The sequence below is a fragment of the Euprymna scolopes genome, chromosome 46, assembly GCF_053919585.1.
Source record: "Euprymna scolopes isolate OS-2025 chromosome 46, ASM5391958v1, whole genome shotgun sequence".
Lineage (NCBI taxonomy): Eukaryota > Metazoa > Mollusca > Cephalopoda > Sepiida > Sepiolidae > Euprymna > Euprymna scolopes.
In genome coordinates this window covers 52,209,698-52,281,786 of record NC_136527.1, presented here as the reverse complement: position 1 = coordinate 52,281,786, position 72,089 = coordinate 52,209,698, and the positions used below count along the sequence as shown (strand labels likewise).

General features: G+C 33.4%; 1 long non-coding RNA gene across 1 annotated transcript; it reads left to right on the top strand.

Moving 5' to 3' along the window:
- Positions 1-46,065: 46,065 nt before the first annotated feature.
- LOC145270441 (uncharacterized) lies at positions 46,066-57,848 on the top strand. The gene is made up of 2 exons (XR_013865358.1): positions 46,066-46,160; positions 54,535-57,848. It is a non-coding gene; the product is annotated as an uncharacterized LOC145270441 (long non-coding RNA).
- Positions 57,849-72,089: the final 14,241 nt, after the last annotated feature.

Sequence of the window (72,089 nt, the reverse complement as noted above, 5' to 3'; positions counted from 1 at the left end):
TATGAAACGAAATTGGAAATTAAAAGACGTTTCAATTATACCAGTCATCATAGGCGCAACTGGGCTTATGAAAAAGAACTTTAAAAAGTACATAGCAAGCATACCCGGTGAACCAAGTGCAAGTGAAATACAAACGATTGCACTGAAAGGGACGGCTAGAATCCTGAAAAGATCTCTTGGTTGGACTCACTAAAATAGGGGTAAATGTCAGACATCTGGTTGGATGTCCCACATCCTAGATGAAAAAGTTTAAGAAAAATGAAAAAAAGAGACAAACCACATTGTTGTGAAGTATGAGGTTCTTATTTTTCACAGAAGTCAACTTTATTGATCCATATGAAAACACATACAGGAGACAAACCCCATTCTTGTGAAGTAAGTGGTTCTTCTTTTGCACACAAGTCAACTTTATCGTATCATATGAAAACACATTCGAGGGAGAAACCATATTCTTGTGGAGTGTGTGGTTATTCTTTTGCACGGAAGTCAGATTTGTTGTGCCATATGAAAGTCAGATTAGCATAATCATATAAAAACATAGGGGAGAGAAACACCAATTTTTTTAAGAATGTGGCTCTTCTTTTGAAGCGAAGTCAAATTTTTTGACTCATATAAAAACATACAGGAGGGACGGTTAGAATCTTTAAAAGATCTCTCAGTTGGAGGAATTAAACTAATGGGAGAATATTTGGTATCCGGTAGAATGGCCCATCCCCAGGAAAAACAAAGTGATAAGAAAATTAAAACAAAAGAGAAAAAAAAATTCTTGTGAAATATCTGGTTTCTTTAGACCAATGTCAGTTTTTTTGCACAGTAATTAACTTTGCGGTGTCATATCAAAACACATACGGAAGTCAAATCTAAGTCATATTAAAACACACATGGGACACAAAAGTCAACTTTGACACATACAGTGTACAATATCTGATGATCTTCTAAAATGCAAAACCACAAAATTGTATACTAACATCACGAAACGAGCTAGCAGGAAAACCTCTATCACAAAACCGTTGATTTGGGAAATATGATAGAATCAGAAAATAAGTCTGCTACAGAAATCACCCCCAAAAATTGTTAAAAATACTCCAGAAGTTCCATTAGAAAAAATTGGAAAAATGGGCCAAACAATATTATTACAGGTATTTTCTGTATTTATTCACCTGTGACTTTATAAATAAGGAAGACTTTAAAGATGATTGTTTCACTATGATCTGAACAAAGTTATAATGACGTTTCACGATCAAATTTTCATAAACAATGAAGATGAGTTGATGTCAGCAATGACAAGTGCCATCAGATTTTGATGACCAATGAAGAATGCATGATAATCTGTAAACTGTTGAATATTGAATGCTTCAGTTAGATACACTATCCACTATGTCTATAAAACGGATCTATTAAACCTTACATTATGATATGGAACAAGATGGAGAATGAAGCATCCTTAGACGTTCATGTCTCCAATAATACTGGGTAAAACATATTGAGAGGAAAATAACGAAATACCAACATCTTATGTACGACATAGAAAAGAAACTGGAATATTTGAACAACTCTATTCTAGTCATTTTAAGAGCAACTGAAATTAGTTTAAAGATTTTTAAAAACTACCTTAAAAATATACCTGGTGAACCAAGAGCAAGTGAGATTAAAATCAGCCCATGCCGATAATCTGGTAGGATGCGCCATTACCTGCTTATATTCAAAAATATACAGAAGACAAATGAACTTTAATAGGACATTCAAATATCTATGTATCTCATATAGAGCAAGGGTGAACCACAGGTAGGGAGTCTCTTTATTTCTGAGAACTTCGAGTGAAGTAAATTGAAATAAAAAGGACAAAAGTATATGAAATTTACTAACTGGTCTAATGAAAAATCCTAAGAAATATTCAGACAGAATGTCTACAAGACCAAACTTTAGCAATGACAGGATAACAACTATCCTTAAATTTGTCTCGGATATGAATTCATATCATAGATATAATCAACTATAAATTCCAGGAAGATCTCTTCAAATTAACTTAAGTATATTGTTAAACTAATAATTTATCAGGTAGGTTCAACACTCTGTTGTAAAACGTCCAAATACAGAACCAGACACTCTGTTGTCAAAACTATTAACTCCATAATGCTACATTATATTGTCAAAATTCCCAAATCCAAAATTTGATATTCTGTTGTCAAAACGTCCAAATACATAACCAGGCACTGCTTTCACAACTATTAACTCCAAAACTCTGCATTCTGTTGTCAAATGTCCCAATTCTAGAACTCGCCAATCTTTCAAGTTGATTGCACATGACTACGTACGTAGCACGCCTTCTAAAAATATACTCCATTCACTTCACGTCTGTTATTATTCACCTGTCTCATTTGCATAGAAATATTGACATTCTACATCGCTTTTCCGACAGTTACCCATCAAAGCAACTTTAACGATTTTAGTCTTTCATTATATTTTTTGTTAAACAGCCAACCCTCAGATGCACGCACACATACTAGCCAAGTAAGTTTGATTTTCCCTACAAAGTAAAAAAAAACTGACAAGTCATATTTTTGTCATGTATATAGCTGTTCTGTTTTCAGGAAATCAGCTTTAGACAAACATGCAAACACACACTTGTACTGTTTAGAGATATATTGAGATCTGATATACTTCATCCACAACAAGAAGTAAAATGATAAAATTTATAAAGAACATTCAGCTTTCATGTCGAAGTTATGGCGTAACGTTTATAAATCCACTACATTTCAATAAAACGTCTATTTTATATCGAATATTCATGTCTAAATGCCTACTTAAGGTTTTAGTTATTTATCATTGTTGTTCTCATCAAAATGTTTATTGCGCAAGATTTTTTAATACAGGACACGATCAAGAAGTAATGACCCTGGCCCACTTCCGTTTGTCTTATCTAGTAGAACTGTTGCTTATGCAATAATTTATATCTCTATGTCTTATGTGGCAAATTACAACTCTGAATTAATTTTAAATTCCAAGATGTCATGAAATCTGTAGCAGCAACGAGATCTGGTTGGTCTCCATCTGTCAAGATATGCATAAAACGATGCAATAAATTTATAACTCTTTGATGTTCTTATCTAGAAATAAAAACAAATAACTGTGGCAATGTTCGTTTTTCTACTTATATGAGAAATTAAATCAGTGCATTACGTATTGAATGCCTGCTATTACATCAATTTCAGTGTATATTTTACCCTTCCAAATCATACGACTAATCAAGTGTATTGAACAACATCTGATTATCATTTACTGTTGCAGCATCAGATATGGAGAAAAATTTTACAATTATAAACTGATTAGCCTTAACATAGATAGTTATGTAGCAGTTATATTTTGTGGTGCTTGTTTATATATTTATGTGAACGAATCTGTTTACTTAGAATAAAACGATGCAATAATTTTGTAATTGTTCATTGTCCCACTTCTATGAGAAATTAGACCAGGGCATTTTGTATTGAATGCTTGTCATAGCATCAATTTTAGTGAACATTTTTCGGGGACAATTTATCCTTCCAAAGCATACGACTAAACAAGTGTATTGAACAACATACAGTTATCAGCATCAGATCGAGAAAAATCCAACAATTATAAACTGATTAGCCATATACAGTATCGACATAGTAAGTTGTGTAGCAGTTATATTTTGTGAAGTTGTCTGATATGTAATCGCATCTTTCTACTTATAATAATTGATGTATTATTATTATTGGGTTAAAATACTTTATATAAGGTGTATTTCTACTGAACTACTTATAAAATTCCCTCGTGTTTAAATCAAAAAATATTGTCGGCAGAGTCCAATACTTACTGGGCAATTCAAAAAATCAACATGGTTAAAAAAAAAAAAAGGTTTTACACTTTGGACTTTACAGGTAAATCCCCCAAAACACTTCTTTTTTGTTTTAATTTACAATATATTATTTATTGACCTTTATCTTCAATTTGTGATATATAAAACTTTGGTGAGTAAATTAATTATTAAAATTTTAAGACATTTTAAAATGGGGGGAATTAAAAAAAACGTTTGTCTAAAATATTATAATCGGTTTATTGGAAAGAGCATAACATTTCATATTGATCATGAAAATATAGTAAAAATTTAACCAATTGATAGATTTTTACAGTGTAAAAATTGGCAAAAAATTTACTCGTGAAATTCAATTGATTTCATTACGTAAAAAAACATGGCTGCATGAACACACACCGGCACTTTGTAAACATTGTTTTATAAAAAAAAATTAAAAATATTTCTATTATTTTTTAAACGACTTTAATAGTTTATTTTGGAAGTATATTCCATATAGAAAATGAACAACCCACTTTAAAAAGAGAAATTACGAGTTTTTTATATTTTATTCGCAGTTTCGTGTTAGGGGTGTCAAAAATTCCCCCAAAATTCCCCCTAAGGATGGGATAGGGTAGAGGACGTGTATGTACACACACACACACACACACACACACACACACACACACACACACACACACACACACACACACACACACACACACATATATACGAAATTTTGAAGTGAAAATAAATTTCGAAATCAAATGAATTAAAAGTAGTTTACTTAACAAAACAGCAGAGTTAATTTCCAATATTAAACCGTCTTTTCAATTAATAAAACATATTTTTTTAAAATACAAACACATTACAATAATTATAAATGTTGTTTTATTTTTCAGATAGTTGTTTATTTTCCATGCATTATGTCCCTTCAACAGTTATCTCCCTTGTCCGGACATTTTTCTTATAGAGTCAACACCGGCAGGTTGACCGGTGCTTTGTTCCGTAATTGTTGTCAGCAGCCTTTCTTGATTCACATGTCGCTGTCTTTTATCTTCTATTGTCCTTCCTTCGCCGTTTTAAACCATCTCCGGTAAGAAACATTATATATCTCCTTCTTAAAGACACTTTTTAATATTTTTAACATTTTCTTTTTTTTTTTTTAAATATATTATTTCATCTTAACTACGAACTTTGTTTATATCCTTTACCGACAGATTTGCCGTTTAGTTGTACAAATAGTCTCCAACCCCGTTATTAAAAAAGGGGACACTTTGGGTCGTCACCAGTCTATATCAAAAAATTTGTTTACGTATAATTTTAACCATATTGTTCAACAAATAAAAGGATTAAACGTGTTTTATTTCGTAATTTAAAATTGTTATTGTATAATTAAAAATTTAAAACATTAAACAATACAAATAATACGTTGGTTAACACAAAAAAAATGAAAAATGAAGTTTTAAAATGGTTAAATGTGTTTTATTTTATAATTTAACATTTTTATTTTATAATTTAAAATTTTTATTTTGTAATTTAAAATTTAAAACATTGATTTTGGTTTGATTTTACATTTTATATTGTACTTGGATGCGTCTCCACAAGAATTCAGTATTTAACTTCATCTTTCATTATTTCTTTTCGAGAACAAAACTAACATTTTGTTTTTATTTTTAAATTATAAAATAAAACACATTTAATAATTTTAAAACTTCATCTTGCATTATTTCTCTCTTTTTATTATTTATAACAACATGGTTAATTTTTAATTAAATTTTAATCACAGGATTACATTTTCAATAATCACGGAAATATAAACAAACTTCTGTTTACTATATATACATCCACATTTTTTTTATATAACAGGGTTGGAAGCTATTTGTACAACTATACGGCAAATCCTCCCCTTTACCCACATGTCCGACCCCTTACTTTTAGTTGTGTTATTTCCTTACGCATACGACTACCCATTCAGCCTTTATAACTTTTCGCTTCTTATCTTTTCTCTTTGTGTTTTCAACAAAGTTTTTTTTTGTTTTGTTTTTGTTTTTTTGTTGTTTCTTTCAGTTTTTTTTTTTCAATATACGTTAATTAAAAGAATAAAAATATAAACAAATCGAACTTACTAGGGAAGATAATAACTTCCGGTGAATGCCGGAAAAATATCCAGTAAATAGAACGTCGTTCAGTAAATCGTTATTTGTATTTTAAACTAAATATTTTATCGTGGTTTATTTTTTTTTTTTGTCATTTCATTTAACTTAATATAAAAATGGATAATAATCTTTAAAATATTAATTATTGAATGTATTTTATTATTTCCTTTTCTTTAAAAACTCAGTTTTATTTTTATGGATACATGTGTCCAGTGACACCGATATGATGACTAAAATCGCAAATTATTGTTTGCTTTTTTTTAATATAAAAATAAAACATTGTAGATGTTAATAATTAAAAATACTTTTAATATTTCAGGAACATTACGATAAGCAGTATTCATTGAATATTTTCACAAAAAATATTGAAAAATATTTAATGTGATTTTAATGATAAAAATTATCACAAGCTTTTGCTTACATGGTTTAATGACAGTTTTTCTCTCAGAAAATATTCACATTCATTTCAAGTCACGTGTGACACTCTGTTCATAAAAATCAGTAATCTTAACTCCATGCTATTCTCATGAGATCCTCATTTAACTAAGCCTGCATAATGAACACTCGTTACAAGAAAACATTTATGTTGGAACGATTTGAATTAATATTCCTAACACGTAAATAAATGTCATTTTATCCTAATATAGTGATTTCGCTGACTTCAAGAAATTCCCTAACCCTAACCCTAACCCTAAAAATTGATAGCTCCCGATTATGAATGGGTGAACACAGAGTCACACACATAGAAGTTAGTGACTGGTGAAAGACAAGCGCCCCGCCCCCCGCTATGTCTAAAATAAAATGGATTTTCTTACATTTTTTTGCTCCTGTAGGACTTATGCGTGATGCGTTGTCTCTTGTTTCTATTGTGCAAAGCTAGATCTGTTACTAAACTCTCACTTTTGGGGGAGAGGCTAATAAAACAATCTTTTTTTTTTAATTCAATATCTTAAGACTTTATTTTACTAATTATCATTTCATTTAACTTAATATGAAAATGGATAATACACTTTAAAATATCAATTATTGAGTGGATTGTATTATTTCCTTTTATTTAAAAACTCCAATTTATTTTTATGGATTTATGTGTCCAGTGACACCGATATGGTGACTAAAATCGCAAATTATTGTCTTTTTAAATTAAAAAAAAAACTCATGAATTCCTGTTTGCTTTTTTATATAAAAATAAACCATTGTAGATGTTAACAATTAAAAATACTTTTAATATTTCAGGAATAAGCAGTATTCATTAAATATTTTCGCAAAATATATTAAAACATATTTAATCGGGGTTTAATGATAAAAATTATCACAAAAATTTGTTTACATGGTTTAATGACCGTTTTTCTCTCAGAAAATATTAACATTCATTTTAACCACGTGTCGCACTCTGTTCATAAAACTCAGTAATCTTAAACTTCATGTTATTCTCACGAGATCCTCATTTAACTAATCCTGCATAATGAACACTCGTTACAAGAAAACATTTACGTTGGAACGAATTGAATTAATATTTCTAACACAACATTTCCATTTGATATAATGGACTGATCCAACGCCCCTCAAATGAATGGACTGTTACGTCTATAAAAAGACAAGCAAACTCTCCTCACGTGGAAGACAGAATTTAGTACTAAGCTGTCAATGGACGCTTAGAAATGTGTGTACCTTTTTACCTAAATAAACCCTTTCTGTACAACCCCAGTAATGACTTGTTATTCATATAATCTACGATATAACAACTGGCGACGAAGAATTCGAACGAAACTCACTAAAAAACAAAGCGAAGGAATAAACACACAAGAAGATTAACGAGCAGAAAACAAAAGAAATCCAAAGAAGGAAGAAGAAAAGGGAAAACTTTGACAGAGCCAACATTTAAAAAGTAAGTGTTTCAGTCGGTTACGGTCATAAAAAAAAAGAAATTGACATTTTGAGGCGAACATTTTTTTTTAAAAGAATATTTTAAAAAAAAAAAGTGTCAATTTCAAGTTTTATTCGGCTGGAAGTGTTTTTTTTCTTCTCTTCGGAAGGACATTGTGCTTTTAATTCATTGAATTCATAGGACATATGAGTTAATCTTTTGTTTAATTGTGTGGTTTTGTAAAAAAAAAAAAAAATTTAACATGGAGCAATTAGTGGAATTCACTAGAACTATGCAATCGGCATTGTTTGCGCAATAAAAACAAATGGAACTACTTCAGCAACATCAATTGAAGCAAAGCGAAATACTACAGAGTATTTTAACGCAGCAGAAAGACTGTCGTTTCACTCCTGAAGGAATAGCAAATTCTTTATCCGAATTTGTATACGAGCCGACAAATGGGTTAACTTTTCCGGCATATTTTCGGAGATACGAAAATATTTTTGCTAAGAGATGTCAGTCTTGGACAGACGAAGAGAAGATTATCCTTCTTCTTCAAAAACTTGGATCTCAGGAAAATACAAAGTATACGAATTTTATCCTGCCAAAGAAACCTGAAGAGATTTCTTTTAGTGAAACAATAAAAATATTGTCAAACATTTTCAGTGAACGAGGTAGTCTATTCTATACACGTTATAAATGTTTAAATATCACGAAGCAGGAGGACGAAGATTTTATTACTTACGCAGGGAAAGTGAATGCTCATTGTGAATCCTTTAAATTAAAAGACCTCAAAGAGGATATGTTTAAAAGTCTAATCTTTGTGCAAGGTTTAACAGCCTCTAAAGATAAGGATATTCGTTCAAGGATATTATCCATTATGAACCAAGACACAGAAATAACGTTACAAAAAGTTACGGAAGAGTGTCAGAAACTGTTAAATTTAAAGCAGAACAATACAAGCATCGAAGGAAAAAATTTTGAAGAAAAAAATATGGAAAAAAATGGAAACGGTGATGAAATGTGCACACGAAAAATCCTGTAAGACATGTGGGGGAAAAACCCACTTCACTAAAGATTGTTACTTTAAATACAAAATATGTAACAAATGTAATAAAAAAGGCCATAAATCAACGGTATGCAGGAAAGGAAAATACCGAAAAGCGGAAATAAAGACCATTGGTTCTAAAAATGAGTCTAGGTGTGATAAAAGAAAATATATTAAAATTAAAATTAATGGCTGTAATGTGAACTGTCTTCTAGATACGGGAAGCGACATAAGTATAATTGACGAAGTAACTTGGAAGAAAATTGGGTTTCCAAAGTTACAAAATACAAAAAAAATTGCCAGAAGTGTGTCTGGAAATAAACTAAAATTTAAGGGTGAATTTTTTACCAATGTGTCTCTAAAGGAGAATGCTGTGAAAACCAAGTTATATGTCGTACCGGGGAAAAATTCTAATTTGTTCAGTATAGACTTAATGATTCTTTTTAATTTATGGGGAAAACCCATAAGCTCATTTTGCAATAAAGTAAGTCTGGCGGGTTTAGAAAAGTCTAAACTACCAGGAAAGTTTATTGACGAATTAAAAAAAGATTTTAAAGAGGTATTCTCTGAAGGGTTGGGTTGCTGCACGAAAACGGAGGTGAAATTTGAACTAAAGGACGAGGCTAAACCAGTTTTCAAACCCAAAAGAAAGGTTCCATATTCAGCATTAGAAACTATAGAGAAAGAATTAAAGAGACTTCAAGATATTGGAGTAATAGAAAAAGTGGACTACTCTGAGTGGGCTTCACCCATGGTTTATGTTAAGAAGAAAAATAATAAAATCAGGGTATGCGCGGACTTTTCGACAGGTCTAAATGATTATCTCAAGGAGCATAACTACCCGCTTCCTACTCCAGAGGAAATTTTTTCGAAGTTAAGCGGAGGAAAAATTTTTACAAAAATTGATTTGTCTGAAGCGTATTGGCAAGTAAAAGTCCAGGAAGATTGTGCTAAGTACCTGACATTAAATACCCATAAAGGACTATTTTCACTAAAACGTTTGCCTTTTGGTTTAAAAGTAGCCCCAAATTTGTTCCAGCAAATTATGGATACAATGCTAGCAGTTTTGGATTTTGCTATGGCTTATCTAGATGACATCCTTATAAGAAGTAAAAATGTGGAAGAGCATAAGATCCACATTGGCAAAGTATTCGAGAGAATATCAAACTATGGATTGAAAGTGGCTCTCGAAAAATGTAATTTTGGGATAGACAAAATTGAATATTTGAGACAGGTGATTGATCGAAATGGTAGAAAACCTAATCCTAATAGGACTGAAGCAATCAAAAACATGCCTAGACCAGAAAATATAGTGCAGCTACAGTCATTTTTGGGACTAGCAAATTATTATAATTCTTATGTCCCAAATATGCATGAACTAAGAGCACCTTTAAACGAATTATTGAAAAAGAATAAAAAATGGCTCTGGACAAAAGAATGTGATGAAGCATTCCTAAAGATTAAAAAATGTCTGTTATCGGATTTAGCACTAGCTCACTACGATCCGAAAAAAGAATTAATTGTAGCAGCAGATGCGAGCGAATACGGTTTAGGTGCTGTGCTACTACACAGACTCAAAGATGGATCGACTAAACCAATTATTCATGCCTCAAGAGTTTTGCTACCCGCAGAAAAAATTATAGTCAGATAGAAAAAGAAGGTCTGGCAATTGTATACGCCATGAGGACATTTCATAGGTTCATCCATGGAAGATTTTTTATATTGGAAACGGACCACAAACCTTTGTTATCGATTTTTGGTTCCAAAAAAGGAGTTCCTACTCATACAACTAATAGGTTACAAAGATGGAGCATGATTCTGTTAAACTACAATTTTAAAATGAAACACCTAGCATCCAGCAAAATTGCACATGCAGATGGTTTGTCCAGGTTGATCCCAAATAAAACTGAATTACTTGAAGAAACTGTTATAGCTGCACTAAAAGAAGAAAATGAACTCACAGATATATTAATAAATACTGTTAGGGAACTTCCGGTAACACTTGAGGAAATAAAGAAAGCAGCAAGAACAGATGAATACATTAACAAGATAAAAAACAAGTGGGACAAAAAGAAAAGAAGAGGAAAGGATTAACAGTTTTTCCATTTTCAAAGTGCGATGAAACTCTAATGTACGCAGATAGAGTGGTAATACCTCAAGTATTACAGAAGAGAATTTTAAAAGAATTCCACATGGGACATCCTGGAATCTCCAGAATGAAAGCACTAATGAGAGCATATACGTACTGGCCTGGAATGGATCAGGACATAGAAAAAATGATAAAATTATGTAAGGGTTGCCAACTAGCAGCAAAAGCGCCGCCCATTAAGACGCAACCTTGGCCTAAAACAGATATACCATGGACGCGGATGCATATAGATTACGCAGGACCTCTAAAAGGATATTATTACCTGGTAATAGTAGATAGCATGTCGAAATGGCCAGAAATTTTTAAATTCAAACATCCTACAGCGGCAAACACAATAAAGGCGTTGGACGAGGTATTTGGGCGTTTTGGCGTACCAAAAACAATTGTTAGTGATAATGGCACCATGTTCAAAGGTCAAGAATTTAAGATCTACTGTGAGTCACTGGCCATAGAGCATGTCACAACACCAACTTATAGCCCTCGATCTAACGGACAAGCTGAAAGATTTGTCGATACGTTTAAACGAGCGTTAAAAAAGAACGATAACATCGACACGGAAGAAAAAAGTCTTCAGAAATTTTTAGCAGTGTACAGGATAACGCCTAATCCGAATACAAATGCAAATTTATCCCCAGCGGAAATAATGTTTGCCAGAAAAGTGCGCTCTGTGTTCGACCGGTTAATTCCGAGTAAAAAAGTAAAAAAAAAGTGTAAAAGATAATGGACGATACAAGATATACAAGGACGGGGATAAAGTTTTTTTCAACAATTATCGGGCAGGGAAGAGTTTTTGGGAGGAAGACATAATCTCAAAAAGAATTGGAAGAATGGTCTACATTATAAAAGGTCAGACATTTTCCCACAAAAAACATATAAACCAACTCAGACCCCGATATATCGAAATAGTTAAAAACAATGAAGTACCAATGGAAGTACTGTATGACATTTTTCACATAGAGCCTCCAAAAAAGGAAGCACCAGTAACTGAAAATACAAGTCACTCTCCAAAATCCAAAAATTCGCAAACGCAAATTTTAAGGAGAAGTGAAAGAAAAAGAAAAAGAACTGAATTTTTTGGACAAAGTCAAAAAAGAAAAAAATGGTGAAGCGAAATTCTAGGGAAGAATTTAGCTTGGGAGGAAGGTGATATAATGGACTGATCCAACACCCCTCAAATGAATGGACTGTTACGTCTATAAAAAGACAAGCAAACTCTCCTCACGTGGGAGACAAAATTTATTACTAAGTTGTCAATGGACGCTTAGAAATGTGTGTACCTTTTTACCTAAATAAACCCTTTCTGTACAACCCCAGTAATGATTTGTTATTCATATAATCTACGATATAACACCATTTTAATACAATGATTTTGATTTATGAATTAGTGATACTCTACTATTTTGACTTCAAGAAATTCCCTAACCCTAACCCTAAAAATTGATAGATCCCGATTATGAATGGGTGAACACAGTCACACACATAGAAGTTAATGACTCCACGGTCAAGTTTTACAAATTGGCACTACTTTCCTAAGTTCTATAGGGTCAGAATTTAAAAAAAATCGTTATACATTTTGTACATTCATCTTAGTTTATTTTTAATCAGTTCATATGCGTGTTATATTTGTACAGTGGTAACGTCACCAGCTTTGAGTGTTACAGTTTTGCTTTTGGTTTCGCTTCTAGCTGATGACACCAAAATACGTTTTTTATTGCTTTTGACATCACGACTCTATAATCATATATGGACAAATTAAAATCTCATTTTTAAGAATATTTAATAACTGGTTCAAGACAGAGCCCCCCCCCGCTAGGTCTAAAATGAAATGGATTTTCTTACATTTTTTGGCTTCTGTAGGACTTATGCGTGACGTGTTGTCTCTTGTTTTTATTGTGCAAAGCTAGATCTGTTACTAAACTCTCACTTTTGTGGGAGAGGCTAATAAAACCATCTTTTTAATCCAATATCTTAAGACTTTATGTTACTAATTATCTTTAAAGCCGATGTGAAAACATTTTCCATTATAAACTTCTTTCACGTATGATTTTTCCAATATAGAGATTAACTTTAGACTTTAATCTTTAAAACCCAATCAAGACATAATTAGAAATTTTAAAAAAAGTATAAGACGGTTTTCTAAACTATGTCTCCGCCATTAGATTGCACATGCAACGAATTAAAGAATTAATAAAGATGAAACTTGTAATCTGTTCTCTCTCATGTAAATATTAAAATGTTAAATAAAATAATACTAATTTTATCCGTGATATTCACCAAATAGATCGGCTCTATTTCGAAATGATTTCTTTTTTAATTTTCCTCTTCAATTTTGTTTTCTGCGAACTTGCTCTACCGTTCGTCATCTTGAATGTTAACTTGAGCTTGTAAAGTCAATCACATTTTAAAAATCGTTTCCTTTATAAAAGCAGATAAAGTTAATCGAAAGCAGATTATAAAACAAAAACGTAAGTATTACTACATGAATTTAGTATCGATTTTTGCACATTTGCGGAATACGTGTAAAATGTAAGGGAGATAACTACATTTACTAAGCGAATAATCCTAATGAAAATGTTGATTTATTGTTGAAATTTTTTCACTGTAGACAGTTTCTTGTTTTCAATAAATTTAAACGTAAAAAAACAACTTTTTATTGTCTACCAAAGACAAAATAATTTTATAAATTTTAAATGATATTAACTGCTTCACAAGTTTAAAGTTTTTCAGGTGTGCTAAAAACGAATATATACTTCAAGAGTGACGCAGAGAATGATTTTTCATGATACAAGGAAATTACTTTTTCAAAAAGTGGGGATCAGTTTTCAATATAAATTTAATGTAAAATAAGCACCCACTTTCTGGCCACAAGGTGATAATTTTTTTAATTTGTTTTCTTTGACTGTCTGAAAGCCGTTTTGGTAAATTGTTATTTATTTTCCACATTAACAATCATCTTTAACATTACAACTTCGATAGGTTTTCGGGTATGCTGAAAACGAATATCACATTTAAATTTGCTGCAAACCAGTAGGTATCTGGATATTAAAGTATGTAATTAATTGTTATCAGTGGAGGCCAATTAAGTATGCACTTGCACATACAGAACTGATCACCACTGATCACATAAGGAATTACATTGCTTAATATTTGGAAAACTACTTGTTTGTGGCATATATGCGCACTTGCAGATAAAAAAATGGTCACCACTGATGACATAAGGAATGACAGATATCTGCAAATTTTATGTAGGCATCATCACTTATCAAGGCCCAATGACCACTCGAGCATAAGGGTTAAAGAGTGTACAGTAGTCAATTGGACAATATAGTAATGTCAGTAATGGAAATTCGGTAAATTTGTTAACTTAAGTGGAACGGCTCATCAAAAACTTGTTTACGTTGGACTTGAAGACAACCATATTGTAGTAGCTAAAAAAGCAGGCAAACGGAAGACAGTTCAACAGGCGTGTAGTTCTAAGAAAGAAGCTTTGTTCATGGAATTTAGGTTTAGGAACAGATAAAGAGTGGGGGGATTGTTGATAGTGTTTTCAGCTAGACGAGTGTTTCTTGTGAAAGTTTGGTGATGGGGTCCATAGATTGAAGCTCAGTCGAGCACTTGCCATGAAAATAACGATAAAGCAGAGACAAACTGGCAACATCTCTTCTGTGAGAAAGAGGTTGCAGGGAAAAGAAAAGGACATCTCTTTCGATGCTACGAAGTTTATTTTGAATGCTATCAAGGCAGGATAAGTTCTTTCTAGCAGCTTCTACCCAGATGTGGCACAAGTACTCCATCCTTGGAGTATCTGGCTCTTATATAGCTAGAGAATTGCATCAGCAGGTAGATATCTACCAGATCGATAGAAGGATCCCAGCGTTTTTCCAGCAGCCTTGGCAACAGATTTGATGTGTTTCATTTCAGATAAAGCCTAGAAGCTTGTCAGAACATGAGGCCTCCCTAAGACGAGAGGTATTCATTTCAATTGATGCCAGATATGGATCAGAAAGTTGATGATGTAAAGATAAAAGCTTGGTTTTAGATGCATTAAAAGTAACTAGCCACCCCTTTCCCCCATTGTACCAGGTGCTCAAGCTCAGAGGAGAGAATCGGAGAAAGCTTAGTCATTTACGGTCTTTTATGTGCTACCATAGATAGTAGTGTCATCAGCATAAATGTCTATGAATGATGTAAGGATGTGATTCGGAAGATCATTAATGTAGATCAGGAAGTGAGTTTGACCCAGGATGGACCTCTGATGGACTCCAGCATTAATGCTGTGAGCTTCTGATTTCGGCCCATCAACTACTATCCTTATGAACCTATCAGAGAGAAATGACTTAATAATTGAGAATACATTTCCAGCTATATCATAGCTGGAGATCTTGTGAAGTAAACCTTTATTCCATATATCATCAAAGGCCTTTTATATGTCAAGAGCAATTGCCCTAGAAAGGTAGCCTCCGTCAAGAAATTCGCTAATCCTCTCAGATATAACTGTAAGCACATCTGATGTAGATCTAGCAGAATGGAAACCATATTGTGTGTCACTAAGAAGGTTATTTTTGCTTAGATGGTTGATTACTTCTGTATTTAACACAGGTTCCAGCAACTTACTCATAACGCACATGTGCCTTATTGGCCTGTACTGAGAGGGGGGTGAAGGATCACCTGAATTCTTAAATACAGGGCATACTGATGAGGTTTTCCAGGATGTTGGGAAGCAATTATCCTTAAGATGACGTTTAAACAGTCTTGTAAGTATGGGCGCTAGTTCTGGGTTAAGTTTTTTGAGTACTATGATTGGAATACCGTCAGGGCCGGTTGCTTTACTGAAATCAAGGTTTTAGATTAGCTTGGCAACATCACGTACAGATATTAGTATATCACATAGCGTGTTTTCTGATACAGAAGGAAATATTGGGGTTTGGTGGTATTGGTCGCAAAGGGTAGAAATAGCTGCAAAGTTCTTGGCAAAGAGTTTGGCTTTGTCTGATGCTGTCGAGATTACCTCAGGTCCATTGATGATAGTTGGGATAGAGCACACGCTTCTGTTCGGGATTCTGTTTGCTATTTGCCAAAACTGGTGGGAACCAAGCAACTGCTCAGCTACTTTTGACTGGATGAACATACAACCCTCACATGTTCTTTTTTACAATGGTTGTTGGCAGTTCGAAAAGCAGCAGATTATTCTTTATTTTTGTTCTTAAATATCCTTGTGTCTTTATGGAAAGAGGAAATCAGAAAAGAAACAAAAAATACTTTTGCCTCCCCCCCCCAAAAAAGCAAAAAATAACCTTTCCCTAGGTGGCAATAAAGTGGGTGCTCAATTTACGTTTAATTTATATTTCAATGTGATCCCTCACTTTTTGCAGAAGTATTTTTTTATATGGAAAATATTTCTCTGCACCATTTTTTAAGTATATATTCGTTTACAGCACCCTAAAAAACTTATAAAAGTCGTCATTGTAAAACGTTTATGGGGGGGGGGGAAGATTTAGACATTGACCAAAACAACAAACCTTACAAATAGCTTTTACTTAATTATAAAAATAATCATGATTCTTAAACAAATTACAATATTACGATTCTGAATTTTTTAGATGAGGAATGATTCTTTGTATTATTTAGATTATTAAGACTACTGTTCTCATCTTGAGTGCAATCATTGTAAAAATAACACTGCTTGACGGAAAAAGTAAAAGATTATCTGATGCCAGCATCACTGACATTTTTCTATTTCAACTGGTATGGTCACCCTTAAATACTGCTCTACATCATCCACTTGCCTGGAGCCACATTTCCTTCTATGTTTTCCTATTATTGATCTGATTATTATTATTATCATTATTATTATTATAGCAACGACAATATTTTTCTCTTATCGATCTTACTACTGAAAGTTACAAAAGTCGTAATTCTAAAGGGTTTTGGGGAGGTTTGGAAAGGTTCCAGACATTGACCAAAACAACAAACCTTACAAATAGTTTTAACTGAATTAAAAAATAATCATGATTCTTAAACAAATTACAATATTACAGTTCTAGATTTTTTAAATGAGAAATGCTTTGTATTATTTAGATTCTTAAGACTACTGTTCTCATCTTGAGTGTTATTTATTGCGCAAACATTGTAAAAATAACAATTAAGATGAGAACAATAGTCTAAATAATCCAAATGATACAACAATGTTACCGACTATGTGCATTGGTTTTTCCTTTGTTTCATTTGACGAACATCGCATAAACAGTGCAACCCCGTTTTCTTGGATAGGCTTCTTGCAAAAGCTCTGTATAACACTGCTTGACGGGAAAAGTAAAAGATTCTACATCATCTTTTGACGCTACATTTTGTTCTACGTTTTTTTTATTATTGGTCTTATTACTGACCCTACTGCCTTTTTCAATTCTGATTTCAGTCCCTGCAAAAAATGTAAAAATACCTGCTCCATTATAACAATAGCTACTGACCAAAGAACAAGATTACAATACAACTCAACTGCACATGTCAAAAAGTTGATCTTTAATCAGTGACAATACCAATTCTGATAACCTGACCCCATCGTTCAGTGCATTTCCTACCAGCTGTCAATCCTCATCTCTACAATGAATGTATGTAAAAAATTTTAGTTAAATATTTGAAAGTAGAAGAAATAATTTTGTTAACAAACGAGTATTTATTAAAACTATAGTCATTATATTTTGAATTCAATTAATAATAAATTTATATTCATAAAAATTAACATAACTTCAATTTAACTAAATTAACGATATTTTTTTAAATTTATTTTATATTTTCAGAATTTGCAACACTGAAAAGGAGTACATAAATGAAGAAGGACCTTACATCATTGGTGACTTAAATAAGTTTATAATAATATAATTTCTTCGGATAAAATTTCTAAAGTCGAAATTTGCTGGCATATCTCATCATATTGTCCATTGCATATGTTTTTTGTGGAATTAGATGCGAACAATCATGGGAGACAAACCTCATTCTTGTGAAGTATGTGGTTCTTCTTTTGCACGGAAGTCACATTTGTTTAGGCATATGAAAACACATACGGGAGAGAAACCACATTCTTGTGACGTATGTGGGGTTTCTTTCGCACAGAAGTCAACTTTGTTGAGTCATATGAAAACACATACGGGAAAGAAACCTCATTCTTGTGAAGTATGTGGTTCTTCTTTTGCATGGAGGTCAAGTTTCTTGATTCATATGAGAACACATACGGGAGAGAAACCACATTCTTGTGAAGTATGTGGTTCTTCTTTTGCACAGAAGTCACACTTTTTATATCATATGAAAACACATACAGGAGAGAAACCACATTCTTGTGAAGTATGTGGTTCTTCTTTTGCACGGAAGTCAAATTTATTGATTCATATGAGAACACATACAGGAGAGAAACCACATTCTTGTGAAGTATGTTGTTCTTCTTTTGCACAGAAGTCACATTTGTTGAATCATATAAAAACACATACAGGAGAGAAACCACATTCTTGTGAAGTATGCAGTTCCTCTTTTGCAGAGAAGTCAAATTTATTGTCTCATATGAGAACACATACAGGAGAGAAACCACATTCTTGTGAAGTATGTTGTTCTTCTTTTGCACAGAAGTCACATTTGTTGAATCATATAAAAACACATACAGGAGAGAAACCACATTCTTGTGAAGTATGCGGTTCCTCTTTTGCAGTGAAGTCAAATTTATTGTCTCATATGAGAAAACATACAGGAGAGAAACCATATTCTTGTGAAGTATGTGGCTCCTCTTTTGTACAGAATTCAGCTTTGTTGAGTCATATGAAAAAACATACAGGAGAGAAACAACATTCTTGTGACGTATGTGGTTCTTCTTTTGCATGGAGGTCAAGTTTCTTGATTCATATGAGAACACATACGGGAGAGAAACCACATTCTTGTGAAGTATGTGGTTCTTCTTTTGCACAGAAGTCACACTTGTTATATCATATGAAAACACATACAGGAGAGAAACCACATTCTTGTGAAGTATGTGGTTCTTCTTTTGCACGGAAGTCAAATTTATTGATTCATATGAGAACACATACAGGAGAGAAACCACATTCTTGTTAAGTATGTTGTTCTTCTTTTGCACAGAAGTCACATTTGTTGAATCATATAAAAACACATACAGGAGAGAAACAACATTCTTGTGAAGTATGCGGTTCCTTTTTTGCAGAGAAGTCAAATTTATTGTCTCATATGAGAACACATACAGGAGAGAAACCACATTCTTGTGAAGTATGTGGTTCTTCTTTTGCACAGAAGTCACATTTGTTGAATCATATAAAAACACATACAGGAGAGAAACCACATTCTTGTGAAGTATGCAGTTCCTCTTTTGCAGTGAAGTCAAATTTATTGTCTTATATGAGAAAACATACAGGAGAGAAACCATATTCTTGTGAAGTATGTGGCTCCTCTTTTGTACAGAATTCAGCTTTGTTGAGTCATATGAAAAAACATACAGGAGAGAAACCACATTCTTGTGACGTATGTGGTTCTTCTTTTGTGTGGAAGTCAAGTTTTTTGAGTCATATGAAAACACATACGGGAGAGAAACCACATTCTTGTGAAGTATGTGGTTCTTCTTTTGCAGAGAAGTCAAATTTGTTACGTCATATCAAAACACATACGGGAGACTGACATTGTTGTATGGGACAAGAGGGAGAAAGTAACAACTCGACTGGAAGAAAGTATCTTTAATTAAGCTGGACTTAACAGAGCATAGAGGGAAAATAACTAAATACCAAGGATGTGTGTAGGACATGAAAAGAAACTGGAATCTTTAGAATTTATCAATCATACTAGTTAACATGGCTAATGAAAAATAATTTCAAAACTATCTGGCGCATATACCTGGTGAACCAAGTGCCAAAAAATACAGATACTAGAACTAAAAGGGACGTGTAGAATCTTCAAAAGATTTCCTGGTTGGAGTAATTAAACTAATGAGAAAATGTTTTGCATCCCATAGGATGCCCCATCCCCAGGAAAAACAGTGATAAGAAAATCCAAAGAAAAGAGACCAACCACATACTTGTGAATACGTGGATCCTTTTGACAGAAGTCATATTTATTGCATCAATGTCTGATCTTATGAAATCCATACCTCATTGTATACCAGCATCACGAAGCAAGAGCCAGTAGTACAACCTCTATCACATAGTCAAACAACTATTTTGCACAAGACCGTTTTGCAAATATGAAAGAATAAAAAAACAAGGCTGCTACGGAAATCACCAAAAACGAGTCTGTAAAAATACTCCAGAAGTTTCATTACAGAAAATTGGACAAAAGAGCCAAACAATAGCATGACAAATATTTTCTGGATTTATTCACCCAGGACGTTATAAACATAGAAGTTTTTATAGACTGGCTTAAAAGAGGAAAGCAGCGCTATTATCAGGAAAATTATAATGACTGCTCACGATCAAAGTTTTATTCCCAATGCTTCTAATAAGATGATCTCAGCATGACAAGTTTAGTTTGTGCAACAAAGTTAGTTTTAGCCATTTGACATTTGCTAAAGGATGGCTACTATACAATGAAATACAATGGATTGTGTAAATATATCCACATTATCTGTAAAATGTTGAATATTGAATGCTGCAGCAAGTCCTGGGAACAACAGTTGGACATATACACCATCGACTATGACTCTACGATTGCTACAGGTACATTTACTTAGAAAACGGAGCAATTGAAGCTGACATAATAAAATGAAACAAGAAGGAAGAAGAATCAAATTTAGAAGTTAATATTTGGATAAACAGTGACAAAAATATAACGAAATACCAGACCCACATCATCTGTAAAATGTTGAATATTAAATGTTGCAGCAAGTCCTGGGAACAACGGTTGGACATATAACGAAATACCAGGGTTTGATGTATGACATAGAAAAGAAACTGTAATCTTTAGAAAATCTGTAATCTATTATTATAGTGGGAACTTAAATCAGACAAAGCTATTTTAAACCCTACTTTGCAAATATACCTAGTGAACAAAGTGCAAGAGAGATTCTAGCAATTCTTCAAAAATAGACAAAAATTTTAGATTATTTGTTGGTTGAAATGTATGAGATGAAGTATGGATGCGCCATCACCCCTTAAATAAAATAATTGAATAAAAAACAAATTTCATTCCTGTGAAGTATGTGATTGCTTGCATAGACGTAACATTTGCTGTGTAATGTGCACTCTGTTGCCAAACTGCAAAATCCAAACTTGACACTCTGTTGTCAAACCTTCTAACTATAAAATTTAACTTGAGGAACTTAAATCAGACAAAATAATTTTTTAATACATGGCCAATACACCTGTGAACCAAGTGCAAGTAACATTTGCCTAGAACATTTATTGTGTCATATGCAAAAATACTGAATACAAAAGAACTTTAATAGAACATACAAATATCTATGTATCTCATATAGAGTTCAAGTGTGAGCCACAGGTAGGAAGCCCTTTGATTTCGGAGTACTTCGACTTATCAGGTTAATTTGACATTTTTAAAACTTCCAATTCAAACATTTAACATTCTGTTATCAAAACTTGCAACTCCAAAACTTTACACTTTGTTTTCAAAACTTTCAAATCCACGAGACACCCTTTTGTCAAACCTATTAACTTTACAACTCGAAATTCTGTTGTCAAAACGTCCAAGTCAAAAACTCAACACATTTCAAGTTTACTTACACATTTTCTTTTTACTCGTCCTCTATTCTGTACACGTCTTTTTTTATTCGCCTTTTTCTTTTGCATAGACATAACGATATTTTGCATCATGGTCATGACCGTTACTATTAAAATCAATTGGATGTAACCATTTTAAGCTTCTTTCTATATTTTTGTTACACATTCGACCCTTTGAAGCACGTACACATGCAAGCCAAGTCAGTTTTGATTTTCCCTTCAAAGTAAAATAAGAAAAACTGAAAATATTTTTTATAATGTAGCTCTTCTGTTTTTATGAAATCAGCTTTAGACAAACATGCGAACAATTGTACTCTTTTGAGATTTTGTGAATGTCTGGAATCTGGTAGTATATTCCTTTCACAAATGATAAAATTTTGAAAAAAATTAAAAACCATATTTTGGTATTCTTTTTATATGTGTGTGTTGGTATTTTTGTTATATGTGTGTGTTGGTATTATTGTGTTAAAAATTTGTGTTACTTTCTCATGCAAAACGATATAAAATAATGTGATACTTTGATTATGTTAATAATTTACTTTTAAATACAAAGTTTTTATTCCCGTGTAAATCTTTAAAACCACCCAAAAAACATACAGCCTTTATGCCGAGTTCACGTTTTAACTTCATGTTTTTGTTTCTTTTGAATATAATACATCTTAATAAAACATTTTAACAGTATTTTTTATTTAACACATCTAATACATAAAAAGTTTTAACAGCTCTTTTATTTTTTTAATTAATACATCTCAATAAAACGTTTTATCAAATTTAAAAAAATTATGATTTAATACATATCAATAAAACATTTGAACAGTTTTTTAGTTTTTTTTTAAATTTAGTGCACATCAATAAAATGTTTTAACAGTTTGAAAATATATTTTAAACTGTAACACATCTCAATAAAACGTTTTAACAGAGTTTTGTATTTAAAAAATTTAATACATCCCAATAAAATTATTTTATATCAAGTATTCATGTCTAAATATCTACTTAAGGTTTTAGCCTTTTATCATTGTTGTTTTCATATATATGTTTATTGTGAATGATTTTTTAAATACAAGAAATCTTCAATAAGTAATGACCTTGACCCACTTTCGTTTGTCTGATCTAATAGAAATGTTGCATATGCAATGATTTATATCTATTGGTCATGTGGCAAATTACAACTCTGAACTAATTATTGTTCCTGATTTGCAATGTTTTAAATTAGTTAAGTGTGAAATGGATCCTATCAAGTGTGATGCAGTGATCTGTTCTTTTATTTGAAATCACCACAGTAAACTTATGATGAAATTACAAGAAACAATGTCACATCATATTAATCTTGTAAAACGTTGTCATTGTGAAATCCAATATGTCATGAAATCTGTAGCAGCAGCACCTAGACTTGGTTGTCCTCCATCTGTCATTGATGAGGCAACTCTCAACTATGGGTAAACTACCTTTTTTGAAGATCCATGCTTGACTTTGCCAAATCACTAAAATGTCATGATTGCAGGATCTGTTGAAACTATGTAATGGATTCCTAGGTTTCTGACAACTTTCCAGAAGCAAAAACGCATTAAGTACCATACTGTACCGAAGCAAGATTCACTCTAGATATTTTAAACCGGCTTCCACACTTAAAAAAAGCTTATTATGCTTCAATTTTCAGGAAATTAATTTTTTCAAAATAAAGAGGTGGGGACTGATCAGCAAATATTCCCCGTGAAAAATATCATTCCGATCCACAACACAAAATGTGTGAGATCAGAAGCACAGAAAAGAAAAGCGTTTTCCAAATGATATATCTTGTTTTTTTCTAATTTCCGCATATTCTACAAAAACTGTCTCCAGAGATACATAAACCGATGCACGAAATACATAACTCTGTGTTGTTCTTATCTAAAAATAATAACTCAGTGTTGTTCATATCTAAAAAAAATAACTGTGTTGTTCTTATCTAAAAAACCTCTGTGTTCTTATATAAAAAAATAACTCTGTGTTGTTCTCATCTAAAAAAAAATAACTCTGTGTTGTTATCTAAAAAAATAACTCTGTGTTGTTCTTTTCTAAAAAAATAACTGTGTTGTTCTTTTCTAAAAAAATAACTGTGTTGTTCTTTTCTAAAAAAATAACTGTGTTGTTCTTTTCTAAAAAAAATAACTGTGTTGTTCTTTTCTAAAAAAATAACTGTGTTGTTCTTTTCTAAAAAAATAACTGTGTTGTTCTTCTCTAAAAATAACTCTGTGTTGTTATTATCTGAATAAATAACTCTGTGTTGTTCTTATCTGAATAAATAACTCTGTGTTGTTCTTATCTGAATAAATAACTCTGTGTTGTTCTTATCTGAATAAATAACTCTGTGTTGTTCTTATCTGAATAAATAACTCTGTGCTGTTCTTATCTGAATAAATAACTCTGTGTTGTTCTTATATAAAAAATAACTCATTGATGAGGGGGGGAAAGGATTGTTAGCTTTCAAGGGTCGGGGTTATTAACTTACAGAATACAGTAAAGTTTCATTAGAATTTAGAGTTTCAAGTATTGTTTTAGCTTGGGAGAAAGGAATAAAATCTTCCCTTCTTTCCCCTATTGGTTGTCCTCCATCTGTCATCTTAAAACGTTGATATTGTGAATTCCAATATGTCATGAAATCTGTAGCAGCAGCAGCTAGACTTGGTTGTCCTCCATCTGTCATTGATGAGGAAACTCTCAGCCATGTTGAGGCTACTTTTCTTTTGAAGATCCATGCTTGACTATTCGCCAAGTCACCTAAAAGGTCAGGATTAGTGCAAGGTCTGTGGTGATTAGCTGATGGATTTCTAGGTTGCTGACAACTTCCCAGAAGCAAAAACGCGTCGATTACCATACTGTACCGAAGTAATATTCACTCTACGTGTGTTAAACCACTATCCACATTTACAGGAGTTTATTATGCTTCAGCTTTCATGAAATATATGTAAACTATAAAAACCAAGAAGTTGGGCCAAATCAGCAAATATCCCTGCAAAATATCACATCGATGCACAACACACATTGTTTGAGATCAGAAGCGCAGACATCTATGAAATCATCTGCCGTGCACTTGCTCTGCATCACCTTGCATCATCCGATTTTCATTATGATTAGATTCAGCTTTATTTTAAGCATCTCGTTGACGTCCGTGTTGTCTTCATCGATTCAGGTGTAGTAAGAGAGATAGTCGGGGCTGGAGTTTGGTCAACTAAGGAGATTGACACTGTGACCTCCATTATTTTTTTAGCAAATCTATGTGGCTACTTTTGAGGAAAAAAACAGTCCGTAAATCAAGCAAATACGCGTGTGTACATTCATATTATAAGAACAGTAGTTTGAAATAAAATTGTTTGAAAGAAGCTTTAAATCCTCGCTCGATTTGATAATTTTGCTGAGTATTAAAGTACATGCCTGTCGCACGGAAAATCAGGAGTTGAGTTTGAACCTCTCCCGCGTATAGAATTTCATCGACATTTGTTAAACTGGAAAATTTGAAGACAAGATATTTTCTATCAGAACAGATTCTTCAACAACGAATAGAAAGGCACAACGACACACAGACGAAAGCATCTCATATTTAAATAATTATACACCATTTTCAGGATGACATCAGAAATTATGAAGATCTGAAATACATAGATTGGTAGAACTAAGTAAATTGAATAACATAACTTTACTGTGTGAACTGCCCTCTACCCGGAAATTAATATGACCCAACTGTTTGAACATAGTCTTTCAGCCATAGCGGTTTAATTTATTTCGATTCGAGCGCCTTGGTGTCACAATTGAGCTTCTGCCTGCTGTTGTTTGTGGTGTTCAAAGTTGACGGGATCATAGGTTGTGACGTCACTGCTATGTGCGATCACTTCTCTGAGTCTTGTTCGTCTCACACGGTATGTGCATCATTCACTGGTGTTGGCATGGTGGCAACAGACGCGTGCTGTTTATCATTAGGTAGAATAATATGTGGTTGTTTGGTTGTTGAAGTAGCGTGGTAACCAGACGTGGGTGTGACTCCTCAAAAAGGTAATGAAAGTTGTGAGGTGTTTATCTTCGTTGTGGATTGGCACACTGTGGTAACTATTCAAGACATGGAACAACGTCTTTTTCTTTACCATGGGGTACATACCTTGCTTGGTAGAATGATAATTATGTGTGGTGAATCTTTCTTACCGCATTAGCGTTGAGAGATTGGAAGTCAACAGTACGACGAGGTTTTCCATTCTTTTTTGCACAGATGACAATTCTATGGCACCACATTATCAAATCACTGGTTCCATGACTTGTAGTGTTATGTCTTGATCTAGACTTGCCTTTACATCGTCTTGCAAGTGTGGTTAGATGGGAACAGGTGTGTGGTGGGCCATGGTGTAGCATCAAGGTCAATATTTGCTTCATGGTTTGGCACTACATGAGGAGGCGTGTGATACTATTTCTTTGCTAGTACCACTGGCCGTCCTAGCTATCCCCCAAGCATGTCCGGGGGGTGATTGGTCTCGTGCGGAGTGATACAGAGGGAAAAGTGAACAACAATGTATTTGGTTCCTCTCAACCTCTTTTCATTCTGACAGCCATGGGGTAAGAAGCATATTTTTGTCTCTCTGTAAAACAGCGTTCTAGTTTAGTACCTTACTTTGGGGTAATTGCACCAAGTCCGAGGTTACTAGCTAAAAGTGCTCTTTTGGCAAGCACGCATATAAAGAGCACTTTTTTTAGTTGGCACAATTACCCCCGGATTTGACACAATTGCCCCAAAGTACAGGCCATAAGTTAAAGGTTTAATTTAATAATTGTCGATTCTTTAATAAAACATTGTAATATAACTGTGAAATAAAATAGTTAAGATTCCTCATGTGTCACAATTGTGTTGCATGTCGTGTTATGTCTGCCTTAAATGTCGAAACGGTGTTTCTTGAATTGAAAGGAATTCCAGCTAGAGTTCAACCAGAATGAAAACATCATCGTGAGAGAGTGAAGGAGCCAGCCACGCCCAACATCCCAGATATAGTTTTACTCTTCTCTCAGAAAAAAGGCGTGTAACCGAGAGATACTATTGACTGGTCCATTGTCACAGTATGGTACCGTTTCTAGGACATTAATATAACTCGTAGTTCGATCACGCCATTGGTTGGCCAGTAGTGTTAGAGGGGAATGTTGGTGCTCGCATGTGTTGAATGTAATCGCACTGTATAGAAAACGTAAATACTCCTCCAGTCAGAGAACAATTGCACCAAGGATGTTGATACCTTTGTTGTTGGTGACGTGCATCCGCATAATGACAGAAATGACGTCATGCTTTCTCAGTCGCAATCGATGGATCACCTTGATATTGGCCAGGAAACTTTGACAACCAATATCATTTATGGCAGCAACAACAGCGGTTTTAAGCTGAGAAAAGAGAGTTGGGCTAAAGCCTAGTTGTTAAAAATCCTCAAGAGTGATTTTTGTGTGATTGTTATACTGGTGGATGCGAAGGAGCTTAGAGGATGGTTCTGCGCTTAGGATCAGACCGAGTCAATCTTCATCATCGGTAAGTATACATTATTTTGATATTATTTCAGGATGACATCACAATGATGAAGATCTGAAATACACAGATTAGAAGAACTAAGTAAACGGAATAATTACAGTCACATAACATAACAAGTATAGCTTTGGTACATATTTTTTTAGTTTTGACGAAACATAAACACACACACACACACACACACACATACACACTTTGTGTAAACAAATCGAGCTCAAGTATTTCGGACAATGTCAAAACATCGTTAATTCACTACTCGCACAAAAGCCGCCAATTAGCGTAATGGTTAGAAGCCTTGACTGTCGTACAGGCGGTCCTGGCTTGAGGTAGTTGCCTGTCTAGCCATACTGATGAGCTGTGGTACAGCGAAACAGTACTTATGTTGATGACTATATATATATATATATATATATATATATATATATATATATATATATATATATATATATATTACTAGCAGTTCCGCCCAGCTTTGCTCGGATACTGCACTGTTCATAACTTTATGTATATATTTAAAAGTGTGAATAATTACGGTAATTCCAGTTTATATAATAGACTTCCTTATCTACCATAGAGAAACGTTGCTAGAGACCGCAGATCTCATTTTTTTTTAATTTGACCACAATTTTGACTCCTTAACATTTATTGTTTTGGGCTCAAATTTAATTAAAATGTTTGACTCATGTTCAAGTAACTCACATCTAATATGTCAAGTCTTTAGACTCAAAATTGGCCGAGGAGTTTGGTAGGGTCTGCAAAGGTCAACTCTGTAAACTTTAATTTCTTGCACGTCAAATTTTCGCCCAAAACTGATTAAAAAGCTTGCTGCATGCCTGAATACCCTTTATGTAAAATTTCAAATTTTAGACTCCAAATTGTCTTAATAGTTTGCGAAAGACCGCAGAGGTAAAAGCATCGGAACTTTGACCCTTTAAAGCAAACTTTTCAGCAAAAACAACGATTAAAACACTTGCGCTATGTCTGAATACACTTTATCTAAAATTTCAAAAGTTTAGGTAAAATATTGACTGAGTAATTTAGTGGAGACCGCAGATGTCAATTTTTTAAAACTTGGACCCCAAGTAAAACAACTTAACATTTTTTTTGTTTTGGGCTCAAGTCAAAGTATAAGTTTGGATCCATGTCCAAGTAAACTATATCTAAAATTTCAAGTGTTTAGACCAACAATTGGCGGAAGAGTTTGGTAGAGTTTTAATGATCAAATCATTAAACTTTGACTCCTTAACAACAAAATTTCTGGGCGACAATCGATTAACAAGATTTTCCCAAATCTCAATACCCCTTATGTCAAATCTCGAGTCTGTAGACCGAAATTTATCGAGTTATTTGGCAGGAAAGTGTACACAGACAGACACACACACACACACACACACACACACACACACACACACACACACACACACACACACACACACAGATATTTTCACTTTTATAGATATAGGCACCTCCAAATTTCACCACAGAATTACCCCCATTATATGTAAAACGATGTATCTTTATTATAAATTAATATTATCAATATAAATTTTGTAACATTTTAAAAAAAATAAGGGCAAAATAATGAAATTTTTCCATCGTATGAAAATAATGAAATTGCGAGACGAAAATCATGTTTACATAATTGGTCCTTTAAAATAACGTTCCCACGTAGTAAGCATTTCGAACGTGAAAACATACCTGTTTTTAATCAATCTAGCAAAAATTAACTAATGGTCAGATTTTCGTGAAATTTTCGATACTTATCCATTTTAGAGAGAAATTACCTATAAAATGCAGTTTTCGTAAAATATACATATTTTTTAGCGTCATTTCGAGTGAAAAGTTTATTTACTGCACTGATCTGGCTGGACTAAAGAAAATCATGATTTAAATGTGTATGTCTCGTCTAAATAACTAACGATTATTCTCTGATATGGCCGACAAGACGGGTGATCAAAAAGTCAGATCGAGCGTACCGGAAACCGAAATGAGATCAAATGAGGTCTCATTTCGTTAGTCTCATTTCGTTTTCCGGTACGCGGTACGCTCGATCTGATTTTTTAATCACCCGTCTTGTCGGCCATATTAGATATTAATCGTTAGTTATTTAGACGAGACATACACATTTAAATCATGATTTTCTCTAGTCCAGATGAGTGCAGTAAATAAATTTTTAACTCGAAATGACCCCAAATGTACTAATGTATAACATAAGACACAGAAAAGAAACATTTATAATGCGTACACAGCTTTATTTTCTCATAGAACCACCGACCGACCGCTTTCAATGGATTTTACCTTGAAAATATTATTGCACAATATTAAACATTTTGTACCCCCGCATATTTTGTTTACAGTTTTACCGAATAAAATATGGAACATCGTAGGTAACAAAATGAACATTCAGTAAAACCGTATTTCATGCTTAATATACAAATGTTTTTAATATTATTAATCATAAAACTGTGTAAATCTTAAAAACCAACAAGATTATAACAAAGATTAATTATTAATTGCAGTTTGAAGAAATTAAGTCGCTTCTGCTTTTCCATAGTTCGTATAGTTAACACAAATCTGACGCCACGGAAACATGCCGTCCAATCTTCACAATCGTTTGGCAGTCCCTAATGAGCGTGACACTTGTGACTTAAAGAAAATAGTGGCAATCGCTACAACAGAACATCGACCACTCTAATTTGTGTATTTTAGGGGTAATCGAGGTCGCTAACAACGAATCTGATAATCAAACCCGTCACAAATTTACCGTTTGCATGGTATTAACCCCTGAACTCAGGGACTATTTTCCGCCATTTTACAGTTTCTGTTTACGCTATGCGCAAGCGCGCGGTAACATAAACGATGACTGTTGAATTTACCTTCATGTACCAAACTGCCTTTTCACATGGCGTACAAATCTTTTATGGGGCATTTAAAATTATATGAAAAAGAAGAAAAGCACTCCAAGTTTGGGGGAGGGTCAGAAAGACATTTTTTTTTTTCAGAAAAGAATTTTCAATTTTTTTTTTTTTTATCATTGGCGGATGATATAAAATTTGAAGAAAAACAAACAAAATTTTTAAAAATGCATTATAGTACTTTTGGGGGTGAACTTTTTTTTCTTATGTCGCTTTTAATGCGGTTGGCGAAAATATAAGCACCAAACATTTTTAAGTTTTTCGTTCTTTTTTTTTTGGAGGGGAGGGGATTCAATTATAGAATCTGTGTTGCTTAACAGGTGCTTCTGTAGCAGTGTCACAAACCGATCTTAAGAATGCGTGAAAAAAATTAAATAATTCGACCTCTTATCTTTACAAGCTTATAACTACATGAAAAATGTTATTCAACCCCTATTTTTTTCAATTAAAGGAGCAAAGACCAAATTAAAAAATAACAGGTCTAATAGCAAATTATGTAATATTTGTTTTTTTAAATCGGTTTTCTTTTTAAAATATTTGAAGAAAATCAACGAAATTCTACTTGTTTCGAGGATAAAAAATCGATATGAATTCCAAAAAATCACTTACCTATAAAAAAACAATTCAATGTGTAAATTCATTTTTCATTATAAAGAATTTATCCACATTTATATTTTAAATTCCATTTATTTTTAAATAAAAGAAATTTTAAACGACGGAGTGTTTCTCCTTGTTTTGAACTACGGATGAACAAAAGGACGTAAAAACCACACGTTCGCGTGAAGAAATTTATGCCTCCATAGCTGAAAACTAGTGATATTTTTCTTATAAGTTTTTGCCTTTAAAATAACATCAAACATTTTTTTTTCTTTTCTCAAAGAAAAACATGTGTTGCGGGGTCAGTCGTCCAGGGACAATTGACCCAACAACTAACAAGGGAGACACAGGCAAACGGTAAACAGCAAAAAGGCAAAGAAGAATGACAGACACGGGTTGTTTGTTTAATGGCAAGGGTTCGCCTTTTATTTTTTTCTAAAGGAAGCAAAAAAATAATCGTTGCATCTGGATGCTACTCGCCTGCAAGGCTGCACGTCACTGGAGGCTAAGGTTGGGAACAGGTACTCTAGACGTAGCGTGGTTCAGGGTTGCTCACTGGGTCTTGAATAATCAGCTGGACGTCATGGCGGTCCGGAACGAAAAGTGGACACTGAGAACGGAGGGGTCGGTGTTAAGGAACGTGTGACACTGAGAACGGAGGAATCAGTGTTAAGGAACGAATGACACAGAGAACAGAGGGATCAGTGTTAAGGAACGGACGACCCTGAGTACAGACAACACTGAGAACGGAGGGATCAGTGTTTAGGAACGGACAACACTGAGAACGGAGGGATCAGTGTTAAGGATGGACGACCCTGAGTATAGATAACATTGAGAACGGAGGGATCAGTGTTTAGGAACGGACAACACTGAGAACGGAGGGACCAGTGTTAAGGATGGACGACCCTGAGTATAGACAACACAGAGAACGGAGGGATCAGTGTTTAGGAACAGACAACAGGTAGGGTGCCAAGTGCGAGCAAAAAAAAAGCAAGCTAGGCTGCAGGAGACACCGAAGGCTGGAAGGCTGCAGGAGTGAGCTGAAAGACATCAAGGACTGGAAAGCTGCAGGGGTGAGCGCTGGAGACTGGAAGTGAAGTTTGTTGCTGGTGGGTCTCAGGAAGCAAGCAGTAATCGCATTTGTGAAAAACTTATTAGCCCTGATAAGGACTGTTAAACTGCTGCTGGAATCCGACAGCGTGACTGGTAGCGTCAGTCGTTGTTCCCTCGACGATTTTCCCCGATTGGGCCAGAATGAGCTGTATTCATTTTGCCGGCGTAATATTAGCGAGGTTGGTCCCCATGAAAACAAACAAACGACTCTAATTAATTCTAGAACGAAATATATGCAGTCAAGAGTAGGTAGGAAGTTTGTTGATTGCATTTAAATTAATTTTGTCTAAAGGGTAAAAATTAAATCGCCTGTTTTGTTGGTGTTTTGTTGATATATATTCGTGCGTTTCACTCGTGCTTAGCCGCATGTTTCACTCGTGTTTGGCCAAGCATTTCACTCGAGATTGTTGAATGCACTCGTGTTTGGGAATGTTTCACTCGCGTTTGGCAAACGTATCACTCGTGTTTGGTGAATGCATCATTTTTCGTCGATTATACGAAAACAATTCGACAAAATTTTGATTTTTTTTTTCTCTCTAAGAAATATATGAGTTTTTGATTTAATATATTTTATTTCTTCTTCATGGAGTGATTTTTTTTTCTAATATCTAAAAAAAACATTTAATGAAATAGAAATAATTGTCGTAATTAAACAAAACTTTCTGTGCAATATAATAAGATTATAAGGTTTCACTTAAAAAAAATGCAACGTATTTTTTTAAAAAGGTTTTAAACTTTAGACTTTACAGGTAAATTTCAAATAACTGTATTTTTTGTTTTAAATTAGCTTATTTTATTTATTGATCTTTTATCTTCAATTTGTGATATATAAATTTGAGATGAAAAAATCAATTATTTTCATTTTAATAGACATTTCAAATTGGGGGGGTGAATTAAAAAAACTTGTCTAGAATATTATATTCGGTTTATTGGAAAGAGCATAAAATTTCACATTTACCCTGAAAATATCGTAAAAATTGAATCAATAGATCAATTTTGATAGAGTTTTAAAGAGAAAAAATAACTCGTAAAATTCAATTGATTTCATTACGTAAACAAAATGGCTGCATGCAGGGGCGCCGGCATTTTGTAAACACTGTTTTTTAAAAAATAATATTTCTACTATTTTTTAAACAACTTTAATAGTTTATTCTGGAAGTGTATTCCATAAAGAAAATAAACAACACTTTAAACAGAGAAATTACGAGTTTTTTTTACATATTTTATTCGCAGTTTTGTGTTAGGGTGTCAAAATTTCCCCCAAAATTCTGATACAATTCTGCAGTTTAATTAACCGTTTTACCTCGGTAACGCGCTGACCAATTAGAATACATTTTAACATTTAACATTTTTAGGAGATTTTAATGTTTTCGATTTACATTGTGGGGGGAGGCGGGGTGGTGTAGGGTGCATGCCTAGGTGTGTCAGAAACTACGTGAAAAATATTGAATAATTCGACCCCTTGTATTTCCAAGCTTATAACTACTCGAAAAATGTAATTCAAACCGTAATATTTTTTCAATTAAATGAGCAAGGACCAATGTTTCATTCACAAAAAAACAAACAAACAAAAAACCAACGTGATTAAAAAAAAAAGGGTTTTAAACTTCGGACTTTACAGGTAAATTTCTAAAATAAACCACTTCTTTTTTGTTTTAAATTTGAATATTTTATTTATTGATCTTTTATCTTCAATTTGTGATTTGGTGAGTAAATTAATTATTTACTTTTTAATAGACATTTCAAAATGGTGTAGGGCGTGAATTAAAAAAAAACGTTTGTCTAAAATATTATATTCGGTTTATTGGAAAGAGCATAAAATTTCACATTGACCCTGAAAATATCGTAAAAATAGAATCAATAGAAACATTTTGATACTTGATACTGAACTCGTAAAATTGGATTAATTTCATTACTGTTTTTTTTTTAATAAAAAAATAATATTTCTATTACTTTTTATACAACTTTAATAGTTTGTTTTGGAAGTATAATGCATAAAGAAAATAAACTTTTAAAAGAGAAATTACGATTTTTTTTATATTTTATTCACAGTTTCGTGTTAGGGGTGTCAAAAATTCCTACAAAAATTCTGATACACCTAGTGCATGCCCCAACCTCACCCCGCCCCCCTGCGCCTCCTCAGCCGATGTAAACAGAAAATAGTAAAATCTCCTAAAAATGTTAAATGGTATTCTAATCAGTAAATGTCGCTGCGTTACTTAGGGAAAAACGGTTCATTAAACAGTAGAAGCACCTATTAAGCCACACAAGTTGTATAATTGAACCTCCCTCAAAAACAAAAGAAAGAAAAACATCAAAAAGTTTGTTTTTGTAAACCGCTTGTGAAAACTTTTTTTTAATGCATTAAAAACTCCGAGAAAAGTACTATAATGTATTTTTAAAACTTTTTCTTCAAATTTTAAATTATCCGCTAATGAAAAAAAAGTCAAAATTCAGTTCTGAAAAAAATGTCCTTCTGACATTAACCCCACCCCCACTTGAAATGCTTTTCTTCTTTTTTATATAATTTTAAATGTTCCACAAAAGATTCGTACGCCATGTGAAAAGACTGTTTGATACGTGAAGGTATATTGAACAGTCGTGGCGCTCGCGCTTAGAGTAAACGGAAACTGTAAAATGGTGGAAAATACTGTCTGGGTTCAGGGGTTAATACCATGCAAACGGTAAATTTGCGACGGGTTTTATTATCTGATTCGTTCTCAGCGACCTCTATTATTCCTAAAAAACAAATTAGAGTGGTCGATGTTCTGTTGTAGCGTATCCCCATATTTACAAAAATAGTTTTTTGTGACATAATATAAACATTTCTGTAAGTCGTTCTGTTTATGATTGTTTATTAAAAAAAACTTGCAGCCATTAAATTATAAGTTGCTTGCCATACTTATAGGTAAATGTGCACTGAACAGATACCATAACACTTCAAATTAAATTCAAATTTTGATATATCTTTTAATTTAAACGCGAAAAAAGCAACAATTGAGACGCTGAAAACATACACAGTAAAACAATATGTTTTATTGTTGCATTGATTATTTATTTGTAACGCAAATTAAAACCAACATATTTTCGGGCTTATTTTTTATGTTGGTGGTGTGGAAGAAAATGTATGAATGTTATTTTAAGAAAGGTCAAATTCTGCAAAAGTAGCCATTTGTGTTTATTTGCTTACGCTGTTATGGTTTTACGTTCTTGTACTCATGTGCAAATGGAAGTCATAAACCGGATGTGAGTTACAACACCCTTTACAAAGTCATTTGAGTTTTATAATTATATAGATATATTTAGCAAGATAGACAACTATTAAAAAAAGATTATAATTATTGTAATTTGTTAAAATTTTTAAACCAGTTGGGTTTTTTCTGTAAGACTTGGAACTTGACTAATTTTAATTTCATAAATTTCAAAGTTTATTTACAATTCCCTGAAAAAAAAACTTATCAAATAATTATCCCCAGATTAATCTTTTACTTTTTCCTGTTTATTTTTTAATATTTGTTGACAAAAACTTGTGAATTTCATTGAAAACAAATTCTGTACTTTCACCTAATAGTTTACGGTTTTCATAAAAAATCATTCATCTTTTCTAATAAAAAATTCTATTTACAAAATTAAATAGAACTGTTTTTTGCCTATGTTCTTAAAAATATGAGAACCATATAAGTTTTCTTGAACAAAAAACGTACTTTCACCTAACAATTTGCGGTAAAAAAATTAATCTTTTCTTGAAAAAACACAATTTTTGTTGATAAAAATTGTCAAAATATATAATAAAAGTAAATAAACAATATATATTCAGTAAATTTTCAGTATATTTTTATTTTTTCTTGTTTATTTGTTTTGAAATTCGTCTGCATCTGTTTCTTTACTCGACTCAATCCGGTAACTGCCAGTTGAGCCTGAACAATAATTGACAGAAAATCCCGAGGATCCAAAGTCAAATTCTGAAAAAGTACTAATAATCCAATACAGTTATTTTTTATGAACATTTATCCCCAACTTTCTTGTTTTGACAATTTGAAATTAATAGCAAACGATGTCATAGATATTAAGAAGGCAGTCAATCCTCGTTTGCCTTGGTTAAATGAAATCAGTATTATAAACAAGGTGAAAATTATATGCTTTCAGGAGACAAATAAATACAAAATCTTTCCCTGTTGTTTAAAAAACCTGGAAGGCAAAGTTGAATGCATTATTCGATATTTTATCACGTTCATGCAACCTTCCCATTTTAAGCTGTGGCAATACTAATGTAAAATGCATCAAATAAAATTGCCAGACTAAGCACATCATCTGCTTTCTGAAACAGAAATTAAGTTATTTTTGTTTTTAATTTATTGTGAAGGGGGAAAAACATAATATTTAAATTATACAAATGTTAAAATAAATGAATTTCTACAGTTAAAATAAATATTGAAAGCCATTTTTCCATTTTATTTGACGTGTAAAATAATTTTTAATTTAATCTTTTAAACTGTGTTTTTAATATTTATAAAATCTGATATTTCAGGTTCCTGTGGACGACAGTGAATATTTAAAACATCAGAGAGATAGAATAGGGACCAAGGGTACGTTCCAGCTCAGACTAACAGATAGAACTGCCATAAAAAATGTAGAAAAGAAGGAGAAAGATAAAACCAACAAAAGAATATGAAAATATCCTCACCAATAGCTTGAACATCATATGTTCAGGATGATGTTTGTTTCCATTCCTACTCCTCTATTTCAACTGATGAAGAAGAAGATTATAAATAGTCAAATAGTCTTCTCAAATGACCTTATAATTTAACAAAAATTCCAAGGTATTCTCTTGAATTGGCCAGGAATGGTATATCATCTAATCTTGGAGTCAGCTTTGCCAATGCTTCCCTCTTGGATATGGCCCTTCTTATAGCTAATATAGGTATAAAAATATCTATATGGATAAATGCAAAATTGATAGAGCAAAAGCTAAAATAAAATGAAATTCTATGAAAAACAAAATGAAAATGTAGAGAATCTTGAATAAATATTTGACACACAGGATTCTTCCTGATATTGCTGCAAATTATACTGGCTGATGGTTTATACAAGTTTTTAAAAAAGCCAAAGGACCTGAACACCACTTGACAATCACAAAGGAGATTCCAAAGTAGAGTGAATATTTGACACAGAGGTTTCTTCCTAATACTGAGACAAATGGTAATGTTCTGACGGAGTGGCTGATGTTTTACACAAATTTAAAAGTGTGAGCACTATTAAGGCTCTCCTTGTTGACAATAGAAATGCGAATACTGGCTGGTTATTTAACTTTAGAAAAAAATAGAAAGAAATCTTCACACTATTGGTTGCTCCTTATATCAAAATGAACGTCCATTCAAAACTCTATTTAAACATGTAGATGACACATCAAAATGAACTTCCATTCAAAACTCTATTTAAACATGTAGATGACACATCAAAATGAACTTCCATTCAAAACTCTATTTAAACATGTAGATGACACATCAAAATGAACTTCCATTCAAAACTCTATTTAAACATGTAGATGACACATCAAAATGAACTTCCATTCAAAACTCTATTTAAACATGTAGATGACACATCAAAATAAATTTCCATTCAAAACTCTATTTAAACATGTAGATGACACATCAAAATGAACTTCCATTCAAAACTCTATTTAAACATGTAGATGACACATCAAAATGAACTTCCATTCCAAACTCTATTTAAACATGTAGATGACACATCAAAAAAGTACTACTACATTCATTAATTCACTGGGCAAATAATGTGCAAATGATTGCCATAATTTACCCCAAATATCTTTTTCAACTGTCGGGAATCCTCTGGGATTTCATTTTGGAATGGAAGACCAAAGATTTCCCTATGAATATACAATTGCTATTTCCAGACGTAAGGTGTCCCTATATTTGTATTGTGGAAAATTGGTCCGTTAAACCGGGCAAGATGCTTAACATTGCCTATCAGGCTCATGTGGCTATGGACTGGTGGGGCAACCCACAGAATCTTTAACCAAACTATATATTTTGATAAATTTTATTGTTGATGTTTATGACATTTGTTGGTTTGACATTAAAAAGTAACAAGTTCCAGAATAAACGAAGTCATATTTATGAAATGATTAACAGAATTAGAAAGCAACCTATTGAGAGTCAGATTAAATTACATTAATAAATATCCAATTAATGCCTTTGCATTATCCTGTGAAAATGCTTTAGTTTCAGTGGTGAATGTGATGAACCTATAATATATTAAGACAGTACAGATAAACTTAAACTCAAATTATTTTATATGCTTTCAGAAGAGGAAAGCAAACAAAAAAAAAGACTGAAAAAATTACAGTGATCAACTTTAAAGCTGAATGGAGTTTGTGAGCTGCCAGTTAAAGTAGACATCTCTGTGGTGTTTCTCATTGAGAACGCAAACGCCGAGTTTGTTTTAAAACTTTATTTAGGCGAGAGCCGACCGCAAGTATCTACATGCTGTCTCTTGTTGCACAGCCCGTTTTTTTGCCGGTGTTCCCCCTATTATCGTCCCCTGTGTACCTACGTACATTACATCTCCCCCCCCCCAAAAAAAAAGAAAGGTCCATTTATCATGGAAAAAGGTCAGGGTAGACTGCCCTTGTGACCCTTTTGTGGTCGAGGATTATTCTGCCTCAGTATGTGACCATTGAAATCCCCCCTTTTTTTAAGTTAAGAAAAAATAAAAGGTAATTGTTCAATCTTATGTCAATCCGGACTAAAACGATTCGGTGGTCTTATTGTACGGCCCGATCGTCGTGGCAGGGCTAGTGGGGTATGCTCACTCACTTCTCTATCTGGCTGCTCATAATCGGGCGAATTCTCATGTGTCAATGGAGTCTGTGGATGTGTGTATTTTCTGTTACCATATCTGGGGGCATGTTTAGTTCCGTGAAAATGCGTTCTGGATTGTTTTCACTTGGGGATTGAGGTGCTGGCTCGGTGATACAACGGCGAGACCTGATGTGATCCTGATGATGACGAACCAACCGGCCATCCTGCAATCTGATTAGAAAGGATAAAGGAGATACTCTTTCCAGAATGTGACCAGCCAACCACATGGATCCGGAACCAAAGTTCTGTGCAAATACTGCTTGGTCTTCATCAAATGAACGCATCTGGGCAGATTTGTCATGGTGAAACTTTTGACATTCTTGGTTGTTATATACAACACTTGAGGTGGCGGGCTTCATACGATCCAGATTGGTGCCCAATCTTCGCTTCATCAACAACTCTGCCGGGGTAGACCCCGTTGTTGTGTGAGGCGTTGTCCCGTATGTCAGCGGAAAACGGGATATCTTTGTTTCCAGAGTTTTTTTAATACCGTTTTTAACCAACCCAACTGGTAAGGGTAACAGTTGTTCACCTTTTTTTCGATGTCAGCATCTATCCCAGGCCACCATACATAGGTCCGGACGAGGACTTCATCTTGACTATGCCAGGGTGGCATTGGTGAAGCTCGTCCAACAATCACTGCCTGAGATGGTGGGGAATTACCACTCGTGAACCCCACAGCAGGCACCCCCTTTCAAAACTTAGTTCGTTTTTACGAGCGTGAAATTGTAAATACGGAGCATCATGTGGGAGATTGCACCCTCCATGTTGTGTGGCTTGAACAACCTTAGAGAGGATGGGGTCTTTGCGTGTATGAGCACAAATGTCAGTCGAGTCAACGGTGGAATTGTCCAGGTGATCCATGAGATGTATAATACAGCCTGGTGTTGGGACATCTAACGCTTCCTGCAGGGGGAAACGACTCATTGCGTCGGCAGTGACGATGTGTGAACCAGGCCTATATTCTATCGTGTAATCGTAAGCACTCATCAACAGTGACCAACGTATTATTCTTGGTGGCAGGGTGTCCAATGTTGGCTTTGTTGGGCTAAAGAGGCTGATAAGTGGCTTATGATCCGTAATGATACGGAATGCACGTCCAAATAAGTAGTGATGAAACATTTTAACCCCAAAGATAATACTCAGTCCCTCCTTGTCCAACTGACTCTAATTTTTCTCAGCCGGTGACATTGTTCTCGAAGCAAAAGCAACAGGTTTCTCTGAACCGTCGGCAAAGATGTGCGACAAAACAGCTCCGACACCATATTGACTGGCGTCACAGGTCAGTACCAGTTCCTTCTTCAGGTCATAGTGAACCAGGACATTTGTGGTCTGCAATGCATCTTTGGCTCGCTGAAAAGCTGTTAATTGGGGGGTGCCCCACGTCCAAGAGACATCTTTCCGCAGTAGATAATAGAGGGGGCCCAACTTATCTGCGACGTTGGGGACGTACCTAGCGTAGAACTGGAATAAGCCCAAGAAAGCCTTAAGTTCGGTCACATTACGTGGAGCTGGTGCATCCCGGATGGCACGGATATTTTCTGCTGTAGGGTGAAGGCCTTCGGAGTCAATCCAATGACCTAAGTAGGTTACGGAGGGTGCCATGAACTGGCACTTGTCCAGACGAATGCGGAGACCAGCTTCTGAGAGTTTCCCTAACACTCGGTCAAGGGTGATCAAGTGTTCCGCGTCTGATGATCCTGTAATTAGTATGTCGTCCTGATAGCATACGGCATGTGGTTCATTTGCCAACAAATTGTCCATACAGTGTTGATAGATACCAGGAGTTGATTTTACTCCAAAACTGAGGCGGTTAAACCTGTAGAGACCCCGTGGTGTATTGATTGTAAGGTACTGCTTTGACTTTTCCTCTAACGGAACCTGCAGGAACGCTGATCTCAAGTCAAGCTTGGTGAATTTCTTCCCCTGCACCAATTTTGCACGCAAATCATCAATCCTGGGGATAGGGTACTGGTCGAGATTTGAACATTTGTTTATTGTAGTTTTCTAATCTCCACACAACCGTATTGTTTGGTCAGTTTTGACAACTGCTACTATAGGGGCAGCCCATTCTGAGTACTGTACTGGTTCGATAATACCCAGAGACTCTAGTCGATCCAGCTCCTTATCAACCTTTTCACGCAATGCAAAGGGCACGTGTCGAGCCTTGCAGAATATGGGCTTTGTTTTCGGGTCAACACTAAGTTTTGCTGTGAAACCCTTCAGTGCGCCCAATTCATCCTTGAAAACATCGGGGTATTTTGCAATAATGTCTTCAATTGCAGGTGTAGCATTTACTGCTTTCAGCTGATGGATGCGTTTCCAGCTGAGTTGCACTACTCGTAACCAGTTTCTACCAAGAAGTGCAGGGCCAGAACCAGGAACAATCACTAATGTCAGACGAAACTGTCGGCCATCATAGTCTACCGACACTTGACACGTACCACACGGCGTGATATTTTCTCCCGTGTAGGTTGCTAGTTTCTGTGACATAGGCTTAAGTACCGGCTTATCAGGTTCACACCATAGTTTTTCAAATGCATTGCGGCTGATCAATGAAAGAGCAGCTCCGGTGTCGATCTCCATCTCGACATTGCGACCATTTATGCCCACCAACACTATCAGGGGCTCGGTTTTGCTATTTGCTGGCAGGTTAAACAGCCTATGCACCGAGGCGCAGTCGCTGCTTGTATCTTCGTCTACTGGTTCTTCACTGGTGACCTTGTGGGTTTTACGATTTCCAGCTCTATCGTTGTACTTCCGGGTCAAACAGGCTGGCGAAATGTGACCGGTTTTGTGACAAAAATTACACGTTGCTTCTTAGAAACGACAGGAGTCGGGTAATGTTTTCCGTTACATCGGAAACATGGTCTTTGTTTTTGCCTCCGTAGTGGAGTAGGCCGTTCAACCTGGTTGACTTTCGTCTGTATTGTAAAATTGGACGTTGAACAGGCTGCCATGTCACTAACATTCCTGTCTGCACTTTCCATGGCAAGAGCTATCTGTCGAGCATAAGGAAATGTTAGTTTCTTCTCGGAAAGCAGTCGTCGACGGATTCGGTCATCCATCAATCCAACAACGAGCAAATCTCTCAACATCTCTTCTATCGTATTTCCAAACTCACAAAACTTTGTAATTTTTTTTTAAATGAGCAATAAAATCCGAAATGGACTGACCTGGTTGTTGGCGGCACATGTAAAAGTTGAATCGCTCAACAATTACGGACGGTGTTGGGTTGCAGTGCTCTTTTAACGAGAGCGAGAGTTCCTCATAACTTTTGTCTCTTAAGCTGTGCGGCGTAACGAGATCCTTCAGCAGAGAAAATGTTTCACCACCACAAACAGAAAGAAGGACGGCCTTTTTCTCTCCTTGATCTTGTATTCCGTTAGCCTCGAAATAATACTCCAATCTTTCTGAGTATGTGTCCCAATCACCTGCACTCGGAAAGAATTCATCGATTTTACCATAAGACGTCATGTTTTTAAAATGCGTGTGTGCAGGTAGAAATATGTCGCTGTTTAATTTCAATTAAACGCGATGTTTTTCGGAGAAAAAGTTTAAATAACTTTCCCCTTTATGAGAAATGATCTCATCCTCGTCGCCATGTGGTGTTTCTCACTGAGAACGCAAACGCCGAGTTTGTTTTAAGACTTTATTCAGCCGAGAGCCGACCGCAAGTATCTACATGCTCCAAAACCGGAAACTGCACCCCCGTTTGTCGCTGTTCCCCCTGTTATCGTCCCCTGTGTACCTACGTACATTACAGGGGGTGTCGTCTAATAGAGTAGCAGGAGTTACAGGAAGGTCGCCTTTACTAGTCTTAGCATGATTTCTCACATATACTGGAGCCGGTTTTGTCCAAGACGATATCAAGAGGAGGATTTACGGTATATATGAGTAGCGTGTCATGAGAAGTCATATTAGTGGCAGTGCAAGGTAGCGATCTAATTGAGTGAAGAGTGTCAGGTCTTCCCAATTGGACAGGTTCATGTTGCTCGAGTGTAAGGTTGTTTGGATGGCCTTCCATAAAATTCCATTGAGTTTCTTAACCTGCCCATTACCTTCAGGGTGATATCTACGAGTTTTCGAGATAGCAATACCTTTCCGGGGTAAGTAATCTCTAATTTCACCAGAAAAGAAGTCTGCAGCCCTATCACTATGTATCATAGTAGACATACAACAACTTGAAAATAGCTGGATTAGACAGCAGATAATGGTTTTGCGTGTCATGTCTTTACAGGGGAAGGCAAAAGGAAAGCAAAAATACTCATAAATTATGATGAGTATTTCTTAATATGCGAAGAAGTTGGTAGTTTACCCTTGAAGTCAATGTTTAATCGTTGAAAAGGTAGAATAGCCTGTACGAGTTTTGCTTTGTTACAACTGGCAAATTTAGGCTTTAGATATTGGCATGATGAACAAGAGTCAGTTATATTTTTAACTTGTTCCAAGAGTATGTGAGATTCCTTGATCTGATGAAGTGGTTGGGCCGTGTAACACCAGAATGGCATAGTCTAACATGCAAATCGCGAAGGTCTTGTAGAGCGTGAGTTAGAGCAGAGATGTAAGAGAATGTGTCAGCAGCTGCATCTTCTATTCCCCAATGCTAAATTTGAACTGTATATCCTACTGTTGTCAAACATGAAACTAATGCTTTTTGGGTCCGTAAAGACTTTGAAGTGTCTTCCGAGTAAAATGTGTTGCCACGTTTGCAAAGTTTCGACAATAGCAGCAGCTTCCTTTTCAACAACATGATTTTTAATTTCGTTCGGGTTTAGCGTCCATAAAAATAATGCAACAGGTCGACCTTGTTGGTTTATTGTAGCAGCTATGCAGTAATTACTTGCATCTGTTTCTAATTCAAATTCCTTATCTTGGTCAACTGTTATTAGTCTAGCATTTTTAGATCAGTCTTCAACGTTTGAAAAGAGTTTAAGACAGATGGGGATAGTGGAAACTTTTTGATGTGGTTGAATAGCAGTATTTTATCAGAGAAGTTTTGTATGAATACAAGAGCATTCCAATTACTCGTTTTTGAGATGCGAGATTTAGAGGTGGTGACTTTTCGATGATTTGTTTCAGATTTTGGTAGTCAGGTGCAATTTAATTGTTTTGGATTGTGTAATCAAGTAAAGTGATTGAGGTTTCTGAAATGACGATTTTACTTTGGTTCAGCGTGATTTTGTATGTTTTTGCGACATCATAAAATATTTTGTATGTTTTTGCGACATCATAAAATATTTTGTATGTTTTTGCGACATCATAAAATATTTTGTATGTTTTTGCGACATCATAAAATATTTGGCGATTGTAGTTGTGCTCTTTTTTTTATCCTTCCTGCATATTGTGACATTGTCTACGTAGACAAAGATGTCTATGAAATTCTCCTTCTCTATAATGTTATCGATACAGGCCGAGTGTTGTGAAGATATTACACCATGCTACATCGTCAATCATTTTATTGATGTTAAGCATAGGATAGGCGTCAAGTTCTGTAAATCTATTTATGTTATCACTGTAGTCGACGACCATTCTTTTTTGTGATTTTCGTTGGAGGTCAATAGAACTTGAGCTCACCAAGGAGATATAGAGGACTCTATTATGCCTTCTCGCAACATCCTGGTAGTTTCCTTTCTTATTAATTTGTTGTCAGCAATAGTGTGATGACCAGCTTTGGTGCATTAGGAGTTGTACGTGGAAAGAGATGAGAAAAAAGAGGAGAAGGGATCAGACCATTGCATAGATATCTTGTAGTGTTAATATAGGTAGTGTCGAGAGCTGTTATCGTGTTATAGTCCATAACATCTCATTATTTGTAGTGTTAATATAGGTAGTGTCGAGAGCTGTTATCGTGCTGTTATAGTCCATAACACCTCATTATTTCATAGATCGCTGCTGAAATAGAGTTGATTAAGACAAAGAAGTTTTGCGAGTTATTTTCAATTTCGTCATTGTTTGCGGTACGTATATAGTTTTTGAAGGTTAGTTTCCAGTGTTTGTATACTTTCTCCGAATTCAGAGTAGTGGATTCCACGGCAAATATGTCAGGTGTAGTAGTTTATTCATTTCGTTGTTTTTCTTTAATTTGAAGTTAATAAAATTGTAGTGATGTGTAAAGAAGAATGAAGTAAGAGAAAACAGGAAAACGTTTGATAAAAGTTTTATTAACTTAAAATTAATACACGTGTTATGACTATAATCGAGTTTAGATGGTGGAACAGCTACTTCCGGCCAAGGGGGATAATTACAATATTTATTATAGCTAAGGAACCAAGGGTAATTTAAAAAATAAATAAATAAATATTAATATCATTTATTTAAGAAATTACAATATATTTTTTTAAAAATATTATTCCCCAAATAAGTAAATTACAATTCAGAAATTGGGGTCCTTTTTTTACCAGGATTAGACAGTATTTTGCCAATCTTGTTTGTAGGAATATGTCGGATTACCCATATATATAATCAGAAATTAACGATAAAGTTTTGTTTTTTAAGAAAAATGAAAATAAATTTCGAAATCAATTAAATTAAAAGTATTGTTTAATTATCAAATAGTAACGTTTTTCTATTAAATATATATACACACACATCTATCTCTCTCTCTCTCTCTCTCTCTCTCTCTCTATATATATATATATATATATATATATATATATATATATATATATATATATAGAGAGAGAGAGAGAGAGAGAGAGAGAGAGAGAGAGAAAGAGATATATATATATATATATATATATATATATATATATATATATATATATATATATAGAGAGAGAGAGAGAGAGAGAGAGAGACGTTGTTTGTTTTTGTTTTAGCGATACGTTTTTGAATGAATTCAATTATTTACGAAAGTGCATATATATATAAACTCTACTGCTTTGTTAAGTAAGCCACTTATAATTTTATATATATATATATATATATAATGAAAGCGATTTCGAACTTTATTTTCCCTTTTAAAATATTTGTTCCATCAGAAAATAAACGAATATTTTAAAAGTGAAAATTAGGTTCGAAATCGATTTAATTACAAATAGCTTACTTACAAAACAGTAAAGTTCCAAGATTAACTGTTAAATCGTCTTTTTAATAATTTTTTTTTTAAATACAAATAAATTATAGTAATTATAAAAGTGTGTGTGTTTTTTTTTAACAGCTATCTATTTTGTATGAATTATGTCCCTTAGTTTAGCCCCTTCAACAGTTATCTCCCTTGACCGACATTTTTTTTCTTATAGAGTTTCCCCTGACTCGACACCGGCAGCTCGACCGGTGTTTTTTCTTTATGTGTAATTGTAGTCAGCAGCCTTTTTAGCTCCACATTTCTCTGTCTTTTATCTTCTGTTGTCCTTCGTCGTTTTAATCATCTCCGGTAAGAAACATTATATATCTCCTTCTTTTTAATATTTTTAACGTTTTTTATTATTTCATCTTAACTACGAACTTTGTTTATTTTCTTTACCCACAAGTCCGGCCCCCTTACTTCTAGTTGTGTTGTTCATTTCTTTACGCAAACGACTCCCTATTCAGCCTTTTATAACTTCTCGTTTTGTGTGTGTGTTTTTCTCTCACTTTTCTTTTTTTTTTTTTGACGTGTTAATTACGCATACGACTTCCTGATTCTTATCTTTTGTCTTTGTGTTCTTAACAATATATTTTTTTTGTTTTTCTTTCATTGTTTTTTTTTTTACCGTATCTACTCTCAATATGAGTGCGTTAATCAAAAGGGTTAAAAATAGAAACAAATCGAACTTACTAAGGGAGATAATAACTTCCGATGAATGCCGGAAAAATATCCAGTAAATAAAACGTCGTTTAGTAAATCGTTATTTGTATTTTAAACTAAATATTTTATCGTGGTTTATTTATTTATATTTTTTATCATTTCATTTAACTTAATATGAAAATGGATAATACACTTTAAAATACCAATTATTAAATGGAATTTATTATTTCCTTTTCTTTAAAAACTCAGTTTTATTTTTATGGATACATGTGTCCAGTGACATCGATATGATGACTAAAATCGCAAATTATTGTCTTTTTAAATGAAAAAAAAAACGCATGAATTTCTGTTTGCTTTTTTATATAAAAAAAATAAAACATTGTAGATGTTAACAATTAAAAATGTTTTTAATATTTCAGTAACATTACGATAAGCAGTATTCATTCAATATTTAAAAAAAAATAATATTAAAAAATATTTAATGTGGTTTTAATGGTAACAATTATCACAAAAATTTCGATTACATGGTTTAATGACTGTTTTTCTCTAAAAAAAATATTCAACTTCATTTCAAGCCATGTGTGGCACTCTGTTCATAAAAATCAGTAATCTTAAACTTCATGCGATTCCCACGAGGTCCTCATTTAGCCAAGCGTACATAAGTACGTGACAAGAAAACATTTACGTTTGAACGATTTGAATTAATATTCCTAACACGTATAAAAATAAATGTTATTTCATCTTAATAAATTTTATTTAGAGTTCTTTTTCAAGTGTCGTTATTTTCCGAAGTTATTTCAATATTTTTATTTTATGCATGTGAGGATGTGCCTTGGCGGAAACATTCTATTAATCTGTGATCTTGTTAAATTTACTTTTAACAGTTTTGCAGATGCTCTACTACCTTTGATTTCAAGAGATTCCTGCACTTGCAACCTTGGTCCTAAAAATTGATAGATGCTGATTATGAATGTGTGAACAAAGAGTCACACACGTAGAAGTTAACTTTAGACTTTAATCTTTCAAAACACATTGAAGAAATAATCGGAAATACATAAAAATATGATAAGTCGGCTTTCTAAACTATGTTCACCTGTTATCAGTTTCCGGCATTAAATTGCATGTGCCACGAATTAGAGAATTAATAAGGATGAAGCTTGTACTCTTTTCTTTCTCATGTAAATATTAAAATATTTAATAAAATTGAATATTAATTTTATCCGTAATGATATTCACCAAATAGATCGGCTCTATTTTGAAATTATTTTTTTTTTAATTTTCCTCTTTAATTTTATTTTCTGCGAACTTGCTCTTCCGTTCGTCATCTTGAATGTTAAGTTGAGCTTGTAAAGTCAATCACATTTGAAAAATCGTTTCCTTTATAAAAGCAGATAAAGTTAATCGAAAGCAGATTATAAAACAAAAACGTAAGTATTACTACATGGCGCACGTTGTGTATTTTTTATTTTCATCTTTTTTTCATCGGGTTATTATCGAATGGTCACTAATCTATCAGATTTTGTTTTCAATACTTAAACATTTTTAAAAAAGTATGTAATTCGGTGCTTATGCACTTATTGAACCGTGCTATTTTAAATAGTATTTTCGAGTTATATTTTAAAACCTTTGTTTATCTTCTTCAAACTGCAATTAATAATTAATCTTTGTTATAATTTTATTTTCTGCGAACTTGCTCTTTCGTTCATCATATTGAATGTTAACTTGAGCTTGTAAAGTCAATCACATTTGAAAAATCGTTTCCTTTATAAAAGCAGATAAAGTTAATGGAAAGCAGATTATAAAACAAAACCGTAAGTATTACTACATGAAATTAGTATCGATTTTTGCGCATTTTTAGAATACGTTAAAATTGTAAGGGAGATAACTACTTTTACTAAATGAATAATCCTAATGTTGATTTATCATTGAATACTTTTTGATGTCGATTGCTTTTTGTTTTTAATATTGACTTAAACATAAAAAACTTTTCGTCGTTTACCAAAAAAAAAAATAATTTTATAAATTTTATGTATTTTTAATTGTTTCATGAGTTTAAAGTAAAAAGTTTTATCTTTTGTTTTTTTCATTTTTTTCAGCGGATTATTTTATAGTTTTTCAGGTGTGCTAAAAACGAATATATACTTCAAAAGTGACGCAGAAAATTACTTTTCATGAGGAAATTACTTTTCAAAAAGTGGGAATCAGTTTTTTTCGAAAATTCTCCAACAATAAAGTAGGCAGATCAGAGTTGGGCTGGGGACCACCTTTGCAAAATTTTGCAAGATCGCAACCCCAGCTCTGATCAGAAGTCAAGAAACACGAGGCTAGGAGACCAACCTGTGCGTCTGTACTCTTATTATCGGCAATAAATAATGTCCACTGAAAGTTTCCGTCATCTAAGCAGACCCTGTCCCAATCCTTTAAATAGTTAGTAACAGTCATTCATATGCAAAAACTTCCATCAGAAGCAGCAGCAGCAGCAGTAGATATAAGCACGAGTCAAACGTCACCGGTTTTTAGTCCGATCATCAACCTCCTCAAGTCAAGTGAGTTTAACTTTTTTTCCTCACATTTTCTATATAAATGTTATGTAAAATAAGAAACCACTTTCTGGACACATGGTGATAAGTTTTTTATTTATTTTGTTGGCCTGCCTGAAAGCCATTTTGGTTAATTGTTATTTATTTTTCACCTTAACTTTAATATTACAACTTTTTTAGGTTTTCGAATATCACATTTAAATTTGCTGCAAACGAAAATGGTCACTACTGATAACATAAGGAATTACACGTATTTATATACATATTATACTTTATTTTTGTTCTTAAATATCCTTGTGTCTTTATTGAAAGAGGAAATCAGAAAAGAAAACGAAAAATATTTTTCGCCCCAAAACAAAGGAAAAAATTGACCCATTCCCTAGGTGGCCATAAAGTGGGTGCTCATTTACGTTTTATTCATATTTAAATCTGATCCTTCACTCTTTTAAAAAGTAAATTTTTAATATCATGAAAACTATTTCTCTGCACCAGTTTTTGAAGTACATATTCGTTTTCTGCACTCTCCAAAAAATTTATAAAAGTCGTCATTGTAAAGGATTGCGGGGGGGGGTTGGAAAGATCATTAAACGAAGCAATAAACCTTAAAAACATAATCATGACTCTTAAACAAATTACAATATTACGTTTTTAGATGAGGAATGATTCTTTGTATGATTTAGATTATTAAGACTACTGGTCTCATCTTGAGTGTTATTTATTATGCAAACATTGTTAAAATAACACTTGTTATTTATTATGCAAACATTGTTAAAATAACACTTGTTATTTATTATGCAAACATTGTTAAAATAACACTTGTTATTTATTATGCAAATATTGTTAAAATAACACTTGTTATTTATTATGCAAACATTGTTAAAATAACACTTGTTATTTATTATGCAAATATTGTTAAAATAACACTTGTCGAATATTTACTTACAGATTATGATAGTACACTTTAAATTTAATTCTTTTTTGAAAAGTAAAGATGACATAAAATTAAACTATTTCGTATTTTGGGGAGCATTAACTGTGATAGATGAAAATATTGGAATTATTATTAATGGGGCTTTCATAAGTGGATGAACTGCATTTGTCATGTGCTCAGCTTGACTGAGAAATGACCTTTTATTTACGTTTCCACTTTTTCGACCATATTTTTCTCTCACGGCATATGAGTTAAAATACGTCTGACTGCTGTCGTTTAAATTGTGTCTTATCCTTTTTTTCTGCCTTTTTCTCTTCTCTTTCCCATGACATCAGTATACGCACACTTGCTTTATTTGCATATGTGCTAAGATGGCGACTGCTTATATTTTCACTAGCCAGCTATCCTACAGCTGCTTCTGATGTTATTCAAGTGTTATTTTATTATGCAAATAAAAATAACACTTGAGTGTTATTTATTATGCAAACATAACATTTACTTACTTGATTGTGATAGTACACTTTAACTTTAATTCGGTTTTGAAAAGTAAAGGTGACATAAAATTACATTATTTCGTATTTTGCGGGACATTAACTGTGATAGATGAAAAGATTGAAATTATTATTAATGGGCTTTCATAAGAAATGGCCTTTTATTTGGTAAGCTAGAAAGGAAGTTAACTTCTAGCAGTAATCTGCACAGCTTACACACCAAATATTCAAAGTCACTGGCATTTTGGTTTCGAATCTTACTGATCAGTTATAGAGATGAGAGTATGTAATGAAACTCTTGCACTCGAACCATGCATTAAAAAAAAACTCGCATCTGCACATAATCTGATACCATCGCAAGAACAAATTTAGAAGGAAAGACATAAAATATGATTATTTTAGGTGGATACAACAACCATTTAATCGAGTGATTTCCAACAACGCTCTTCAGTGTGTTTAAAAATATATCACTTGCATGTTGTACATCTCTGTCAGAAATGCCCTTTTTGCATTTGTCATTTTCATCACCTGCGTTACAACTTTTTTTTAGCTCCTGCCCAGATATGGCAACAGTATTCCATCCTTCGACGTACTTGGCTTTTATATAGATAGAGAATTGCATCAGTAGTGAGATATCTTCTGGAGCGGTAGAAGGATCTCACCATTTTCCCAGCGTCCTTGGCAACAGACTTGATGTACGTGTTCCATTTCAGATCAGGAGTAAAGGTCAAACACAGAAGCTTGTCAAAACATGGAGTCTCCCCAAGACGAGAATCATCCATTTCAATTGATGCCAGATGGAGATCAGAGCATTGATCATGTAAAGATAAAAGCTTGGTTTTGAATGCATTAAAAGTAACCAGCCACCTCTTCCCCCACTGTACCACGTGCGCAAGATCAGAGGAGAGAGAATCAGAGAGAACTTTGTCATTTACAGCCTTTGATGTGTTGTCATAGATGTCTGATTGCTGTCTTTTCTCATCGTGTGCTGTCTTTTTTCTGCCTTGTTCTCTTCTCCTTCCCGTGACATCAGCATGTGCGCACTTGCTTTATTTGCATATGTGCTAAGATGGCGGCTGCTTATATTTTCACTAGTCAGCTATCCTACATCTGCTGCTGATTTTCTCACATTAGCACCATGCACGTTATATTACAAGAACATGTGTTTTGGGATAGCTGAATTATATAAGCAGCATGTAAAGAAAATCTGAGTATTATATCTCTAATTTCTTTCATAATTTATTCCAGCTGGTAAGACCCTTCTGGAAAGTTGTTTAATCCAGGTAGTTTGAAAGTTTAAGAAACAAGGCCGATAGCCATTAGTTGCGTGCTCTCGTGTAATGAATGAATGCATGAATGTAGGATTGACAAGAAATTCTTAAAGATAATTTGTTTAATCCAGAGATTTTTAAAGTTGTTTTAAAAAAAATAGATTATTTTAGTTTTTCAATAAGTGTGATTAATTATTAATTTTTCTTGGTGTTGAATTGTATGTTTCATTGTTAATTCTTCTTGTTATTTATTACTACTGCTGTTACTCTCTCTTTGCTATTATTATGGACTTTTATTTTTCTTCTGCTTATGACTGAAGGAAGGCTTGTGTCCATGGAAATAAAGTAAGGAATTGTTACCCCCCTCTTGTTTGTATGAACTTTTATTTTTCTTTCGGCTATGAGTAAAAGAACCTTTATATCTATCTTTTAGATCCCTAGCCATGTGTTTGTTATGAAATTTAGATACATTTCAAATGTTACCTATGATAATCATCTGGGAGGATGTAAGCAAGTAAACTTTCAATCCCCTTCCTAATCTTGAGGTCAAAGAGGATAAACTAGTGATTGTCACAAGGAGGAGATATGCTTGTTAGTTTTATTTTGATATAGAGCACCTTATTTTATGAGTAAAAGAACCTGTGTATCTAACTTTTAGATCATGTGTTTGTTATGAAATTTGGATACGTTTCAAATGTTACCTATGATAATATTCTGGGAGGATGTAAACAAGTAAATTTTCATCCTCGGCCTCATCTTTAGGTCGACGAAGATAAACTCCTAGTGATTGTCACAAGGAGGAGACATGCTTATTAGTTCTATTTGGATATAGGGCACCTTATTTTAATTGGTCGCTAAAAGGACATAATTTCTCAGAGTAGCATGAAAAAAAGCTTATCAATAACTGATATATATGAAATATTGCAACTGAAAAATCCCCTAAAATCATATGAAAGTAACAAAAATTCCTTCTCTTCTCTACCTGCATTTGTAAAACGGCTTTGTCGATATATGAAGAACAAGAGAAAGAAAAGGCAATTAAGGATATGCAATAAAAATTGACACACACAGTTGTAGAGTGATATGATCACTGTTAAAATGGGCCAATATTCTATGAGATATTTTGTTATTGATATTCTTAGCTAGTATGGATTGAACAACATATGTGCAATGTTGATTGCTGGCGGAGTGTAAACTTCTTTAATTTTTGCCTTTTTCTCTGGGCTATATATGTGACCTGCTTTTTGCAAGTGAGTTCATCTTCAATAGCTACACGCGTGATATAGTTGACCTTTCTACCACTGACAATATCAATACTGACAAACAGACCCGGTGACGATCAAGAATTCTACTACAAGGCTTAAAACTTAACTTAAAAGAACTCTTCAAAAAAGAAAGCCATAAAACGTTTCTTTATTTCCTAAAAAGAGCAAACCTTTACAATAAAATATAACTGCCATAAAATAACACACTATTCCAAAATATTACTCGAATATACCCAGCGAAAATCGACTTTGAAAAAAATTTATAACCGTATTAAATGGCCCAAAGAATGTTGATAGACTTCAGAAGTATTAAAAAAGTTCAAATAATATATACAGCATTAATTGACCCAAAAACAATATTTTTTTCTTTCATTTTTGTCTTTATGGGATGAAGTATAAATTATAAATGGGAGAAGAACGGTGAAGATCAAGCTGGCTTTAGAATCCAGTGCATAAATATAATATGTAGTAATAAATAGTGATAACATCTTAAAACCAATAAATTCCTAAAATTCCTACTCGTATTGTCTGCTAGAATCTGTGCTGCTATGGTTAGAGTACTTGGTAAAATTCAGTTGTAAGTTACTCGTGAACGTTGAAGTTTCAATCTTCAGTGAGATGGAAAATAGGATTTAAAATTATCTAATGGCACCCTTTGTTTAAAACATGAGAGTAGCATGGTCTTGTGTTGCTCGTGATGACTGGAACAATTTCGAAACAACAAACACTTCAAAATTATACTTAAAAAACCCTACTAAATCCCAGAAAAATCTGCAACAAAGTAGCATTATCACATAACCGGATAGGAGACACTTACATAACTCACTCTACATACTAAAAAGTGAAGAACCTTTCAACAGTATACCATGTCACAAACCTTATACAGTGAAACACCTTTTACTTGATTACTACTTGATTGATGACTGCTATGACCTCACACACATCCGTCAACACTACTACAAGGCAACAAACTTAAAAGAACTCTTCAAAAAGAAAGCCCCAAAACTTTTCTAAATTTCCTAAAAAGAGCAAACCTTTACCATGAAATATAAATGCCATAAAATAACAAACTATTCCTAAATATTACCCGACTATACCTAGCGAAAATCGACTTTGAAAAAAATTTAAAACCGTATTAAATGACCCAAAGAATGCTGATAGACTTTAGAAGTATCAAAGAATTTTATATAGATTTATGCGTTCAAGAGAAAGATTCCAAGTTCAACAAAATACACCTGAATAAGATCGGAGGTAACATAGAAACGTTGTGAAAATAACACCCAAGATGAAAACAGTGTTCTGAAGAATCAAAATGAAATGATTAATAAATCTTCATCTCTAAAAATAAAGAATGTAAAAAATGTAGTTGAATATTTGAAAATAGAACCAAATTAACAAACCAGTATTGATTAAGACTATGCATATTTTGTTTTGAATTTCATTAATAATAAATTTATATTTATGAAAACTAACATAAAAAATTAAATTTCACGAAATTTTCATATTTATTTTATATTTCCAGAATTTGTGCAATGAAAACAACTTCATTACAGCATCAGAAGGAAATTTCGTCATTGGAATTTATCACACTATCCACTGCATATATTTTTTGTGGAATTATATGCAAGCAAACATGGGAGACAAACATCATTCTTGTGAAGTATGTGGTTATTCATTTGCATGGAAGTCACATTTGTTTTCTCATATGAAAACACATATGGGAGAGAAACCACATTCTTGTGAAGTATGTGGTTCTTCTTTTGCACAGAAGATAACTTTGTTGAATCATATGAAAACACATACAGGAGAGAAACCACATTCTTGTGAAATATGTGGTTCTTCTTTTGCACTGAAGGCAACTTTGTTGTATCATATGAAAACACATACAGGAGAGAAACCATATCTTTGTGAAGTATGCGGTTCTTCATATGCACGGAAATCAAATTTGTTTAATCATATGAAAAAACATACAGGAGACAAACAACATTCTTGTGAAATATGCAGTTATTCATTTGCACAGAAGTTACATTTGTTTCGTCATATGAAAACACACACGGGAGACAAACCACATTCATGTGAAGTATGTGGTTCTTCTTTTGCAGAGAAGTCAACTTTGTTGAGTCATATGAAAACACATACGGGAGAGAAACCACATTATTGTGAAGTATGTGGTTCTTCTTTTGCATGGAAGTCAAATTTGTTGAGTCATATGAAAACACATACAGGAGAGAAACCACATTCTTGTGAAGTATGTGGTTCTTCTTATGCATGGAAGTCAAGTTTGTTGAGTCATGTAAAAATACATACCGGAGAGAAACCATACACTTGTGACGTATGTGGTTGTTCTTTTGCATGGAAGACAAATTTATTGACTCATATGAGAACACATACGGGTGAGAAACCACATTTTTGTGAAGTATGTGGCTCCTCTTTTGCACAGAGGTCAACTTTGTTGAGTCATATGAAAACACATACAGGAGGCAAGCCACATTCATGTAAAATTTGTAGTTCTTCTTTTGCACAGAAATCAAATTTGTTAAGTCATATGAAAACACATACGGAAGCCTTACATAGTGATATGGGACTAGAAGGAGAATGTGGCAACTCTAGTTAAAATAAGCATCCTGGTTGGTGCTGCTCTAACAGAGCAGAGAGGGAGAAAATACCAAAATACCAAGGACTTCTGTACGACATGAAAAGAAACTGGAATCTTAAGAAGGTATCAATCCCACCAGTCATTATAGAAGCAACCATGCTAATGAAAAAGAATTTCAAAAACTATCTGGCGAATATACCGCATGAACCAAGTGCAAAATAAATACAAATAATAGCACTTAAAACCCGAGGAAAATCAAAAGAAAAGAGACAAACCACATTGTTTTGAAGTACCTGGTTCCTTTTGACAGAGGTCAGATTTATTTCATCATATGCTAACACATATAGGAAACAATATCTGATGATCTTCCATAATAAGATAAAGGATCTCAGCATGACAAGTGTAGTTTGTACAACAGAGAAGTTAGTTTGGGCCATTTGACATTTGCTAGAGGATGGCTACTATACAATGAAATACAATGGATTGTGTAAATATATCCACATCATCTCTAAAATGTTGAATATTGAATGCTGCAGCAAGTCCTGGGAACAATATTTAGTTGAACAGAGTGAGAAAAATATAACGAAATACCAGGGTTTTATGTACGAGAGAAAAGAAACTGTAATCATTAGAAAATCTATATTCCTGTAATTATAGGAGGAACTTAAATCAGACAAAAGAATTTTAAAAATTACCTGGCAAATATACCTGATGAACCAAGTACAAGAGAGATTTGTATAAAAGGAACATTTGTTGTGTCATATGTAAAAATATACTGAATACAAAAGAACTTTAAATAAAAGATATCTATGTATCTCTTATAGAGAACAAGTGTGAGACCCAGGTAAGGACCCCTTTGGTTTATGAGTCTTTCGACTTATCAGATTAATTCGACACTTTTTAAAACTTCCAATTCAAAAAGTAAACATTCTATTATGAAAACTGTCAACTCCAAAAGTTACACTTTGTTTTCAAAATGTCCAAATCCACAAGACACCCTGTTATTAAAATTATTAACTCCACAAGTCGACATTTTGTTGTCAAAACTATTACATCCACAAGCAGACATTCTGTTGTAAAATCTATTAACTCCAAAAAGTGACATTATGTTGTCAAATCGTTCAACTCCAAAACTCAGTACTTTTCAAGTTTACTTGTACATACCTACATACGTAACACATTTCTTTTAACTCGTCCTCTATTCTGTACATGTCTTTTCTTTTAGTTCATCTGTTTCTTTAGCATAGAAATGGCGACATTCTGCATCGCTACCATGACCGTTATCCATAAAACCCATTGCGTGTAAAGATTTTGGTCTTTCTTTCTATTTTTTGTTACACAACCGACCCTTTGAAGCATGAACATATGCTAGCTAAGTAAGTTTCGATTTTTCCTACAGAGTAAAATAAGAAAAACAAAAAAGCCATATGTGGCTTTTTTCTCAGGAGAGAACAGTATATGATCGTTTGATTTAGTCAATTATTTTCTTTAAAAAAAACAAATTTTTTATTCTTATGTAAATCTTTAAAATGAAAGCGCATACAACTTTTATGTCGAGGTCATATCTTAACAGTTTTTATGAAATCAGCTTTAGACAAACATGTAAACAACAATTTTAGTCCTTTTTTCTACTTTTTGTTACACAACCGACCCTTTGAAGCACGCACAGATGCAAGCCAAGTAAGTTTTGATTTTCCCTACAAAGTAAAATAGGAAAAACTGAAAATATTTTTGTAATGTAGCTCTTTTGTTTATATGAAATCAGCTTTAGACAAACATATGAACACACAATTGTATTGTTTTGAAATTTTGTGAATGTCTGGCATCTGGTAGTATTTTCCATTCACAAATGATAAAATTTGAAAAAGTTAAAACCATATTTTGGTATTCTTGTTATATGTGTGTTTGTATATTGTAGTGTGTGTGTTTGTATTGTTGTTATATAATAATTTACTTTTAAAAGAACGTTTTTATTCTCGTGTAAATCTTTAAAACCACCCAAAAGAATATATAATATAAATTATTTTTTACTTTTAAAAATTTAATACATCTCAATAAAACATCTATTTTATATCAAGTATTCATGTCTAAATATCTGCTTCAGGTTTTAACCTTTTGTCATTGCTGTTTTCATGTATATGTTTATTGTGCATGATATTTTAAATCCGAGGAAGATTCAATAAGTAATGACGTTGACCCACTTCTTTCTGTCTGATCTAGTAGAAATGTTGCATATGCAATGATTTATATCTCTATGAGTTGTGGCAAATTACAACTCTAAACTAATTGTGGTTCCTGATTTACAAATCTTTGAAATTAGTTAAGTAAGAAATGGAGCCTCTCAAGTGCCATGCAGTGATCAGGTGTCTTATTTAAAATCACGCACACCATGAGAAACTCGTGATGAAATTAGAAATGATGTCACATCATATTATTCTTGTAAAACGTTATTGTGAATTCCAATATGTCATGAAATCTGTAGCAGCAACAGCACATAGACTTGGTTGCCCTCCATCTGTCATTGATGAGGCAACTCTCAACCATAGTGAGGCTACCTTTGTTGAAGATCCATGCTTGACTATTTGCCAAATCGCCTAAAAAGTCAGGATAAATGCAGGGTTTGTGAAAATTATCGGATGAATTTCTTGGTTGCTCACAACTTTCCAGAAGCAAAAACGCGTCGATTACCATTCTGTACCAAAACAATATTCACTGTAGGTTTGTTAAACCGGTATCCACATTTACAGGAGCTTATTATGCTTTAGTTTTCAGGAAATATAAGTAAACTGTAAAAATCAAGATGTTGGGCCAGATCAGCAAATATCCCCCTGCAAAATATCACACTGATGCAAAACACACATCGTTCGAGATCAGAAGTGCAGACATCTATGAAATCCTCTGCCATGCACTTACTCTGCATCACCTTGCACCATCCGATTTTCACATTTTGAAGCCAGAAAATTGTTTTTGAAGGGGAAGCGTTTTCCAGATTATGCAGCTTTTACAAATGCTATCTCCAGAGATGCATTAAACGATACAAGCAATGTGTAACTCTGTGATGTTCTTATCTAGAAAAACAAACTAATAACTGTTGCAATTTTTGTTGTTCTACTTATATTACAAATTAGACTGGCATTATCATTTAGTGTTGCAGCATCAGGATATCGAGAAAAAAATCAACAATTATAAACTGATTAGCCATATACAGCTTCGGTATAGATCGTAAGTTGTGTAGAAGTTATAGTTTGTGGGATTGGTTTATATTTATGTGAATGAATCTTTCTACTTAGAATTATCGATCGATTATTATTGGATTAAAATATTTTGTATGGGATGTACTTCTACTTAGTTACTTGCAACTTCTCTCATGTCTAAATCATTTAAACGTGCCCAACCAAGTCACCAGCAATATAACATTTGGTGTTAGATCATTTCTTAAACTCTTTTGTTAAAGTAGCGAAAACATGAAATAAAATTAACAAAATGTTAGACATTTTCATTATTTTAACTAAAGTTAACAAAATTGTGTGGGATTTTTTATATTTATGGGAACGAATTTTTTTACTTGGAATAATTTATCGATTATTATTGGATGAAAATACTTTGTGTGGCATGTACTTCAACTGAACTGCTTACACACTTTTCACTTTTCGTCGAAATCAATTGGTTTGGAAACATTAACAAAACTGCTCGTGTAACCATGCCCATCCAAGTCATCAGCGATATAACATTTGGTGTTCAATCATTTCTTAACCTCTTTCAGTTGTTCGAGGAACGAAAACATGAAATAAAGTTAACAAAATGTTAGAATATATATTTACCTTTATTTAACTTTGGATTAAAAAGTTTTATTCTGTATTTTTAAAATCTTTTCATGTACATACGAAATTTGCCATAAAAATTTGTTTATTTTTCAATGACCATCGTTGGTGAAGAATGCATTGTGGCGGGCATATTTATTTTAAAGAAAACAAATTCAACATCAATGCATATTATGGTCACCAGTTAGCAAGTGCTAATTAAAATATACACATTTTTTAAAATGAAAAATTGAGGAAAACCAAATGTTGCAACAAACATGTTTATATCTACAAAAGTCGTGTTTGGTTAATTGAAGATGAACACATTGTGAAGTACTTATTTATTATAAAGAAAATAAATTAAGTATTAAACTGGTTGTTTAAAAAAAACGTAATTTAGCATTAAAAAATTGTGTTTCTTTTTTCCATGGACTATTGCTGGATTAGTTGAGGATGAACACATTATGAAGTGCTTATTTATTATAAAGCAAATAAATGAAGTATTAATGAATATTGCGGTTATCAGTTAACAAGTGATAATTAAAACATAAATAGATTTTTTAAATAAAAAATTGAGGAAAGCGAAATTTTATAAGAAAGCATGTTTATATTTACAATTTTATGAGGATATAATAATTATTTTCAATCATTAAGATTTCTTTATTAAAAGTCGTGTTTTCTACAAAAAGCAAAGTAATCACAAAGCTTTGTAAATGTGTGAGTCAATATGTTCATAGTGTGAATAAGAAAACATGTTTATATTTACAATTTTATAACAAAACATGTTTAAATCAACAATTTTATAACGATATAATAATTATTTTCAATCAGTAAGAATTAGTAAATTTAATTTTTAATAAATGCATGTTTTTTCTCACTTGCGTGTTCGCTTACAAGTCAAAAACTTGTTTTTATCGAGAGCGCTCTTTATTAAAAGACATGTTTGATACAGAAACCAAAGTAATCGCAAAGCTTAGATATGTATAATTCAATATGTTCATAGTGTGAATAATATGCACATGTAAATAATACATGTATGTGAGTGCATGTTGTTTGGTACAAGTTCTTGGGTATTACAAGCTTGACAAATTTGCAAAAATCTGATTGTCTTGCCCAAGGTACTAGTTATATAGGCTTGGTTAATTAAACTTAAAGTAACATTAATGTTCAACAAAATATTTTTGTTTTATAGTCGATTTGCTTATTGTGCCTGACTTGCCGTTGTACTGACCAAAGATTTAGGCCACAAAAGCAAAATTAATACTACCATTCCCTTTTGCATTATATTAAACCTTCCTTTCCCTTCAGTGAAAAAGAGACAATTCTGATTCTTTGGCCTTCCTCTCGCCGGATGGCCCTGCTTGCTGACTCGTCCCCCACCGCCTGCTATCGTCCAGAGAGACGAGGGTAGGTGTGGGTGTCCTTTTAACTACAACAGTCAGAGAGTTTATGCGACTAAGTCCAGTACGCACGCGTTTATAAAAACTGCTACATAATGTATCTTCCCAATGTTTCGCAGTGTTAACTTAAAAATAAAATAATCATTCAAGTTAGTATTTGTGTTGTGTCTTATTCATATGAGATAACAGCAACTATTTACAATGGTGACCCCGCCTAAAGAACACTGCACCTCATCAAAAAAACTTTACACTAAAAAATGAACAACGTAAACTGGACTCGTACCGAAAAGAAATGAAACACACTTTGGAATCTTCAGGAAAATACAAGTGATTACTCATTTTCGTCGCAAACGGTTCAAAGAAAACCTTCGACGTAAGTACAACAATACTATATTTTCCCCCTCCTTCCTAGTCAACACACACACACACAAAAAAAAAGAAAAGATATACACATATATATATATATATATAAAAAAGAAAGGAAGAAAATGGAAGAATCCAGTGTGCAACAAATAAACATAAAAACTCCTGAATTTATGGAAACGGCAGTAAATGGCTGGTTTTCCATTCTGGAAGCCCAATTCCACCTACGCAACATAACAGCTTCAACAACCAAACTTTACGCTGTCATATCATCACTGCCTGCAGAAGTGGTAGCTAAAATACCGATAAATATTTTAGAAGGCAGGAAATATGAGGAACTAAAATGCTCCTTAATTGAGTCCCACGAAAGGACCAAGCCGGAAGTGCTCGACAAACTAATGTCAACTAACACTATAACTGGCCGCCCTTCCGCTTATCTTCAAGAGATGCTGTCTATTGCAAAAAGAATAGGTATTGGCGAAGAGATTGTTCTTCATAAATTTTTACAAGCCTTACCCGCAACAATTTCCCCGGTCATTGCCTCACAGAAAGAATTAAACCCATCTCAACTAGGAAAACTAGCGGACGAACTAATGCCCTTGTTAAATAATATAAATGCAACAGCGTTTACCGCTCAGCAATCTCAACATATTGACAAAAACAAGAGCAACGTTCGGATACCGATAGGTGTTAAACCATTTTTCCCCGAACAAAGGACAAGGATATGTAGAGCACATATTTACTTCGCGGAACAAGCCAGAACCTGCAAACCCTGGTGCAAATGGCCAGGGAAGCGAAACATAAAAATGTTACCAAGCTCACGCCCACCCACACCCACACCAAGTGACTCGGGAAACTAGTTGCGCGAGCCATGTCCGTCCCCTTGAGTTCGCAACTACTACAAGTCAAAGCAAGACTAGGGACAAAAACATTAAACTTTATTGTAGATACAGGCGCAAGTATCTCGATAATACCAGCAGCCATGATAAACGGTGTCACATTACACCCAACACCAGTATCGCTAACCACTGCCAACGGTGAGAAAATAGAATGCCACGGCCAAGCTAACCTCGAAATTGGGATACCAAGTTTGAGAAGATCATTTTCCTGGACATTTGTTATCGCAAACGTCACCAATCCCCTCCTCGGACTTGATTTTTAAAATAAATTTGGCCTTACAGTGGACTGCAAAAATAGAACAATTTACGACCCAGTTACTACCACCAAAAAAAAGTTAGTGTTAAATTCTGCAGCACCAGTAAATGTGGTCATAAATGAAATAGAACTGCCGGTATTCATAAGAAAAAGCCTGGATAAACACCCAGAAATTATTTCGCCGCACACCAACAAAAACAGTGAGTACTGTGGTGTTTATCACAGAATCGACACAGGCAGCCACTCCCCAGTCTTCGCTAAATCCAGACAACTGTCCGCTGAAAAGCTGACGGCGACGAAAGAGGAATTCAAACGTTTGACAAACGAAGGTGTAATAACCCCTTCAGACAGCGAATGGTCAAGCCCACTACATCTGGTACCCAAACAAAGTGGATGCTATCGTTGTTGTGGAGACTACCGCGCCTTAAACAGCATCACTAAAAGTGATAGATACCCCATCCCCAATATAAACTCCTTTACAGCTAAACTCGCTGATAAACAGCGATTTTCGAAAATTGATTTGATTTCGGCATATCATCAAATTAAGATGCACCCCGATGATATTCCAAAAACTGCCGTAATCTCGCCGATGGGACTCTATCAATATGAATACATGCCGTTTGGACTAAAAAACGCAGCGGCTACATTTCAAAGATTTATGGACAAAATTTTCCGAGATATCGACTGTGTTTTCATTTATATAGACGACATATTGATCTTCAGTGAAAACGAACAATCCCACAAACAAGATATCGACACAGTTTTTCAAATCTTAGAAAACAACAACCTAAAAATATCTCTTTCCAAATCCATCTTCAATGTGACATCTCTTGACTTCCTAGGATTTAGAATCAATTCAAAAGGAATTACACAAACTGCAAATAAAATAAAATTAAAGAAATAGAATCTTTTCCGTGCCCTAAAGATGCAAAAAGCCTACGCAGATTTCTGGGTATGGTAGGATTTTATAGGAAATTAATACCAGGATTTGCGAAATTAGTCTTACCCCTATCTGAGAGAATGAGACTAACACCGAAAGGTTTAATCACCTTAAATACATCGGAAAAAGAAGCCTTCTCTACTATGACAAAAATACTTGGTAACCTAACAGAATTACCCCACCCTCAACCAACTTGTACCCAATATCAACTAGTAACGGACAGCAGCAAAGATGCAGTAGGTGCTGCCTTACATCAAGTCATCGATGGAACCCCAGTACCAATAGGGTTTTTCTCAAAAAAACTCACAGCAACACAGACGAGATATTCCACTTTCGACCGTGAACTTTTAGCAGCATATTTGGTTGTATTACACTTTCGCCACATAATAGAAAGTCGCGAAGTATTGCTTCTGACAGACCATAAACCAATATGCGGTGCATTTCACAGTCTAAAACCTGCAAAATCAGATAGGCAACAAAGACAACTAGCCATCATCACAGAATTAATTTCAGATATTGCCCATGTGAAGGGTGACCAAAATATAGTTGCAGATTGTTTATCTCGCCCAACATTTGCTGTACAAATAGATATGTACGACCTCCCTGCACTCGCAGATGCACAGAAAAGAGACACCGAAATGCAGTCCTATCCAGACTTAAAGAAATTCACATTATATGGAAAAGATCAATTTGTGGTATGTGATACATCAACGTCATACCCTAGACCTTTTGTACCATATACACTACGGAAATCTATCTTCGACAGCTTACATTCAGTATCACATCCTGGAATAAAATCATCTATCAAAATGATTAAGGCTAGATTTTACTGGCCACATATGGATAAAACAATTAAAGAATTATGTGCATCGTGCACATCTTGTCAACAAGCAAAAATATACAGACATACTAAATCACCAATTCAAACGTTGGAAATACCATCATCAAGATTCCAGACCATACACATTGATATAGTTGGACAATTACCCCCAGCAAAACGTGCCAACAATCCTTATACAAGCCCATGTCGGTATGTTTTAACATGTATAGATCGAACCAGTCGATGGATAGAAGCACAACCTATAGCAGATATAACAGCACAAACTGTAGCAGAAGCTTTTGTTGACACATGGATTACTCGCTTTGGTGTTCCACTGCATGTCATAACTGACAGAGGCACACAATTTGAAAGTGAACTATTCCTTGAATTGTCAAAAATTATTGGATTCTATAGATTACGAACGACTTCTTATCATCCGCAATGCAACGGACTTATAGAAAGAGCACATAGAACTATTAAAGCAGCTATAATGGCCCGAAAAGAATCTTGGATTTTAGCTCTACCAATAGTCCTCTTAGGAATTCGAAGTATGCCCAACGACTCTAATTTTTCCCCATTTTATGCGGTCACAGGTACACAAATGTTATTACCACAACTAATGATTGGTACAGAAAATACAGAAATAATTACACAAAATTTTACAAGAGAACTACACAAAACTATGGAAAAATTTGATCTGACAGACTTTTCAAACAGAGATAAATCAACAAAGAAAACGTACGTACCAAATCAACTTCAAACCTGTGATAAAGTTTGGATTAGGATAGACCGCGTTCGAAAACCATTAGAAGCAGAGAAGCACCCTATTCAGGTCCTTACATTGTACTCGAACGAACACCGAAATATTTCCTAATAGAAACGAACCCAAACACGCATACACAAGTTTCAATAGACCGTTTGAAACCTTACATTGAAAACAAGCAAAAATGTACGCAAAATACAACTATCAACAAAAATAAAAACAACGACATTTTACTCCCCGAAAAAGTGCAGGAACATGAGATAAAAACAAGAACTTCAAGTAGGAGAGTTACATGGAAAAAAGATACTGATTACATTTATTATTAAAAATTTCTTTTTAAAATAAATAAATAAAAATATATATATATATATATATATATATATATATATATATATATATATATATATATATATATATATATATATATGAGCACTCCGTCTACTGGCAGGGTACCTCTCTGTACTGACCAAAGATTTAGGCCACAAAAGCAAAATTAATACTACCATTCCCTTTTGCATTATATTAAACCTTCCTTTCCCTACAGTGAAAAAGAGACAATTCTGATTCTTTGGCCTTCCTCTCGCCGGATGGCCCTGCTTGCTGACTCGTCCCCCACCGCCTGCTATCGTCCAGAGAGACGAGGGTAGGTGTGGGTGTCCTTTTTACTACAACAGTCAGAGAGTTTATGCGACTAAGTCCAGTATGCACGCGTTTATAAAAACTGCTACATAATGTATCTTACCAATGTTTCGCAGTGTTAACTTAAAAATAAAATAATAATTCAAGTTAGTATTTGTGTTGTGTCTTATTCATATGAGATAACAGCAACTATTTACACCGTTATAACCCCCTGATTTAATTATTCCTGGCGCTCATATAACTTAATTAATGAATTAGATTTATTTAACAAACAAAAGCAAATTAAGATCTGCTGATTTAAAAGGTTTTATTTAAAAGGAAATTACTTCTTGATCAGTTTTTCTGAATTATTCTTTAGAATGGAAATTGAGCGATGAAGACGGCCGGACATCTTACCTGTCTAGCTTCCGGATTTAGACCACCTGGAAACTCTCTTTTATCCCCAAACACGTAAGATATTTCTTTACCATATCATGTGACAATTGCATTTCTTATGTGTTTATCTAGGGAATGAAACTTTAAATCACACCACCAGCAGCATTGCATATTTCGTTTGTTGACAGGTTATTCTGAAATGTACGACTCTAACCCTTGCTAAAATGTATATGAATTAACAAAATTGTTATCGAGGTACGATTCCAATATATAACAATTAGAGTGTAATTTTTCTAGTTTAAAACAATTGTTGAAGGTTATGAATATTATGAGTTAACACGTTCTTGCAAGAAATAACTTGTTTTGGAAAAAACGATAGGATTTAATCACCACTACAAAGTATACGTAGCTAGTATGATAAGTTTCTTCTTCAATCCTCAAATATACACGCCCATCCATACACCAAATATAATTTAATCTCCATAACAAACTCATTGGTAATAATTTTGTAGTGGAATGTGATTAATCGTTTATATAGTAAAAACCTTCTAGCTTTCAAAAAGGACACAACAAACACTACACTGAAATACTACCACAAAAGATTTGTTTATATGTATTCTACGACATGAGTTTAACAAGGTCAGTTCATATTCAGAATTAGGTTTTCTAAAATTAAGCTCTGAAAAATGTCAAATTAATCCAGCTGCAAACAGCTTTTTTAATTTCATACTTCAGGAATAAGTAATATAATTTGTGATTCGAAATCATTGATTAATTAAACGAAACATATAATTGACTTTAACCTTCACCAATCGCTTATTTTGCTGATATTTTGTTAAAACTCTGAGAAACTTCTACCATGGAATGCGGACGGGGTTTCCCAGGCATGTTTTCCAGGCTAGCGTGTTCTTCCACTTGGGCGCTGACTCTTTAACTTTCTAACTCACGTGTCTCATTAACACGTCGTGTGAAAGAGGATTAGATGAAGGCTTCAATCAAGTTTCTCTCACTGTCAATAGTAGTTTCACTGGCTCAACTTGTCGAGCACTATGTACCAACAACTGAAGTCTCATATTTTCTAGCCACTCATAAGACTTAGAAATGTCTTTGGAAATCTATTAGAATAAAAACATTTAATCGAAATGGAAAGACAAATTCCATTAAAATATAACTGCTACAGATGAATTCCTATCCTTAATCCTAGTTATTTTTTTATTTAGAAATGTTTCTTCTCTTAATACAATTACTTGTTTTGATTTTCTAATTATTATTTTTATAATCTTATTCAATTTATATTTCGGTCTATGCATATATGAATTGCCAATTTCACACAATTATGTTGTCATAACCAGGTTTGTACTGTCGGCACTCCCTTCAACCTGGAAGTAACTAAAACGGTAACATGCAAAGACATTCACTCTCCAAGAGAATAATGCAACACCTGGAAGTAAAGACCATATGATATTATCTAAAGCAAGATGACAAGGGCCATTTTACAAAATTAATTAATTCTATTCAAAAACTTGCTAAGACAATAAAAGATAAAATAAAAGTTTTCGGATGGCACAATAAATGTTTGAAAAAGTTTTACCTGTTGTTTCAATATTTTGTAAAATGAAAACAAACATGAAAATATATACATATGCATACATATAAAAATATATACATATGCATACATATAAAGAATATATACATATGCATACATATAAAAAATATATACATATGCATACATATAAAAAATATATACATATGCATACATATAAAAAATATATACATATGCATACATATAAAAATATATACATATGCATACATATAAAAATATATATATATGCATACATATAAAAATATATACATATGCATACATATAAAAATATATATATGCATACATATAAAAATATATACATATGCATACATATAAAAATATATACATATGCATACATATAAAAATATATACATATGCATACATATAAAAATATATACATATGCATACATATAAAAAATATATACATATGCATACATATAAAAAATATATACATATGCATACATATAAAAAATATATACATATGCATACATATAAAAATATATACATATGCATACATATAAAATATATACATATGCATACATATAAAAATATAAACTTAATAAAATCTTATATAGAAATAAATATTTTATTTTGTTCATTCTTATTGTTTTAATTTGTAAGAAATATTCATTTTCAACTTGACCTCTTGTGTATTAGTGAAGAATATTGTTTCAATCGAAAGCAATTCTAGGGGCTTTCAGAATTCATTGTGTTCCTTAGAATTTAAAAAAAAATTCATTTCAAGGTTGAAAATAGTCTTTTTATCTGATGTAGTCATATGAAATTTCAAGAAGATTTTCATTAGTTTTGTAATTTCACTAAAATAGACACGAGGAAAAAACGAATGTACACATATCCATTCAGTTCGTAGAGGAATGGGACCACAACAAAAACATCTATATATATATATAAAAGCGAAAATGTATGTATGTATGTATGTACGCTTTTCCTCGATGTCCACAAAAGGCTTCTTTCAGAGAAGCGCTCGCTCGCTTCACAATTTGTTAAAACTTTTTATATCATCTATAAATTGTAATATCTCACACTTAACCACGGAGCTCGCCTGCCTATTTAATTTTATTGACTTTCAAACGTTAATCATTCGACATTTCTTGTATCTGCACGTGTTACATTCGGTTATCAGTATAAACAAAAAGCGAAACTCGACTCTAATTACTGGCAGCTAAGTAACGTTTGGTCAATGTCGACTTCGTCATATCAGACGGTAGCTTTCATTTCGAGATGAGACGCTCCCCCTAATAAACAGGGAGCAGGTTTTTAAAAACAAACAAATCGATTTATTGACCTCATTAAAAACTGTCCCGCACAAAATGCTAACTGCTGAATACCTATCGCCGTCACGTCAATCAAAAACGAGCACCTTTTTTTCACACTTTACTATTTTCCAACTGCGCGTCAAGGCTTCGTTTTTTTTCACGGGCACCTGTTTTTTTTCACATTTCGGGTTTTTTTTCACACACATCTACAAACACCTGGGCAACGCCGGGTACCCATCGCTAGTGTAAAATGAAAATAAAAAACATGTAATGCTACTAAGACTAAGAAGATTTTCATCAGTTTTGTAATTTCATACTATCTGCCATGCTGCAACCCCTGTCACATCGCCGGAATGTTGTATCTCTGTGTTTGTTTTGTAATTTCTTTAATTAACGGTGCTCTGATGAAATAGCACTTATGAACCATCAATGTACAAACTCCCGAATGATGCAAAAAGCAGAAAAATCCCACCCTTCACTGTTGAAGCCTCTAGGTACTGATATTCCTCATACTGTAGCAGATTTTCACTCAACCTTTGAACCTTCTCTCGTGTTTCCTGATTCCCTAGGTGTAGTGACATGCAGAAGTTTAAATGTAATGTGAACAAGTATCTCACTGCTAAGCTCTCCACAATCCCATATTAAATATGATCCCAATTAGAAGCCCCTTACGTCCAAGTCTTATATATAAAAGGGGAGGACCATAATTGTATTTGTTGTCATGGAATGATTATTATTAGAATGAAAGGAGATTATGCGTGTCATAAAAGAATTCCGTGTGCGTATGATCGTCTAGTTTCATATGCGGTTGTGTGTGTTCATATCTAATTGTTCATATGCTTTTGTGTGTGTGTGTTACATGCATTTTCTTAGACATACCTTACTTCATGTGTCGTCGATGTTGATCCATCTGGAATTCATCTTCTCTTGGAGGGAGACTGGTACCTCTTAGACGAAGATTTATCACTCCAAGACGATGAATTGGTTTTATAGTTTTTTATTTACCTTCCAAATGTCGACACAGAATATGGAAGTGAATCTTGCTTGCTTTGAACACGTCAGCGTCCCCCACCCCCAGTGAAGGGGAGGGAACAGCTATTAAGCCGTCCGTCTTCTTCAAAGTCCAAATCCAGTCTCACAGATCTAGCCAACCTGACCACGTCACTCATACGTAATCTGGTTAGCTGACCCTCGGTTCTGGTAAACGTGTCTACACTCCACGTTTACTCACCTCTCTCTCTCTCTCTCTCTCTCAATCCATTCTGTAACATTCCTTTCCCCCCTTTTTATCAAAATGTATGGCGAAGGCATACATTTTCTACTCCCCACATTTACTAAGAATGGGATATATATGCTCACCCCACTGGCAAAGAAAACTATCATACCTTTATTCAATAATTAATAACATATACTAAGTAAAATAATATCAACAAATAATACCATGTGGCGCTAATCCTTGCGCCCTCGAAGGCCAACAACTCCCTGTGACCCCATGGTCTCTTCATAATTTAAATCAGAATTTCAGGAGCATCCTTTACTCCCGTCGACACTACGCGTGATCAATAAATTCTCGGCAATCAACCGAATAATAAAATCGAGGTCCATCTGCCTCTTCAAAACGGACTATCATCGTCCTTGGCTTTACAGATCAGCTTTTCTTCCCATAGGTAGCACACAAAAAAAATTTTCCCATCCCAAGCCTTATCCTATTCATCATAAGCCTACTCTTATTACTAGTATTTTGTGGGAAACAAAAAAACTCTTTACATTCCTTATGGTGGGTAGCCTTCTATGTACTTGCATACATATTTCATTCATCTTCTCTAGAGCGATTCGTAACATAATGGCCACGTCAGCCATTGCACCCCCTCTGCCCCTTACGCCATGTCAGAGGGTATTTCATTTGCTCCCTGAAGTTGATTACAACTAGATCCGCTCACGCTGGACAGAATACATTCCGTTTACTGCTATGTCAGAAAAAACTTTTTTTTCCAAAGTCGGTAAGCGCAACATGCCTTGAAGACACATAGCTTCACGGAAAACATCGGATTTCCACACATGAAGTACTCAAAGTTGCTCCATGTTGATTCTACTCGAAATCAATAGAAATCACGATTAAAAAAAAATAAAATTCGAATCACTTCTCGAGAATAATGAAATTAATAACTACCCATGTAATTCAACACCTCTCCAAAATTCTAACATGCTTGCCACAGAAATTAAATTCCATTCACGCCCCACTATTATAAAAAATGAATTGACGGTCAAGGGTTGTGCGTTAAGGGGTAAATTCCTGAATTACTATTTTAGGGTCAAATGTACTAGATTTATTTGGGTTACAAGTTAACATGTATTAATATAGACAGGCAATCACAAGGAAACTTATACACATCGAAGAATATATATATATATATATATATATATATATATATATATATATATATATATATATATATAAGTAATGTGATTTATAATTTAAAAATTTAAAAAAAAATTTTAAATTTAAAAATCAAATTTTAATTAAATTAAAAATCAGTTTCATAAGAAGGAACAACAACAAAGTCAATTATCTGTACGATCGGTTCGGAAATCCGTGCTTTTTATTTGTGGTATACATGAAGTTATGTAGAACAATTATATATAGTTTTTATTATTATTATTATTTTTTTTTTAATTGAATTAGCTCTAGAACATTTAACTATCGAGCTTATTATATATCTAAATTACAACGAGCATTTCCTGTATTTTAATTAAACTAGTAATTTCACTATTACATTAAAATACACTTAGCTCTTTAGACTATTATTCTAATCTCCTTTAAATTATATATATATATATATATATATATATATATATATATATATATATATATATATTTAAACACAAATACAATATAATATTATAATATAGACAGACAATCACAAGGAAACTTATACACATCGAAGAATATATATATATATATATATATATATATATATATATATATATATATATATATATATATATATATATATATATATATATATATATATATATATATATTTAAACACAAATACAATATAATATTATAATATAGGCACACAATCACCAGGGAACATACACATTTAAAATTTAGATATTATGACTTTCAATATTTATTTTAACTGTAGAAATCCATTTATTTCAACATTTGTACAATTTAGATATTATATTTGTCTCCTTCACAATAAATTACAAACAAAAATAACTTAGTTTCTGTTTCAGAGGGCAAATGCAAGTGACGTGCTTAGTCTGGCAATTTTTCTTTGTTGCATTTTATATTAGTATTTTATATTAGTATTTTATATTAGTATTTTATATTAGTATTTTATATTAGTATTGTCACAGC